At 34.9% G+C, this 72,089-nt stretch overlaps 5 protein-coding genes across 5 annotated transcripts in view; 2 read left to right on the top strand and 3 right to left on the bottom strand.

Annotated features, from left to right (window-relative positions):
- The window catches only part of SAP (Transducin/WD40 repeat-like superfamily protein), a 14,481-nt gene extending 6,735 nt beyond the window's left edge, over positions 1 to 7,746 (top strand). Inside the window, exons 2-3 of the mRNA XM_028238141.2 lie at positions 5,282 to 5,834; positions 6,435 to 7,746. Of these exons, the coding sequence (XP_028093942.2) occupies positions 5,282 to 5,834; positions 6,435 to 7,018 (1,137 nt within the window). The 3' untranslated portion in view covers positions 7,019 to 7,746. The remainder of the gene's footprint in view (positions 1 to 5,281; positions 5,835 to 6,434) is intronic.
- A 3,503-nt stretch (positions 7,747 to 11,249) lies between these two features.
- On the bottom strand, positions 11,250 to 15,220 carry LOC114271856 (Ubiquitin domain-containing protein). The gene is made up of 4 exons (XM_028213498.2): positions 14,909 to 15,220; positions 13,027 to 13,149; positions 11,715 to 11,834; positions 11,250 to 11,531 (listed from the first exon to the last, which is right to left on the bottom strand). The coding sequence occupies exons 1-4, from the start codon at positions 14,943 to 14,945 to the stop codon at positions 11,467 to 11,469; spliced, it is 345 nt and encodes a 114-aa protein (XP_028069299.2). The 5' UTR covers positions 14,946 to 15,220; the 3' UTR covers positions 11,250 to 11,466.
- Positions 15,221 to 28,495: 13,275 nt separating this feature from the next.
- On the bottom strand, positions 28,496 to 34,742 carry LOC114271855 (uncharacterized). Its single transcript, XM_028213497.2, has 7 exons — positions 34,296 to 34,742; positions 34,137 to 34,205; positions 33,427 to 33,594; positions 32,823 to 32,993; positions 32,317 to 32,526; positions 30,093 to 30,178; positions 28,496 to 29,410 (listed from the first exon to the last, which is right to left on the bottom strand). Exons 1-7 carry the CDS (start codon positions 34,378 to 34,380, stop codon positions 28,733 to 28,735), a joined length of 1,467 nt encoding a protein of 488 aa, XP_028069298.1. The 5' UTR covers positions 34,381 to 34,742; the 3' UTR covers positions 28,496 to 28,732.
- A 7,435-nt stretch (positions 34,743 to 42,177) lies between these two features.
- On the bottom strand, positions 42,178 to 43,832 carry LOC145796277 (uncharacterized). The gene is made up of 3 exons (XM_082881352.1): positions 42,843 to 43,832; positions 42,649 to 42,747; positions 42,178 to 42,564 (listed from the first exon to the last, which is right to left on the bottom strand). Exons 1-3 carry the CDS (start codon positions 43,830 to 43,832, stop codon positions 42,178 to 42,180), a joined length of 1,476 nt encoding a protein of 491 aa, XP_082737478.1.
- A 20,649-nt stretch (positions 43,833 to 64,481) lies between these two features.
- LOC145796278 (uncharacterized) lies at positions 64,482 to 65,150 on the top strand. Its single transcript, XM_082881353.1, has one exon. The coding sequence runs from the start codon at positions 64,482 to 64,484 to the stop codon at positions 65,148 to 65,150; it is 669 nt and encodes a 222-aa protein (XP_082737479.1).
- The last annotated feature ends 6,939 nt before the right edge of the window (positions 65,151 to 72,089 follow it).

The raw sequence follows: 72,089 nt of genomic DNA on the forward strand, positions 1-72,089 counted from the left end.
ATTCACTTCCAAACGACACCATATAGGTGGGGTTCATACAAATTTATATAAATGTGGTTTTATATGGTAGAATATTTAATAGAATATTTGGAATGTCATGTATGGGACGTGAATATTTAATAGAATATTTGAAATCTTTTATATGAGGTGGGTCTCACACAAATTCACATATGTGAGCCTCGTGCCTATATAAAAAATTTGATAAAATATTTACTAGAATATTTAAAAATTTTAACCTAACTCGTTTTTTTTTTTTTTTTTTTTTTGACAGCATTGATAGATCTCCTAAAAATAGGGTTTTAAATGTTGAACTTTAGCTGGTAATGGAAAAAAAAAATATATATATAAGACACAAACATCATTATTAATGTGAGATTAATCTCCATTAGAACTCAGTAAAATTTACTTAATGTGAGATTAATCTCCATTAGAACTCAGTAAAATTTACTCATTGGAGGAGTTCTCAATCATTTTTTTTTTTTGGGATTTAATTACGGATTGTTTTGAAAAATCCGAAATAAGTTGATTTTTTTATTTTATTATGAAAAAATATATAAAAAAATAATGTGACTTAAATAAATTAAAATTTTAATAAATTGATTTATATCTATATTATATGCTAGCTAAAAATGTCTGAACTAAATTATTTTAAATTATATTTAAAAATAATAATTAATCATAACAACTAACACCACAAAAGAGGACGTGCCATATAAATTTTTTTTTAAGAGTATGTTTGATTGTTGTATTATTTTTATGAAATTAAATAAATAAGATTATTAATATAACTGTACGAAATCAGTTATATTATGATATTAAATGAGATAAAATATTAGATATATGATAAGATTATAGAGGATAAATTATACCTAGATGTAGGAAAAAAATAATCCCAAGAGACCCACATCCTTTTCACTCAATTTTTTCCAAATAAGTTTAGAGCTCAGACTTATCAATCCAAATTTTTTTAGGTGAGTGATTGTGTTGTGAAAATTAAATTCGTGTAGTATGGAGTTTATATATAGAATAAATTTGAATCATACGATGATAATTTTAAGTAATTTATGGGTTGATAAGTCTGAAATCGTAGTATTACGGATCTTTTCCTCTCGATCTTGCAATCACATACCGAACAACATTTTTCATCCCTTTTTCAATTCCACCATTACGGAGGCAAAGTTTGATTGCAAAATTATTTTTTATCAAATTAGATACAATGAGATTATTAATAGAATTGTAAGGAATAAAATTATATTGTGGAAGATTAGATGAAATCAAGGATTTGATATATGATAGAATTTTTTTTTTGTTTTGGAGGGAGGGGGGGGGGGATATGATTATACAAAGGCATAATAAATGAGATAAATGATTAGATAGAATAAATAAGGTATTATATTTGGTTACAATGAAATAAAAAGATATAATTATATGATGAAAAAAATATATTTGGAGAGTCCTCATTCTTCTAATACCACACTAATTATGTTGTTATTTAATTCTCTATTTAATCCCATACCAATATTAAAATTATACGGAATTTAGTACCATGCACACTGGATTGAATTATCTGGTGAGATTCATATGTTCTTCATTTTGTAATCTCTTCTTCCTTAACCCACCATCAAATACCGGATTATGGCCCCGTTTGGTAAAATTGTTAAAATAGATAATAAATTGTGACTTTAATCAGAAGCTGTTAATTTATTTGGTATAGCAGTTAAATTATAGATTTAAGTTGTTAAGTAGTGCTTATTAAATAAGTTGTGAAGTAATTTTTTCTATTAAATTTTTTTTTTTTGTTATTCACTACTTATCTACATTTCTCATAAAAAATAATAATAATAATTTATAGTCCATTTGGATCTTTTTCTATTTTTTAAAAAATAAAAAATAAAAAAATATAAAAGTATAACTGTAAATTAACATGTCTACAGCAGAAATTGATAATTAAAAACAAGGGGTGAGTAACTTCTCAAAATCAATTTTTTTGAGTTAAAATAAGTTGTTAGAATTAGAAGCTGTTTAAAATAAGTTTAATCAAACAGTCTAAAATAACTTTTTAAAAATTAAAAATTATAAGTTAATTTAAAAAAATCCAAACAAACACCTTTTATCAGATTGATAATTCAGTGGGCTCTAGGTACCCTTGGAATATTTACTTTATCCCATTCACTTTGTGTGACACATGTTGACTTGTTTATCAAAGTCAACATAAAAGTGGTAGTTTTCACCAATTTAATCAAAATAGAATATAAATTAAGGCACCAACCACATGAATTTTGTCCCGAGATCATATTCTATAATTTTCAAAGAGGCACGCACGAGTTTGATATCAAATTCAGTTTTGTTCCTTTTTTTTTTTTAATTAAAATTTTAATTTGGTGAATAAAAAAATAATTTGTGTGTTTATTTTCTTTTAAGCTAGCTTTTATTTTCTGGAATTGAAAAACAAGCAGGGTAATTATACTTTTTGTAACCAAATGAACTTAGCCATGTCAAAGACTAAAGGCCTCGTTTGTTTGGAGTTATAGGGAGGGGGGATTGGGATTGATAGTGAGATGAAACTACTATATGGGGTGTTTGTTTTAAGAGATGGAGAGGGGACTATTAATCTCTTGGTATTAGTAAAGGCCTTAGAAGGGGGATTGGTAAGGAGGAGATAGAGATGGTATTAAAAAAATAGTGTGGGGATTGAAAAATTTTTTATTATTTTTATTTTTTATATATTGGGAATTTTTTTAAAATATTAACGTTTAATTTTTTATATTTTTTTATTTGTTTTATTATTTTATATAAAAATAATTTAACAAATCCCCACTATTAATCCCGTTCATCCTATCTTTGAAAATAAACGGGGCAAAGAGTTTAATGTAGTAGATGAGATACGCTTATTATTAAGGTTGATGTCTTCAAATGTTACTTCTGTGTTATTTCTCCATTCCCCTATTTCCTACTATTGATTGTCTAAAAAAAAAGAAAATGCTTAAATCTTTTATTTGAATTCACTGTTTAAGTACAATTTAAAATAGTAAATTCTAAAGTAAAAATTAATATTATTTATTCACTCATTAAGTAGGTGAATTAGTTTTGCGATAATGATTTTCTGTAAGTGAATATGGCAATTGTTAACAAGTGTAATATTGAAAATGTGATAAAAAAAAAAGTGTTTTGATAAAATAAAATAAAAAAATTAAGGCCTTGTTTGATAACAGGTTATTTTAGTAATTTTTTGATATTTTGGTTAAAATATGAGGTAAAAAAAATAGTATGTTTGAAATAATTTTTTGATTTTTTACGAAAAGATATACAAAAAGTAAAAGGAGAAAATCTTTGATTTTTTAATATAAATTATTAGTTTTTAAATTTTTTTATAAATTCTTTTACTTTTAAACTAAAATAGTGAGTTGTCAAACCAGCCCAAAAGTGTGTTGAATTTAATACTTGAGGGTCCGTTTGGGAAGAGCTAAAGTGGTTTTTTTTGGCTATTTTAGTCACAAAAAATAAAACATCACATCTAACCTATAATCATTACACTCTTTTCTCACAAAAAAAAGTCAAAAATCAAAAAATCATTTCCAAACTAAACTTTTTAACTCAAATTAAAAAAATCAAAAAAAAATTTAAAAATTTAAAAATCAACCTACTGCCCAAATCAACCCTGAGTGTTTCGGGATCGATTCATGTTTTATCTTTTTCTTGTACTGGATACACTAGTTAGAAAGAACCATTGATCATTATCCACGTGATTGGTTGGTAAACAAAATAGTTCTAGGTTGTGTGTACTTTATAATGATTTCATTTAATATTCAAATAAACACTTCTGTTTTTTTAGATCAAGTTTGACATAACTTAAATAATACAAAAAGTCAAAAAATTACTATCTTATTTAAGTCACATCATCTTATTTAAATCATATCACTTCTTTAATACATCACATGAAATCCAACCCAAACTCAATCCATATAAGTCAATAAGTGCACTTTTTAAAAATAACTTAAACCAACCCTTAATCACATGATTTGTTCATATTCATAGTAATTTAGTAGGTTTTACTATTAGGGGTTGTTTGAAATGATCTAAATAAGTGTATTTTTTGATTTTTTATAAAATATGGGTTGGGTTTGAAGTGATGTGGTAGAAAGGTGATGTGATTTAAATAAGATGATGTGATTTAAATAAGATAGTAACTTTTTAACTTTTTTGCTTTAATTACAAATTTAATTTTTGCAGGTTACATTTATGAATAAAAATTATAATTGTGTTAGCTTATAATACTATTATTTTTAAACTAATAATACTATATTCAAGTAGACAACATATGGTGGGTAAGCATAAAAATAACTGAATGAGAATTGGAAGAGCCAAAACCCGTGCCAGTACGTCTCTCCTTGGATTTGTAAGAAGTTAAAAATGCCATCAGAATGACTCCTAAGAAGGTATATACTTAATTATTTAGCAATGTTGGAATATCATGTGACATTTATGTAACAAAAAATTTAACAGGTAGATATGTTGATTTATTTTAATGAGGTAGAGACAAACAACAGTCCAATTAAAATGCACTACAATGTCTTATTTGGTGGTCTTATATGCACAAATTAATGTATCAACTACTGTTATGATATCATTAATGACTCTATTTATTATACAAATTACAAATATCTAAAACTTTTAAAATTATGCTACATCATCTGTTGACATACTAGTGTGTACATTAATTAATGCATATAGCATTATTCTTGCATATTGGTTGTGTACCACGTAAATAATGCCGTGTAATACTCAGAGTATCTAATTTTTATTTCTTTTTTGGATCGATAATTTATCTTTATTAAGTTCATTATTGTTGATACATTTTAGGTACCATAAGCTTGGAAAAAGTTTTACATAAACAAAATTTCATTTGATTTGCTGTTATTAGACTTAAAAATAAATTTTATGTTTATTTATTAATATAAATCACATTATGCTTGTGGAGTTATAATTAGCACTTTGTAGGTTGTATCATTACAAGAGATGATAATCAAATATAGAATTTAAACATTACGACTGATCTTATATATAGCTTATCTATTGTTTTTATTTTTATTTTTTGAAGCACCTACTATTCATTAAACACCCAATTAATATAAAATTCTCAAAAGAAACTACAGATTTCACATTCTAGTTAATAATATTGTATTTTTTTTCTTACCACATGTAGTCTTTTGGAGTTCAAATATTAAAACTCTCTCTCATTATTATTTCGTCAACTTAAATTTTAAACTTGTGACATTTTCAGGTATGTTCAACATGGCGGGCCGTGTCGCGGTCCGACCTCCTCTGGCAGAACCTCACCCGCCGTATCTGGAACCGGCACCACCGTCTCCTCCACCACCTCACGTGGCGGGATGAATTCATCTTCCGCCACCGCACCGCCCTCAACTTCACCCACGCTCGCTACATTTACTCCACTCTCCACTTCAACCCGGCCATCGACCACATCAACAACAATGAGGACGGTCTCTCCTGCCGCCGCCTCGCTCTCTCCGACCGCTACCTTGCGGCCGGGTACTCTGATGGGTCCGTGCGCATCTTCCACCTCCCATTTGGGCTCCACCTCTTCACTTTCTTCCCTCTCCAGCGCGACCGCCTCGGCCAATTCTCACCTGCGGTGTCTGGGATTATTCTATCTGATACGCACATCATATTTGCGTCGCTTGATGGAGATATTCATGTTTCACTCACCAACAATGCTGTTCCGACCAGGAGGAGCCATTTGGGTGATGTTGTGAACGATGGAGCTTTGGTTGACTTCACCGGCTGTAATCGGTGGTGGGTCGGCCTTTATGCAGGTGGGTGAACCTATCTCCATAGATTGTTTCTGTAATTTTTAGATTTAATAAATAAATAATTTTAATTGCATAATAAATAATTTTTTATTAATAAATTATTAAGTTTATTAATAATTTTAATTAACAAGTTTGATAATTTTATTGTTATTTAAGAGAATAGTTTAAAAAAATTAATTTCTTTTGTTAATTCTGTTAAGTAAATTTTTTTGACAAAAAAGAATATTTGTAAATTTAGAATTATAAGGACAATTTATATTTTCAACAAACCACGTAGAATGTATTTATAATTTATCATAAAATTTTACATAGAGAAAATTTCATTTTATTCCTAAATTAATTAAATTTACATTCGAAACATTTGAAATGAAATTTGCCAATTTGACCTCCAAACTCGAAAAGTAAAATGCTTTCATTCATAAATACATTTACTCTAGCTTGCCACAAGTATTAAGATCCTTTTCTAAGGTTCGAAATTGAAATTAGTATTGTGTTTCACTTATAGGTTATTGTACAAAAGTTATAATTTTGTCAAATTAATTTATAATATTTTAAAATTAATATAATTTAATTAAAATTACAATGACGTGTCACATTGTGCAGGTGTCCCAGGGCGTGCCTTTCACGTGTGGAATGGCGACACAGAAGAGCTCGTTTTCGTCGGGGGTTCACTGACCGACCCAGAAGCCGTAATGGGTTGGCACTTACTCACCGAGTTGACCGGGTTCGTCGGCCGAGTCCGACTCACGAGTCACGAATCGGCCGTGGCCTCCACGAGTCTCCGAGTCATCGTCTTCGATCTCAGAACCCAAGTCATCGTCTTGGGCGAGGAATTCCGCCGAGGAATCATCGTCGGCACCGTTGACGCCAACGACGAGGCGCTCTTTATCGTCGACAACCGCGGCTCCGCTAGCGTGCGCAGGGTGGACACGTTAGACGAGGTGTGTAGGTTTAGGGTGAGGGGTGTTTCGACGGCGCAGGGGGGTCTGTTGGGGTGCATGAACTTGGGGTACGCGCTAATATGCGCCGGGGGTGTGATTAGTGTGTGGGAGGTAGACCGTGGTGCGCATTTGTATAATCTTGGAGAGAGAATTGGGGAGACTAGTGCCATGGTTGCTGATGATAGATACGTGGCAGCCTCTACGAGTGACACGACTATACACCTTTGGGACTTTGGAGCTCAATAGCCATAGCTATATACACAGAATTCAGGCATAAAAATATATTTAGAGGAATTATTGTATGGTTTAGATTCATTTTAAGTGTGATCTAAGGTCATACGTTATTTCTCTAAATTTGTATTTGATTCATGAATTTAGATGGAGATCTAAAAAAAAAAATTAATGAAATATAATTAATATTTCACATAATTTTTATATATTTTTTTAAAATCTCCATCTAAATTTATAAATCAAATATAACATAAATATTTTTCTGTCCACGAATTTTAGAGATAGGATGAAAAAGCTGATTTGGGTTTGGGAGTATATGTGAAGGAAGGAGGGACATAATGGTACAAGTAGGACAAAAGTACCCTTTTTTGTTGGTTTTGTTTTTTGGGGGGCTGTGGGTACAGCAGTAGTTTGACAAAAACCTCAGAAGAAGTGTACTTTCTATGACACATATATACTAACTTAGGTGAGATGTTGATTGGTAGATTGTTGACCTTGACCCAAGTGGACCCAAAAAAAGTTTTTTTGTTTTTTCTTTCGAATATTTTTTCAGTCTGTTGTGGGATTTGTCTGTTGTTTGACTGGGAAGTTAGTTTTTAGTTTTAGAATTTGTGGTCTTGGAGCTGTAATTGAGGGGGGTGTTGTAACTTGTCATGGTTGATTAATTAGTACTTCAGTTTATTCACTCAGCCTGTATTCTTTCTTTTTAGTGAAAAAAGAATGCAAAAGACCTGTAATTTTTTGAACTTTTTGTAGTAATAGTGTAGTAGTTTAATTTGATTAGCCTATGGCTTTGCAACATTGGTGATATTGATGGTTTTTGCATGGATTTAGACATCGGTGTGATGGCGTTCTATTTTATGCTTTTAATTTAGTTTACAGTCGTGATACATTTCTCTAAAAAAAGAGTTGGAAATTCAAAAAAAAAGACAGACATAGCCATCTCATGAGGAGTGTAGCGAGCTCATTAGAGCTTCTCCTAAAACTCCATATTTATGTTGCGTTTAGTTAAAGGATTTGGAGAGGGATTTGGAAAAGAAAAGGAAAAAGGAAAAATGTATATGAAACTAAGTGAAATGCAGGTATATTTTATTCACATTTCATCTATTTTTTTCATTTCTCTTTCCAAATTCTTTCTCATATTCCTCAACTAAACACAACATTAGAGTTTCTAAGCATTTTTGTTGCCTTTTATTTGAAAGACCTGAACAAGAGGTACATTGTTGTATAAAAGATAGTCAGCCTACACAAGGTTCTTGCTACTGAAAAGTCTGAAAGGATCAAATATACCCAAACAAAATTAATTTTTCAACTCAAAGAAATGGTCGAATCCTATGTTCTCAAGTTGGCACCATATTTCTATACCTTATTGCATCTCTCTCTCTCCAACTCAATTTACAGCTGCACTACCTTATAGGACATAAGCCTAAAACTCATCCCAAGTGATACAAATCTTAGCCAACTTGAAAGAATTCAAAGGGCAGTCAAATTCACGAGATATAGAGGGCTGATCATTTGGAGTCATCAATCTCAATTCATTGTACAACAAACAACCCTAATAACATCATTTTACCAATGAAGAGTCACAGTACAATATTGTGTGACCAACATTAGTGTTGGATATCCAAAGACAGAGGTAACCTTACTTGCAGACACTGGCTCTAACCAAGGTCGGCTCTGACTTTTCCGGAGCCCAAAATGAATCTTAAATATGGAGCCTTTCACATATATTTAAAAAATAAAGTTTTTATCAAAAGATTATAAATGGAATATTGTTTTAAATTTTTACATTTAATAATGCTCACAAAAAGACAATTAAAATTAACTTAATATATAACAAGGTTTATAATAATAAAAAAGACTAAAATATAAGTTGGAGTAACAAATAAAAAGTAAACTGGGGATGTTTGAGATGATTTAAATAAGTGCACTTTTTGACTTTTTATGAAATATGAATTAGATTTGGATTGGATTTGAAGTGATGTGTTAGAGATGTGATGTGACTTAAATAAGATGATGTGACTTAAATAGGATAGTGACTTTTGACTTTTTTTAAATATGCCAAACTGGCTTTAAGTCTTTTTTTTTTTTTTTTCATGTCCAAAATTATACTTTCTAGGAATAGTGACATATTTGATATAGTTTATCAAAAATTATTAACATCATCATAATGCTAACTTAATCCTCAATCATTACAAATCAAATAATCAAGGAAAGGAAACATAAAAAATAATAAAAATATGTAATCGTAATAGACAATATATATATATATATATATATAATCAATGATCAAATAAATATTTAATCAAACAAAAATTAGTATTCATCTCTGTAACAGAGTTGTATCTTGAAACCCAACTTTATATTACAAATTTAAGACTTTCTATCATAGTTCAACAAATAAAAATACAGAAAAAAAAAAAAAAAATTATTCAATACATAAAAAGCTAAGAAATATAATAGTTCTTCAATTAATTTTAAAAATAATTAGATGAATACTTCTAATTGTTGTTGCTGACAGAAACTAACTGATAAAAACTTTGATTTTATTATATGTTTGTAATTATATCTCAAATGTATTTAAAATATAAAATGAGACCTCAAAATATTGGGCCTTTTTATTAAGATTGGATATCTTCTTATAAGAAAGTTTAGATCTTTCTAACTCATGTAGGCCTTTTTTTTTTTCTGGACCAGTACAATACTTACTATAGTTTTAGGGCCTTTTTTTGGGCATTTTTTGAGGACCCAAAGCAGCTACTTTGTGGTTCTAATTTTGTTTGTTTGAGAAATTACTATTTTAGTAGGTTATTTTAATTTTTAACTATTTGAGTAAGTTAAAATTTTTATATTTGGGAAGATAATTGATTTTTTTTTGTAATTGTATGTAATGTTTGTGAAGGAAAAAGTAATAATTATGGATTTAATGTGATATTTTGTCTTATTAACTATTTTAACTTATTTTGTGAATTTTAACCCAAAAAAAGGGCTCAAATCCAAACTTGCCAAACACCCCCTTTGCATGGACTGAGTGTGAACCATGCAAGAATTGCTTCACCCAAAAGACCAAAAGTTATGACTCAAGATTTCCACAACCTATGCAACACTTTCCTATGCGTTGTAGTAGTCCTTCCCTTAGCTATGGCTCAGGTGGCGGTGGTTCAGGGGCAACTAAGGGCATTGCCGCCCGGGAAACATTTGGATTGCCACTTAGGAAAGTTACCCACAAACACTTATCCAAGATGATTTTTGGTTGTTCAAATAACAACAAAGGCTTCGCTTTTTATAGCAACAAAGACAACGCGATTTCAGGGTTACTAGGGTTGGCGAAAGGTCAAGGCTCTTTAATAAACCAAGTGAATCACACGGTCAATGGACATAGCTACTTAAGGTTTGCACGATGAACGTAGCTACTTAAGGTTTGGTTTTTGTCCAAAGAGGACAAGATGTCAAAACAATCCCATTCATGAATCCAAGATCACCCTTTACAACCTAAATTTGATAGACATTAGTGTCGACAAGTGACGCCTAGGGTTCCCTAGAGGTACCTTCTTTTTAAAAAAATGTTGGTTGCATCATAGACTCGGAGTTCCTGTCAGCGCCAATAAAGGAAAACCTTATGATAAGGTGATTTGTGCATTTGCATATTACTATGCAGGTAAACTTGAAAGAACATATGGTGAAAATAATCAGCTTGATCTTTGGTATAAATACGACGAGACCTTTCAAGAGTATCCAAGCATTACTTTCCATTTTCAAGGGGCTGATTTTGTGGTTGATTCAAGATTCATGTATTTGTCTTTCCATGAAGCAAGGCATGTTTGTGTGGCAATGGTACCTAGCTATAATATAACCATGTTAGGAGCATTGCAGCAATGGGATATGAGAATCGTATATGATATCGATGCAAATTCATTAGAGTTTGGTTGACAGAGTGTTCAAATGACGGTGGATGACGAGATATCTTTCTTCTACAAAGACAATACTAACTACAGAACCGACTACAGAAAATACAAGTGGAGCAGAGTGAGTGAAGAATCCTTTTCAATGTGCTCTATCTTCATTAAGTGCTGCTGCTGACAACGGATCTCATTTCTAATGCTAAGTAAAACACTAACATCTCGTCACACAAATGGAATGATTGTGAGAATATAGTGTATCTATAAGACACAATAATTTTCTCACAATGATATGTATGCATTCAAGTTGAGAGAATGCTCTATTCATACGACCAACTACAAGCCCAAGAACTAATTGCCCGCTATGTGATTGCAGAAAATGATTCAAAAGAGCAAAAACAAATGGTTCCTGTGAGTTTGATATCAACAAACCTACAGCAAAAGGTCAAGCTGACTTAAATGGCATAAAGGTGAACCAGACTTGGTTAAAGATTTTTAAAGAGAATGATATACACGATCTACATCCGGTCCCTTACACACAAGTGCTACGTTGGTTCCAGTTTTTCAGCTGTCCTGGATCAAGTTTGTAGGCTCACTCAAAACATATTTTGGTATTTCATATTTTGCACCTGTAACAAGAATTTTTAGGTTAGGGATACAAAACTTTTTGAGTACAAGATGCCACAAGTTTAGCCCAAAAGCATCGTAATGTTCCCTATTTATTATTGAAGTCTTGAATCTAGGGCAAACTGAGTGAATATTTAACAAAAATAAAGAAAAATAAGAAGTTACATGGAAAATGATTTGAGTACCTCTTTCATCATAGCATACTGTCAAATCGGCACTTTGAACAATGATCCCTGCACTGTCCACAATTGCTTGCGCGAGTGTTAGATCAGCATCAACAGCGGCATGAAGTGCATCCCAAATTTCTAGTGTCAAGAAAAATGGTAATTATACATCAGATGTGTGCAACCAAATGTAATATTGGGAATAGAAAATACATCAATCTATATTCTGCTTATCTTGTGCTTGCATGGTGTGTATTGCATGGAAAACGGATTTTTTCCTTAAGGTCAATAAGACAACAAGGGGACTTAAACCCTATCAGAGATGAAATAAACCGGATAAAAACCCAACAATGAAGAAATGTTGGAAATCTACAATACTTAAAAGAGTACTGTTGAGGAGAATATTTTTTTTTTGGAAATACAGAGTGTACTGTTGCTGAGACTCGGAAAGAAGATAGTATAGTGGATGTTAGCTGCTATTATAATCAGACTGTCCAAAAGACACACCTGCATTGCTCTACTGTGCATAAATTAATAAAAAGAATGAAACAGCCGTATTCAAAGAATTAAAATGCCTTTTAAAGAAAAAAGGTATTTTCAAGTGAAGTATCACACTGCTTTAAGGGAGAAAGAAGCACAAAATCATCTTCACATTACACAAAAATCTGGAAATTCAGAGTATATATATTTGACAAGGGTAGATCAGGAGTTACAACCTAATCCTACCAAAATAAACGCTCTTTTTTTTTCTTTTTTTGTGGCATAAGTAAACTTGTAGTCTATGCATATATCTTCAAAATTGTGCCGATAGGAGCACAACCTCTGTACAATGGGACCATATAAATATAAATGATAAATGTTAAGAGAAAGCCCTATTTAATTGCGTGGATTAAACTTAAAAACACATGCAGCAAAGGCTGCTCAAGCCCACCCTAAACTCTAGATCACCAATGTAATAAAAGCAATACAAAATCATTTTCTGTGGTTTTGTTAGTTCAAATTCTTGTAAATCATTTAATACTCTTCCCATCTTAGCCTCTGCAATGCTGAAAACATCAGAAATGAGGTGATGATTGGGCTCCACAAGAAACAGTATGCAAAATCTGAAATATTATATATGTGTGTGTGTGTGTAAAGATCCTTCCTAAATATAGACATGACATGTTGGAGTTTTTTCTGCACTGCTACCGTAGTTTTTTGTCTGAAGAAAGGCTTCCACATGAATCTTGGCATGAACTTTACTTATCTATATTTTCTAGATAAGGCAACAAATATTGTTCTAGTGTTCTACAAGAACCCACTAACAATGGAAGTCATTTACATTTAATATTACCTTTCCTGCCACCATAGTGAGGAGCAGTGTCCCAGAACTCCTCTCGCATCTTCATAAGTTGACTCTTTGTTATTTCCGAAGAATGCTTCCAAGGTTTTGGCTTTCGGATCTTCTTCACAGTCCCTGTGATAATCATTGTCCCAACCATTGCATTAGTACATTAATGCCAGCTGTAAATCATACAATAGACGGAAGTAATTGAGAGACTGCAGACATTTAGCAGTCTCAAGGCAAACTCTGTTGACCTATGAATTTGAAGCATAAGTCCTAGACATTACATGCATGGTAGTCATACATAGTGTCAAGACAGATGATGAACAAAATTTACGGGAAAGGAAATCTGATGCTCGCTCTCCCTTGCAATCTCGGATCTTAATTTTTATCACGTTCTTCAATATAGATGGCTAAGAGAGTGTGATATCAATTATAAAAAAAAAAATTTAAAAATGCCTTGGTTTAGAAGAGAGAAAAAATCATAAAAAAAAATCAAATTTTTTTATTCTTAGAAATGTGTACAACTAAAACAATTTTGAACCAAAGGCTTCACATTGTAGTCAATAATTCAATAACCAGGACAGAGTTAGCAAGTGAAAACTAACAGACTTTATGGTGATGTAGATTTATTAAAACTAACATAAGTAGAATAGAAGCTCTTTCAGATGGAATGAAATCATTTAATAATCATTTAAAAAGGGTATGGGGTTTGGCCAAATAAGACCTACTAGATGACGGATTCTCAGCAATTTTTGGTTCCTTTCCCTCTCTTCTTCTTCTTCTTCTTCTTTTTTTTTTTTTTTTTTTTTTTTCAAGTAAATTTGATATAAAACAATGAAGAAATTAAAATAAAAAATCCAATCACATAACCTAGAAGAAGGATCACCTCAGTGGCATACCCTAGTAATTAAATCAGTAACTTTGCAATATAGCAAAACTCAACCTCTTTATCACTTGACAAGAAAATCCCCAATTTGGACACAACTCTCTAACTTAATCTTCACAGAGGATACCATAAAACATCTAAGGGGATCAGAAGTTCTCAAGTTACAGACTTACGTTCAATCCCTCAAAATAGTCTGGAAGCACAAATTCACCCAATCCATTGACTGACCCAAACATCATTTGAGATACATTTGACAGTACAAACTAGTGCAAAATCTTGACATCGTCCAAGCTAGAAATAATTAGCCAAGGGTCTGGACTGTCTCCAGTTGGAATTCTCCAGTCCGGTCCAGCACGTCAAAGTACACTTGATTAAACCACAGTGTGCTACAATTCTATCACATAAACAAAGGCATATACATTTGAAGCCCAATTTAATTGCGTGATAAATTGCTGATCTTTTGTCTAACATACATAACCAGCCAGGATTTTCAAGTTTTTCAACTATTACGCTGAACTTCACCATATTTCAGTTGAATTTCTGAAATACCTTGATCTAAATCATCATACGAACTGAAAATTTATGTCAAATTCTCCAACTGAAAATTTCTGATATTTAGCTGAATTTCTAACCTAATGGAAATACTTTCTTACCTACCAATTTGATTCAGAACAACCATTCCAATTAAGTTCAGCTTACTAATCCCAAGTTCTACTTGTGCATCAAGTTTCCAATGAATCTATACTCTACGTATCGATCAAACGAACACAAACATGGCAAATTCAACAGATATAGATACATACATATCACATTCAGATATATATATATATATATATAGAGAGAGAGAGAGAGAGAGAGAGAGAGCAACAATCTCGAAATAGTGAACTCAAAACAGATAGTAATGAACGTAACACACAAGCTCAATAAATTTGAAAATTGAAGACCTAAAATTCTTAATCAGAGAGAAAACAAAGAAACCACGAGGTATAGCGATGAACTCACCGTCTCCTTTGGTCTGCGACGATCCAGCACACCCCATGCTCTGGTTATTTGTACATATACAATCGACAGAGTCAAAAGAAAGATTAGAAAACCACGACAAAACTACTCTGTGAGTTCAGTGCTTGGCGCCTCGGAAAAATTTTTTGTAGATAATTTTCCCGGAAAGTGAAGGGAATTTACACGAACAAAAATAGGAGTGCAAGAGATCAGATAGAAAGAGAAATAGTGTACAGTAAAATAGTCATTTGATTTTTTATCGGGTACGGTCCGTCATACGGTGAACTCGTACACATTATGGGAAAATTATTTAATAATTTCAAAATATTCCAAGTCAATTACTACTTAGTCTCGTATTGTTTCTCATCCTCAACGTAAATCGTGGACTCTTATCCCTCTCTATCAATTAAAATTTTATAAAGTACTAAGTATTCATACTTCGAAAATACTAAATAATCACCCACATTATGGGATGATTATTCAGTACTCCCGGAGCATGACACGTAGTGTTCCATAAAGTTTTAATTGATAAAAAGACACAAGTGCCCACGATTTATGTTAGTGATGGGGAACAACATGGGGCTAAGTAATTGGAACACGTAGTGTTCCATAAAGTTTTGATTCGGAGTCAAAGGCAAGCTAGCACCGAGATACGTCGGACCATACGAGATTATTGAGAAAATCAATCCGGTGGCGTATCAAGTTGCGCTCCCTCCTGAAATGGAACACATGCATAATGTTTTCCACATTTCTATGTTAAGAGATTATCTCCGGGATCCTTTCCATGTGATTGAGCCTGCTCGGATAGTATTGAGTGATGACTACACTTACGAGGAACGGGCTATACAGATTGTAAACCGACGGATCAAGAAACTGAGGAACAAAGAGATCCCGTTAGTGAAAGTTGACTGGCAGAACCATGGTGGCGTGTACGCCACTTGGGAAAGGGAAGATGACATGGCTAAAAGATATCCTGAACTGTTTCCACTGAATCCTGTTTTCTTCCAGAATGAAGGTAACTCGAGTTTAGAGGACTAAACTCTTTATAAGGAGGGGAGACTGTAACAACCCTCATACTGTTTACTGATTAAGGACTGATTGATTACCGATAATCACCGATTACTGTTAAACGAAACGGATAATGACTGATAACTGACTGATAATTGAACTGATTAAAAGTACTGAACTGACTGACTGAAACTGGAAACTGAATTGACTGAGTATATGTTAGTTAATTGCATTCTATCTGTTTGATTGTCTGATTATCTGTTCATGTTTATATGTTTAAACTGCTAATTGAAGGCCTTATCGGCGGCCGAATTAGAAACCGATTGATGTTCCGTGACCCTCATAATTAATGTGATTTTATGGTATATTTATCTGAAAACTGATTAGGTATGATTAAATTAGATTAAAATAAGCCAATTAAAGAGTTTGCTATATTTACCATTTTGCCACTATCTCATATACACACACTTGAGCCTTATACTTGAATCAAAACACATTTTGATCAGCCATTTTCCTTGCTTTAGCCGACCTTGAGAGGGAGAGAGTGAGTTTCATCTTGCATTGCTTGGAACTTGGTAGAATTGCTTGGTAATTGAAGTGTATTTGCATATTTGAGCTCCCTCACTCCTAATTCTACAAGACTAAGGTAGGACATCCATCTTCTTGTTGCTGTTCTTGAGTTCATTCTTGCATGATTCATGTTAATTTGTAGAGCTAAGTCATGATTTGGTTCATTAATGATGGATTGAAGATCATTTCTTGCATGCATGTTGGTATTGTTGCATTTTGAGGTTGATTACATGGACATTAGTGCATGCATGCTCATATTATTGTTATAGACCATGTTTCCATCTGATTTGAAAAGAAATGAGCTCCTTTGATCAAGCTTTGGAGCTTTAATTTGGTTTAAAACTCATGCATGACATGTTTGAATGCTGTTCTTGAAAATGGGTTTGAATGTGGTTTTAATTGACTCACCTTTGGGGCTTGAATTCATAAATTGAGCTTTGAAACTTGTTATACATTGAATTTAATGATGTTTTCCAGAATTTGGGCCAAAGAGGTCGAGTTTGGAGTGGTTGAATGCTTGGTTTGAGCTTGGGAGGCAGATCTGGAAATTCCAGATTTGGCTTCCTCGCTCGAGCGAAGGATTCCCCGCTCGAGCGAGCACCTTTGTCCAGGGCTCCGCTCGAGCGACCATCGAGCGACGATCGCGCGTAAAATTTCAGCATCCAGTACTTTTACTGTTTTGCAGACCGCTCGAGCGAAGGATTCCTCGCTCGAGCGAAGCCTTTGATTTTGGACTTACGCTCGAGCGTAGAAAGTCTCGCTCGAGCGAGGCTCCTATTTTCAGCAAACTTTGCGAAATATTTTCTAAGTGTGTTTTTGCATCCTCATCCCATCCTAGGCATTCTTAGGCCTAGTTTAAGGCATCTTGATGAGGATATCATTGTAGAACACACCAAGGCAAATTAGGGATTAAGTTATGAGATTTCCCAACTGTGTAGCTTAGTGTGTTCAACCTGTGAACTGTGTAGGGTTGGCAACTGGGGAGACACGCTCTAACATACTGTAGCCCAGAACTCTGTGAGTAACAATTGTGTAAAGATATGTTCAACTGATATTTTTTTGAATACTGAACTGAACTGTTTACTGAACTGGTATTACTGAATGAATGTATGTCCTTTATTTCTGAACTGTACTGTGGCATCCTTAGTATCTACGGTTTACTGTTACTGTTACTGTTACAGAGATCTCTGTCGGTTCCCTCGTGGAGCCACTACTGTTTACTGACTGATGGCCATCATTACTGTTCGGTCTTTCAAGACCTACTGTTACTGTTATGCTAATGGATGTACCACATATGACTGTTTACTGTACTGAACGAATGAAATACTGATTGAATTGAACTGTTTTCATTACTGTAAGGACATTCATCCTAAACCTCTTTACGCTTTATGTTATTCACTGGGCTTTAGCTCACTGCTCATATATATATGTAGGTGTACAGGCACCAGATCGGAGCTAGGAGCGTCAGGGTTACTCCAGTTTTGTTAAGCCAGCCTTTGCGCCTCACTGCGAGGTTCCGAGTTGCCATGCTATGGCTTGGGGGTGTTTTGGTTGTTTCCCCCGCCTGTCTTCTGTACTGTCTAACTGTTCTGTATAGACTGACTGTTTACTGTACTGTTATACAGGGATTAGGTCCCTGTACTGTGTGACTGTAAATTTTGTATAGACCGTACTGTTTTGTACAGACGGAATGTTTTCTGCACTGTTATGTAGGGTTGAGTCCCTAGTTTGAATGGGTGTGAATATTGTTCATACTGTTCTGTACCGTTTATGTATGAATGCATGGAAAACCTTTTTGCATACAGACTGTCACAGCTCAATGGACACTATTTATTTACTGTATTGGCTTCCGCCAGGCCCTGTACTCTGTTTTACTGTATTTCTGTTAAGCAGGCCTTCGGTAATCTCGGATTACTGGCCGGTTACGGTGCTAAACCCATAGGGCCGGGTTTGGGTCATGACAGAGTGGTATCAGAGCGATACTTAACCACGAGTTATACCGCACACACGTGTCCAAATGAGCTATAGGGTGTCCTAGAAAGTGATTAGGGCATCTCATGAGCATGTTAAGTGTGTGATTACATTATGAGTGAATATCTGCTAATGTGTTAAACTGGTAAACAAATGACTGCTTGTGTTTAAAACTGTTATAATTGCTTATAGTGAAATGGACAATGCAAATGAACCTGAATCCTCGTCTACCGAGGCAAGAATGGAAAGAATGGAAAGAATGATAGAACTGATAACTGCTAGACTTGAGCAACAACAGAACCAACCGCCCCCACCTCCTCCTCCTCCGGTACAGCCGGAACCTAATGCGAATGTGGATGATGGGGATATTATTGCTCTCACCCATAAATTCAGTAAGATGAAACCGCCGTCCTTTCAGGGAGGCCTTGAACCGTTAAAAGCTGAAGCTTGGGTTCTGGAAACAGAAAAATTATTCGAAGTGTTTCCGTGCTCAGAAGCGAACAAAGTATTGTTAGCTACCTTCACCCTGCAAGAAGAGGCTAGAAGGTGGTGGATGTTAATCCGTGATACAAATACTGTTATGACTTGGGCTCAGTTCAAGGAGTCCTTCTTTGAAAAGTACTTCCCACAGTGTGTCAGGGATAGGAAAGTAACTGAGTTTGAACAACTGAAGCAGGGCACAATGTCCGTCGCAGAATACGAGACGCAATTCACTGAACTTGCCCGTTATGCACCGCATATGGTGGATACTGAATATAAGAAGGCCAGGAAATTCGAAGGTGGCCTTAATGTTGCGATCCTTGATCGAATAAATGTCTTGAAACTACCGACTTTTGTGGGTGTTCTCGATCGGGCATTGATGGCCGAGTCGAACATTGCAGCAGTGAAATAATCTGAAACACCAACAACTGAATGGCATGGAAAAAGGCAGGGTTTCAAATTCAAGAAAGGCAAGCACAACCCAGCCAACAAGAAACAGAATACGGGGACAACAACTAGCCCCAGTCAAGGGAGTGGATTCATACCACCCTGTCCTGAGTGTGGCAAGAAGCACAAGGGAGTCTGTTACAGAATATCTGGAGCCTGTTACAGGTGTGGCAAGGTGGGCCACATGGTTAAAGACTGCCCCTCTGCTCCACAAGCCAGTGGTAAAGCTGCACCAAGCGCAGCAGCATCAAATGCTCCACCAAAGCCTAACCCTAAAGCTACCGGGAAAGAGCCTGTGAGGCAAGGCCGAGTGTTCGCACTAGTACCGGGAGATGTGCAGAATACCGAGACCGCTGTGTCAGGTATTCTCTCTATTTGTGCACAAAATGCATATGTATTAATTGATTCGGGGTCTACGCATTCTTATGTATCGCATGCTTTCTCACGGAAATTGAATAGACCCTTAGAACCTATGAACTATCTGCTAGCCGTATCATCACCCATAGGGGGATCTATGACATGTGCTTATATGTACCCCGCATGTGAAATCATTGTTGGGGATATGCATCTGTTTATTGATTTACTGCCATTGAACATTGATCATTTTGACGTAATATTGGGGATGGATTGGTTACAAAAATATCATGCCACTATTGACTGTGTGACCAAGCAAGTTGTTTTCCGTCCACTTGGTCTACCTGAATTTGCGTTTAATGGGAGTGGAGTAGTACCTCCTCCGTATTTGATTTCGTCAGTAAAAGCTGTTAAATTAATTAGAAAGGGGTGTAAAGGATATCTGTGTTCTGTACTGACTGTGTCTACTGATGATAGCGTTAAAACTGATGTGAATTGCATTCCTATAGTCAGAGAATTTCCAGATGTTTTCCCAGATAATCTTCCAGGAGATTTGACTGACAGGGAGATTGAATTTACCGTTGATGTGATTCCCGGAACACAACCAGTTTCTAAAGCCCCCTACCGAATGGCTCCAACTGAACTGAAAGAACTGAAAGTGCAACTGCAAGAACTGTTAGACAAAAAGTTTATCAGACCTAGCACTTCGCCATGGGGTGCTCCTGTTTTGTTTGTCAAGAAGAAAGATGGCTCACTGAGACTGTGCATTGACTACCGTGAACTGAATAAGGTAACTGTAAAGAACAAATACCCATTGCCACGCATTGATGATTTATTTGATCAGTTACAGGGTGCACAAGTGTTTTCTAAGATTGATCTCAGATCGGGGTATCATCAACTGAAGGTTAAACCGGAAGACATTGATAAAACTGCTTTTAGAACAAGGTATGGACATTATGAATTTCTAGTTATGCCTTTTGGAGTCACTAACGCACCAGCTGCTTTTATGGACCTCATGAACAGAATTTTTAAACCGTACCTTGATGACTTTATTGTTGTATTTATCGATGACATATTGATTTACTCCAAAAGCATAGAACAGCATGAACATCATCTGAGACTTGCCCTACAAACCTTAAGAGAACAGAAACTGTATGCTAAGCTGTCTAAATGTGAATTTTGGCTTGACCATGTTATGTTTTTGGGGCATGTTGTTAGCAAAAATGGAATTTCTGTTGACCCGCAGAAAATTGAAGCTGTAGTGAACTGGCCTAGACCGACCAATGTGACTGAAGTCTGAAGCTTTTTGGGACTGGCTGGATATTACAGAAGATTTGTCAAAGATTTCTCCAAAATTGCCCTACCATTGACTCAGTTAACTCAAAAGGGGACATCATTTGACTGGACTGACCAAAGAGAATCTGCTTTCCAGGAGTTGAAAACTCGACTTGTGACTGCACCAGTTTTGACTTTACCCTCAGGTACGGATGGTTATACTGTATTTAGTGATGCTTCTCATAAGGGTTTGGGATGTGTTTTAATGCAGAATGGGAAGGTTATTGCTTATGCTTCCCGACAACTGAGACCACATGAAAAGAACTACCCGACCCATGATCTGGAACTTGCTGCAGTAGTATTTGCACTGAAAATCTGGCGTCACTATCTCTACGGGGTGACATGTGAAGTATACACCGACCACAAGAGTTTAAAGTATTTCTTCACACAGAAAGAACTGAATATGAGACAGCGGAGATGGCTGGAACTGATTAAAGACTATGACCTACAGATATTGTACCATCCGGGAAAAGCCAATACCGTTGCCGATGCATTGAGCCGGAAATCGATTGGAAACTTAGCCTGTTTGCTTACAGGGCAGAAAGAGTTGCTTTGTGACCTTGAAAAATCTGAAATAGAAATTGTTTTGAGAGAACAAGGTGGAACTTTAGCTGCTATTTCTGCTCAACCGGCACTGATTGAAGAGATTAAAGAGAAACAGCAACTGGATGACTTCTTGAAAAAGATCATCGAAGAAAGAGAATCTAAACCGAGACCGGGATTCAAATTCGAGAACAATGTACTGAAATTTCAAGAAAGACTGTGTGTACCAAATGATACTGAACTGAAAAGAAGAGTTCTGCAAGAAGGCCACAATTCGAAATTGTCTATCCATCCGGGGAATACGAAAATGTACCAAGATCTGAAACAGAATTTCTGGTGGCCGGGAATGAAGAAAGAAATTGCTGATTTTGTATCCAAATGTCTTCATTGCCAACAGGTCAAAGCTGAACATCAGCGACCTGCCGGATTATTGCAACCTCTACCCATACCAGAGTGGAAATGGGAGCATATCACAATGGATTTTGTCGTTGGATTACCTCGCTCCAGAAAAGGTATGGATTCAATTTGGGTTATTGTTGATAGACTAACCAAATCTGCTCACTTCTTACCTGTCAAGACAATCTATAATGCGGACAAATTGGCTGTTATCTATATTGATGAAATTGTAAGACTGCATGGAGTGCCTGTGTCTATTGTTTCTGACAGGGATTCGAAGTTTACATCGAGGTTTTGGCAAAGCCTACAAACTGCACTGGGTACTGAACTGAGACTGAGTAGTGCCTATCATCCTCAGACAGACGGCCAATCAGAAAGGACCATCCAAACTCTGGAGGATTTACTGAGAATGTGTGTCCTTGATTTTCAGGGAAACTGGGAAAGTCATTTGCCCTTAGCTGAATTCGCCTACAACAACAGCTACCATTCGAGTATAGGTATGGCGCCTTTCGAGGCATTGTATGGCAGGAAATGTAGGTCTCCAATTTGCTGGGCAGAAGTTGGAGATGGGCTTTTGCTTGGGCCCGAGATTGTGTATGAAACAACTGAGAAAGTGAAACTGATACAGCAAAGACTGAAAACTGCACAGAGTAGACAGAAAAGTTATGCAGATGTCAGAAGACGGGACAGAGAGTATGAAGTGGGTGATCACGTTTTTGTGAAAGTGACACCAATGAAAGGCCAGACTCGTTTCGGAGTCAAAGGCAAGCTAGCACCGAGATACGTCGGACCATACGAGATTATTGAGAAAATCAATCCGGTGGCGTATCAAGTTGCGCTCCCTCCTGAAATGGAACACATGCATAATGTTTTCCACATTTCTATGTTAAGAGATTATCTCCGGGATCCTTTCCATGTGATTGAGCCTGCTCGGATAGTATTGAGTGATGACTACACTTACGAGGAACGGGCTATACAGATTGTAAACCGACGGATCAAGAAACTGAGGAACAAAGAGATCCCGTTAGTGAAAGTTGACTGGCAGAACCATGGTGGCGTGTACGCCACTTGGGAAAGGGAAGATGACATGGCTAAAAGATATCCTGAACTGTTTCCACTGAATCCTGTTTTCTTCCAGAATGAAGGTAACTCGAGTTTAGAGGACTAAACTCTTTATAAGGAGGGGAGACTGTAACAACCCTCATACTGTTTACTGATTAAGGACTGATTGATTACCGATAATCACCGATTACTGTTAAACGAAACGGATAATGACTGATAACTGACTGATAATTGAACTGATTAAAAGTACTGAACTGACTGACTGAAACTGGAAACTGAATTGACTGAGTATATGTTAGTTAATTGCATTCTATCTGTTTGATTGTCTGATTATCTGTTCATGTTTATATGTTTAAACTGCTAATTGAAGGCCTTATCGGCGGCCGAATTAGAAACCGATTGATGTTCCGTGACCCTCATAATTAATGTGATTTTATGGTATATTTATCTGAAAACTGATTAGGTATGATTAAATTAGATTAAAATAAGCCAATTAAAGAGTTTGCTATATTTACCATTTTGCCACTATCTCATATACACACACTTGAGCCTTATACTTGAATCAAAACACATTTTGATCAGCCATTTTCCTTGCTTTAGCCGACCTTGAGAGGGAGAGAGTGAGTTTCATCTTGCATTGCTTGGAACTTGGTAGAATTGCTTGGTAATTGAAGTGTATTTGCATATTTGAGCTCCCTCACTCCTAATTCTACAAGACTAAGGTAGGACATCCATCTTCTTGTTGCTGTTCTTGAGTTCATTCTTGCATGATTCATGTTAATTTGTAGAGCTAAGTCATGATTTGGTTCATTAATGATGGATTGAAGATCATTTCTTGCATGCATGTTGGTATTGTTGCATTTTGAGGTTGATTACATGGACATTAGTGCATGCATGCTCATATTATTGTTATAGACCATGTTTCCATCTGATTTGAAAAGAAATGAGCTCCTTTGATCAAGCTTTGGAGCTTTAATTTGGTTTAAAACTCATGCATGACATGTTTGAATGCTGTTCTTGAAAATGGGTTTGAATGTGGTTTTAATTGACTCACCTTTGGGGCTTGAATTCATAAATTGAGCTTTGAAACTTGTTATACATTGAATTTAATGATGTTTTCCAGAATTTGGGCCAAAGAGGTCGAGTTTGGAGTGGTTGAATGCTTGGTTTGAGCTTGGGAGGCAGATCTGGAAATTCCAGATTTGGCTTCCTCGCTCGAGCGAAGGATTCCCCGCTCGAGCGAGCACCTTTGTCCAGGGCTCCGCTCGAGCGACCATCGAGCGACGATCGCGCGTAAAATTTCAGCATCCAGTACTTTTACTGTTTTGCAGACCGCTCGAGCGAAGGATTCCTCGCTCGAGCGAAGCCTTTGATTTTGGACTTACGCTCGAGCGTAGAAAGTCTCGCTCGAGCGAGGCTCCTATTTTCAGCAAACTTTGCGAAATATTTTCTAAGTGTATTTTTGCATCCTCATCCCATCCTAGGCATTCTTAGGCCTAGTTTAAGGCATCTTGATGAGGATATCATTGTAGAACACACCAAGGCAAATTAGGGATTAAGTTATGAGATTTCCCAACTGTGTAGCTTAGTGTGTTCAACCTGTGAACTGTGTAGGGTTGGCAACTGGGGAGACACGCTCTAGCATACTGTAGCCCAGAACTCTGTGAGTAACAATTGTGTAAAGATATGTTCAACTGATATTTTTTTGAATACTGAACTGAACTGTTTACTGAACTGGTATTACTGAATGAATGTATGTCCTTTATTTCTGAACTGTACTGTGGCATCCTTAGTATCTACGGTTTACTGTTACTGTTACTGTTACAGAGATCTCTGTTGGTTCCCTCGTGGAGCCACTACTGTTTACTGACTGATGGCCATAATTACTGTTCGGTCTTTCAAGACCTACTGTTACTGTTATGCTAATGGATGTACCACATATGACTGTTTACTGTACTGAACGAATGAAATACTGATTGAATTGAACTGTTTTCATTACTGTAAGGACATTCATCCTAAACCTCTTTACGCTTTATGTTATTCACTGGGCTTTAGCTCACTGCTCATATATATATGTAGGTGTACAGGCACCAGATCGGAGCTAGGAGCGTCAGGGTTACTCCAGTTTTGTCAAGCCAGCCTTTGCGCCTCACTGCGAGGTTCCGAGTTGCCATGCTATGGCTTGGGGGTGTTTTGGTTGTTTCCCCCGCCTGTCTTCTGTACTGTCTAACTGTTCTGTATAGACTGACTGTTTACTGTACTGTTATACAGGGATTAGGTCCCTGTACTGTGTGACTGTAAATTTTGTATAGACCGTACTGTTTTGTACAGACGGAATGTTTTCTGCACTGTTATGTAGGGTTGAGTCCCTAGTTTGAATGGGTGTGAATATTGTTCATACTGTTCTGTACCGTTTATGTATGAATGCATGGAAAGCCTTTTTGCATACAGACTGTCACAGCTCAATGGACACTATTTATTTACTGTATTGGTTTCCGCCAGGCCCTGTACTCTGTTTTACTGTATTTCTGTTAAGCAGGCCTTCGGTAATCTCGGATTACTGGCCGGTTACGGTGCTAAACCCGTAGGGCCGGGTTTGGGTCGTGACAGTGTGTTAGTTGCTGGAAGATAGGGTAAACACCAGACTGGGAGATGGTCGATCCTCTTATGTCTGTGTGTTGGTTGCTGGAAGATACGGTCGACCCCCTCCTATCTAAGGGTCGACCCCTGCGTGTTTTTTTTTTCCAGATTTTTGATGTCCAAATGAGCCCTATCTAAGGGGGGTTTTGGGCCTATTATTTTATTTGACCTTAGGGCTTTTCCTCATTACTATAAATAGGCCCAAACCATTTTTTCTCCCATGATTTTCCTTCCCTTTTTCCTCTTAAACTGTGATTCCTTTCTTCTCTCTCTAAAACTCAACTTTTTCACTTAAATCTCTAGATCTACTCACTTAGAGTGATCTTTTCACCTTGCTCCTTTGAGATAAAGTGTAGAGCTTGTCAAGGGTTTCGTTTTGATCGAGGCAAAACGTGGTTTCGTCGCCATCGACTTTTGAGCTTTCTCTCTTCTCTCTCATGTAAGCTTGAGGTAGGGATATTTTATTTTTTAATATGAGCTTTAACCTAGATATTTGTCATTTTGTATAAATGGTGGGACTTGGGAAGATTTTGTTAAAAGTTAAGGTTTAGGTTCTAAACTAAAGGGGGTTTTTCATGTTGATTTACAAAGTAACCTTGGGGGTTTGTGTATGAGGTTCTTTATTGTTGAAGTGGTGAGATTTGGACCTATGGGTTGTTATTTTGGAAAAATGGGAAATTTTGCCCTAAGTTGAGTTGAAATAACTATTTATGTCAATAATGAAATTGGTTTGGGAATTATGAAATTAGGGGAAATGTGATTGAATGGTGTAGTTTGGTTTGATAAATCACACACCTATGGAATTTGATAAATTATTTGTTGATAGATTTATTTATCTGTTTAGATATATCTGTTTTGGGCTATTGATGGAGGATAGTTATGATTATTGTAGAAACTGCATGAGAATTAGGATGATTGAAACTAATCAATTGAATTATGTCATTGAATATGACGGTTTGATTAAACCATTGCATATGTGTTTTGATTAGTCATTATATATGACAAAGTGTTTAAATACATTGTATATATATCTTTGTTTGGGATGAGATAGAGGATGTACTCCATTGTTTGGGAGGAGATAGGGGATGGACTCCATTGATAATTAAGTTGGCCGGAGTGTTCAGGGTGAAAGTCCTGAAATCTTATATATTTATGGGTGCCGGTTCCCTCGGACGTGGTTCCTTAAAATGGCAAGAAATAGAAGTGTTGGATTGATGAATGTAATGAATTGTGAACCATTGAGTTGTAGTTTCATATTGGTTGCTTTGATAATAATGAATTTGGTTAATTGATTTACTCGGAATGGAAGAATGGAAATGAATTGAGATATTGGCTATCTATGTTGAATGACCTTGAAAAGAATATATGTTGGTTAAGAATGTTGCACATTTATCTGATGCTCATATTTTAGTTAATTCTCATATATGGTTTAGTATATCTCTACTGGGCTTTGGCTTACTCTACTTGGAAAACCATTTTCAGGTACAAGTGACATGCCACCTCCAAGGACATAACTTGGGAGGCTTAGAGGCTAAAGGCTCTGCTTTTGTGATTTCATTTTTGTGTTTATATGTTTTTTTTTTAAGCCGACGGCTTTAGTTGTAAATAGCTTCTGACTCTCTCTTTTGTTGTAGCCAAGTGATTACTTGGAAAATATGTAAACCCTTAGAGTATTTATTTTATTATTCTAAACTAGAATTACATACTATGGTTTCAAGATAGATATTTATGAAAGTGTAATACATGTGATATCTTTTGTAATATTGACTCTGATGAATGAAAGTATAACATTTCTATTATGTCTCCAGACCTTATGAATGGTTGAGTTGTATAATATTTTGAGGGCGTTACAAAAATTTTAGTTTGAAAAATATTTTGCATCTTTTAAAAATAAAAAATATTTTTTGTCTAAAGAGACTTATTTTTCATTAATTATGCAAAATGTTTTCCATTAGATTTTCATTTTCTATTATATCAAATACCAAAAAAATAAAAAAAAATATTTTTGCTCAAATAAATGGAACGTTACAATCACCTTTCTAAGATTTGTTAAAAAAAAAAATCACCGATTTGAAAAAAATATAATTAGTTCTAAAAGTTTAATATAATTATATTAAACTTTCATTTAATAAAGTTAAAATGATTCAAACTAATTCAAATCATGATATGAAATAAATAAAAATGAATATAAATTTTAAATGCTCTAAAGCCTCTATCCTATGCTAAGATTTTTTGAAGTCTCCCATTCAAATGGAGGACCCTTGAAAAAAGAAAAAAAACAAAAGTAATAATATGCTTGCATTTGAGTGACAGCCGAAGCTTTCTCTAATCATCTACCAGAGATTACAGCAGACTGATAAATTATGAAGATTGAAATGAATCACCATTCTTTTATTTTCTATATTTTTCTTTTTTACTTTCAAAAAAAATAATAGAAATTTTCAACCTTAATTCTGCTCCATCATAGCACTGCTCTTGCCAACTCACGAATTTTAGCCTCTGTTTGGCAAGTTGATTTTCAGGCTTTTTTGGCTATTTTAACCACAAAAAACAAAATAGGCTATTTTAGCCATAACAAACAAAACATCACATCCAACCTATAATCATTACATTCTTCTCTCACAAAAAAAGTCAAAAAAGCCAAAAAGCCAAAAAGCCCTTCCCAAACTAAGCTTTTTAGCCCAGGCTAAAATAGCCAAAAAAGCCAAAAAGCCAAAAAGCCAACCTACTTCCCAAACCAAGCAAAATGAAACATCTAAGCATTAACACAATCCACACTAAAACTGATATAAAATCATTCATACATTGAAGAAAAAGGTGTTTCTCATAAGATTATCCCAAAATCCAGACAACTTTCATTCTATCAACAATACCCTGAATCCAAAATACAGATAATAGACAAAAACCCAAGTTCTTGTTTGGCTACAACGTACAGAGCAAGTCCTCACTTCCAAAGTCGGTTCAGTTACATACCACAATGCAAGAAGAAACATGAACGAGTAGTCAACAAAAAATCGTGGCCTAATCATAACGAAATGAGTTCCCATACTTGTTCCTCATACTGTAATGGTCAAACTTTGGATCATCATAATTCACTGTTCTCGTCTCAACGGGTTTGGGTTTCTGTTCCACCCCGACTGCTCCATAAACTATCTCTCCATTTTTATCCCGTTGGCGATGCTTTGTTCTTTCTTTGTGGCTCTTAGACCTATGTTGGCCAAAAGGAGGGACCTCCCCAGATCCACAGAACTCTTCATGTTCTTGCCTTCTTGAAGATCTGTGTTTGCTCGACAAAGAAGGATCTTTGAAACTGGTTGATCTCATCTTAGGGGCCTTCATTTCTGAATATTTATCACCAGCAATTGCAGTATGGGCTTGTCGGGTTTCAGAAAGAGGAGTGGGAGTTCTCTGCTTTTGAACTACCGGGGCTTTAGGTTCGGCTTCATCTTCAGGCATTATGAGAGAATTTTTCAATGGAGTGAGGACACCCTTGGAGCCCTTGGATTTGGAACGGAAGGGAATGAAGTAAAAGAAGACGCTAGCCAATGCTTCGAGTGCAAGCTTGGATAGATCAATTATGAGCCTTCCAAAAGAAGGCCACCCGGCTTCTTGTTCCTCTTTTACGGGTTCCACAACAGGTGTGGGTTTCTCGTTGCTCAAGTAGTCTTGATATTCACTTTCAGGTGGATGTTTCTGCACCTGTCAATGACACCGATTCAGCAAATGAAAGAAAGAGCATTTATAAAGAGTTCATTACACTATTCATCCCTAAAGTATTCGTTCCATGTTATTTTGGTTACTGGTATATTTCAATTGTGTCAATTTAGCCCCCAATTTATCCAATTTTTGATTAAATGGTCCCAATGCCGTTTCTGTCAACATTTTATAAAGGAAACAGAGGTGTTTTTTGTCCAAAATTGAATAAAATTTGGACACAAATTTGGAGAGAAACAGCGCTTGAATTTAAATATACACAAATTGACACAACTGAAATATTGAGACCAAAATGAAACAAAGTGCATATTTTGGGGACTCTATTTAACCCTTCATAAAATATCTGACGTGAACATCTCCTCCGAGGGCAACAAAAAATTAGGTGATTTGACCTTTCATTGCCAAATCAAAGAACTATGATAATACTACAATCGTAGAAGCAAAAAGCTTCCCATATATGGTCCATGAATCTGCCTGGTAGAAGGAGAAAGATGAGTAACAACTTTTATGATAGTTTGCAAACTTGTTGCATTTTGTTGCAAGATGATGGAGGAAAATGAAGATATTTCTTATCTTACAATCAATTGGTCAGAATGGTATAAGTAGACTATAAATTTCTGTTTGTCTTCCTGTCAGAAGTGAAACCGCAAAATAATTGTATTACCACCTTCGAGGAAAAAGAAGGTCCGAATCCTTGTTGAAGCATGCATGAAGTGTATCCTATCAAGACAGCACCAATAACCATAAAGACATCTGCCAAGAGAAGCAATAAGGTATATCAAATTTAAGCAGGTAATGAAATCTGAAATTGAAACTAAATTAAAAAATGACGCATCAGAATCAGGGTTTGCAAATTTCTCATTGTCATTGACAAAGCAATATATACTGATTGATTGCAACTTAGTCGGTGTTTGGGAAGTGGGTTTTTATGTAGGTTTTTTTAATTGTAGGATATTATTGGATAAATTTTTTTTGGTGTTTGGGAAGATAGTTGGGTTTTTTTGTGGTTGGATGTGATATTTGTGAGAGAAAAAGTGAAATGATTATGGGGTTTGATGTGATGTTTTGTTTGGATTTGTTTTTTTTGGTTTTGCAAAAAAATTGTCTTTTAGTGGAAAAAAAAAAAAAAAAACCCAAAAAAAATTGTTGCCAAACACCACCTTAATTTATTTTCTTTTCATGGAAGTGCACACACAAACATGGATCGTAGCACCCAGGTATACTTCTCTTAACAATATCAAGTATCATAAAGATTTTTTTTTAATCAGACAAAAAAAAAAAAAAAGTGCTAGAGAACGTATCGAGGGGACATAACCGTTATTCAATCAACTATAGAGAGCACTCCACATGTTCACATCCCAGAGGGGGAAAAAAAACATGTTTACAGCACCCAAGTGAAGAATTTCAGAAACAATTGAAACAACCGTGGACCCATACCAAGTTTGATATACTTTATTTGACAATATCAAGCGTCATCAAGGGATTACTGTGTAACTTTAACTTGCAGTTTCAGATACTTTCTTGTACTTTTTGTTTTTGGGTACAAGTTAAACTGGTTGTTTCAGATACTAGTAGCTCTAGTTATAAGGGACCATTACAGAACCCTTTGGTTAAAGGGATCACATCTCTAGTGTTACGACCAGAACTTGATATTTTCAAAAGCTTTAACAAAAATTATACCAAATTCCTTGCATACTTCCCAAATAGACGAGGGGATGACATTGTAAAGGTGAACAAACCATGACTCATCCAGTCTTGGAAGAAGAAAAGGTAAACAACCTGCTTGCTTTAAGCATGCCCAGACTTGGCTTATTCATTTTAACTACAACAAAATGAACACACACACAAAAACAAATGACCAAAATATTTTTTGTTTCATTCAAAACAATGTCAACGTATAAAGCGGGGAAATCAATTTGATAACCAGCACAATATGTTAAAATAGTTGGCTTCATTTGTGAATTCTTACGTGGTCAACTTGCATTCAAGAATGCCCAAAGGTAAACAAAACCATTTGTGTAGTCACCAATTCTTCAAAACTACATATGAGAAATTTATGTCAATAAACCATTTTCTTGTAGAGGATACTAGCAATAAGAAAATCCTCAAAGAACCTTCCTTTCCATTGTAAGTCCATGGGTTACATCAATCATTTATAATTTGCAAGTTGCAAATGCACAAGAGGAATATTTCTTGACCACCACGGTCATGGGATGGCGTAGATTCCTGACTCCTAGGGGATGCCAAGTAGGTGATACTCATAATGATGAAGTCTATGTCCTAGGCAGGCACACACAAAGTGCAGTCATTCCTTTAAGCCCATTCAGTGGAGCTAAACATAAAGCAAAACAAAATCAAGTCTTTGTAAGATACCTAAATAAGTTTTTCAGATCCTTTTTCTCCTTACAGCACTGACTCTCAATTCAAAGTCACTAGACACAAATTATCTCAACATCATTGCCTCAAGCTTCACCCATAGTCAGCATATGGTTTTGTTATTTTTTTTTAATTCTAATCAAGACCGAACCTTCCCACTAACAAACATCTTCCTCTTAACTCTACAGCCCACCTTCAATGTAATTACTTCTGTTTTTGCAGGTACTAGAACTAAGCTGTCATCGCTCACTTCTCTTTTTACAGGTACAAGAACTAAGTGGTTCCTACAAGGTATATCTTGGTGAGCAATGATAATAATCTTGCATCTATATGCGTATCCTTTTGTTTCACTTCACCTACAGAGGTCTTTCCTCAGATAAGAGAACAGTAGATTACACTTGTATACATGTCAATCACATCATAGTGTTTATGCACAGTAAAGCAAAAGAGAATGCTGCTGTTTCAAAAAAATGTAACAATGTATCAAACAAATTGAATGGGTTTCTAATTATAACCTGTGGCAGAAATTGAACTGTTCTGGTAACCACAATCGTCTTGGTTAAGAGAGATTTGTCGAAGAGCAGCATTCCCTCTATCAATAACTAGTAACGAACAGGTAGGGCGAACATATATCACATCAAAGTCAGTTGAGAACATAGCACCCTCACTCGGACCATCCCTGTAACCAGCTACATTTGATTTGCCTCCAGCAATTGTTGTCACACCTGCAAACAATTTTTAGAGTAGCTTTGGCATATTATCTGTGATGTCTTTGCAACCAAAGCTATTAATTCCAAAAACACTTCCAGATGCATTGTCTCATTTTAATTGACTATTCTGTGTAATAACATTCTACTTCAACTATATACTCTGATGAAGATACACATTGCGATTTCATTTTGGGTTTTTCAGACTAATGTCTGCATGTGAATCTGAACCACAGAATTAAATGATCTTCAAGCTACTATTATCCAAGAGAACTGGCATAAATCACATGTAAACTGGCATAAATCACATGTACCTCCTTCTCCTATTTTCCTGATTGCAAAATTTGAGGTGTCAGCAACATATAAATTCCCTTTATCATCCATGGTTACACCCTTTGGATGATTAAAACGAGCATCAATCGGCTTTCCATCTACATGTCCTGTGTAACCTTGGAATGACCCAGCGATCAACCTTGCCCTGCTATCTGCAACAGTAAACGCTAAGCAAATAAAAAGCCAAATTTAAATGAAAACCAAAAAATTTTTTTAAATCCACAAGGCATATAATTTCCATTCAATTCATCATACTATTGGCAAATAAATTATCAAAGACTACCCTCAGTCTGGTTACTAAGAAAACAAATGAAAGAAAATGGGTCAAAAGTTTTTGAATTTTAACATATTCAACATTCAAAACTCGAGGAAACAAAAACCTGCAATCAACTTTCCTATTAATGGGTTTGTCAAAGGTTAGTATTCATTTTTCAAAAAGAAAACAACACTGCACAAAAGAAAGAAAACCTGTTCTTATTCCCTTTCTTTCAATTTTCTATGCAATCAAACTGGGTGTACTATGACAATAGTGGAAACATCCAATTATCAATTGGTGAACATAGCAAGAGAAAGGAACAAGCTTACATCGAGACAATGGCGGAGTAATCCGAACAATGTTGCTATTAACTTCATCAACAGCGTAGAGCTCACCGTCCTCTGAGACACGGATTTTGTATGGCACAACTCCAAGCTCATTTCCGTCCACAACAGTTTCAACTAGGTACCCATTCTCAAATTGAAGGACATTTCCATCTGTGTACCATCAAAACATGAGAGAATTGTATATACATACAGGGATGGATGCATGATTCTATCTTCTGGGGCAAATGCATATGCGAAAAAAAAAGAAGAAAAAGAGTACACTAAAGCCTACCATACCACTTAATATTTATATAAATAAATTAAAAAAATCTAAAGGATACAGTATTAAATTTCCTCAAAAAAATCTTAAGAGGTGAATTTATACAATTCGAAAATAATCTTCATGGGATTTTCGAAACATTGGGAGCACCCAGGTCCAAAATTGTGAGCCCTCATCTAAAAGTATGTTGATCCATCTAATAAATTTGTCAATGCTATTGTTTGAACCAATCAAAATTTGTGTTCTGTTCCCACACTTTGATAGTATGTGAACAAAATTAGACTGTGGTCCATTCATGTATATATATATATATATACATAGATAGATAGATATGTGTATGTGTGTGCATATTTGTTGTTTGATCATCAGTTAAAAATGTTCATATAAAACACAGGTTGAATAATGGAAAGCATGAATTATGAATTGGACTTGCCTGAATGGGGTGTTTTGGAGGCAGACCTAGTCCATTTGAGAATAGAAGACAAGTGCTTGATCAAGGGTCCTGAAAAATCAGAATCAATGTATATAGATCAACAAATACATACACACATACAGAGAGAGAGAGAGAGAGAGAGAGAGAGAGAATTGTCACCTGCAGGTGCAGCATGAGCTTGGAATTGAAGAACAGAAATGACAAACAAAGGCAAGAAAGTGAGAAAAACAAGGGATTTTCTCATGGGTCTGTTAAAAAAAGATCCAAAATAAACAGAGAGAATGAAGAAATCAAGAGGGAGGGTTGGATTTTCAAGAGATTTGAGGGAATGTAGGGAGAGATTGAATGTGGGTTTGGGTCAGAATGCCCAAAAATGGGGGTTGGTTGCGTTGTTCAGTTGGGATTTGGGAATACTACTACTACTACAAGAGGAGCAGAGCACTGTTGCGGAGCAAAAAAAATGGAGGGTTAATTTTTTTTGCACTTTATCTAAGTGGGAAAGTGAGTTTTTCAAGGTTGAAAAATTAAAAATCAGGACTAAAGAATCATGTAAAGATGAACTTTTTATTCGGGTTGTATTGCCATGGGTCATAATATTATTAGTTTAAATAAAATATGATATTAAATATATGTATTTAAATTACTAATCGAAAAAATACATATTTATATTTTTTTATTTTTGGTTTTAATTTTTATAAATTTATTTTTTATATCCTCCTAAATTACAAGGGCTTAAATAATAAACTTTTTTAATACAAATATTTTTTTTTAACAAAAGATAAAAGTATTAAGAAAATAAGTAAATTTTTGGGTAAAGCACTATTAAAGCCTCGTTTGGCAAGTGATTTTTTTAGTTCAAAAATCAAAAAGTCACTAAAAAAATTAAAAAATCAACAACCCATACAAAAAAAATCAAAAAGTCATCACAAACATACTAGTTTTTTTTATATTATATTTTAGCAAAAAGTCAAAAAGTTACTAAAAAAGTATGTTCCCAAATGAGAACTAAATCTCAAATTTGAGAATGTTAAACCATTAAGTTCTGTGTTTTTTTTGAAGGACTGAGAGGTCCCATTTGTATTTGAAAGACTTTGAAGCCCATATTTTATGCGTGTGGGGTTCAAGAAGGGAGGATAAATAGGGGATATTATTGATGTTCAATTTACCAAAATACCCAACGACGAACTGTAATGTTTTGCTGGTGTCCCCAATGAGCGTTCGAAGCTGTAACAGTGAATATGGAACGTTTTAGATTTTGATTCCCACGTTGCAACAATTTGTGGAGTTTGTTTGCTATGATTTGTGTTTAGTTTGTTAATGTTGATGTTTATTCCCAAATTAACAGTTGAGTAAATTGGTATACCCTAGTTGCCCAAATTAACATTGATCTACGTCTCTCCTTCATAGTAATACGGTTTGTTCAGCGTGATGTTGTGTGGGATTACCATTCCGTCAATTCAACGTCAATGAAAATGACATTTATACATCACTGTCGCCGCAGAACATTGTCGAAAAACATGGGACTAGGTGTGTATTTTTTGGATTTGTAATATAGGCCTAGGTTTTGGTGCGATGTGGATTAGGTTGAAATGTATATGTTTTAGTAGTGTTGATTGCGTTGTACGATATGGTGATGTTGAATTATGTAATGTTTGTTGAGGTGTGTCAATGGCAAATACGAGATGGAGTTATGTGTACTTGTTATTCTTGCTATTACCATTATTATGTTGTGGTTTTGTTGTGATGTAGGTTGGTGTCTTATGTTGAGTAAACCATATGGGAGGGTGTGCTTACGCTTTTATTGTTGTCTTATGGTGGGCCTGTTCGTTGTTTGTTAATGTGAGTGAGGGACGCTTGATGTTAGTGATGTGGTAATTGTAGTTAATAATTCATGGGTTGGAAATTGAAAATCTGTTGTTTGTTGTTAATTTTCTGTTTTGACCAACACTACACCCAACCTACAAAAGTAATGGAAGAGAAGCAAAGCCAACGTAAGAAAGTAAACACCAATTGGTTAACATCAAAATCTACTCACACAGTCCACTAAACACCACCTACAAAAAAGAAATGTTACAACATACCTTACCCAACAGCAGGACAAAATCAAAAATTAAATCACAATATGGGCAAATCAGTAATTGGAAGATACAATATAACAAACAAAGATACCATACCAAAATAAAAAGGACTAAATGGTTTACAAAAAAACACTCAGGACTAGATAGAGCAACATTGCTCAATATGGGATTTATGAGTAATTTCTCCTAATTTTTTTTAACAGTTGTCAAATATAATGGATTCTATTAATTGTTTTTATCTCAATTGTCAATTAAACAAATTAAAATAAAAAAATACATTTTTTTGGCTTAAATAATGTCACGTCCCAAAATTTGGACAATTAAATTAGGACTAAACCCCAATAAATATTCCATCATCCAAATCCTAGGGGTGAAACAAAAAAAACTAAACGCTAATCAAACCATCCACCATAATCTCATAACCAACCAATACCTCAACATTAAGGTAGCAACAACTAGTCAAAACAACTTAAATAAAGTAAGGTTACAAACCATGCCAAATTATTCCAATACTAAAGTCATAAAAAAAAAAAATACATAAACTAAAATCAACCCTAAACTCAAGAAAATAAAAGAAGTCCAAACGACATGTCCTACGATCATAGTTATTTCTTGTCACCACCATAGTCTCAACTAAGGAAATTCGGCTGCGCTCAAACAGAACGCACCCGAGTTGCCAAGAGACAAAACGGGTTAGTATACAGGTATACTGGTTTGAGTACAAGATCTAACACCCATGTGTCCATCAGACACAAACAAAATACATTTTATTCTTATTATGGGACAAGACAAGTAGTTCCAACCGCACCGAGACCAATGGGTAGTTTCCCAAGATACGGTGGCATTTAATTTTTTGTCCGTACACAATGAAATATAAATTGATTATAAAATAAACAAAATAGAAATAAAAATATGGTGGGCTAGCCCTGCATAAAAAAGTTAGTAAGACCCACCATCCTGCAAAAAAATAAAATTAGTATAATTTAATCGTAAGTAACTTGCTGAAGAAGTATAAAAATGCACCATTTCGTGCTTAAATAATTCGAATTGACCAAAATTCAAAGAACGAAAGTTGTACAGAATCAAATTTCCTAAAAGATAATGCGAACGAATTTAACAGAAACTGAACAGGTTGAGAGAAAAACATAGACGGTATTCAATCGAAAAATCTGAAGCTGAACATGAACAAAAGCTGCCTTAAGATGATTTTTTTCGAAAAATTTCAAAACACGAAAAATGTATAGAATAATGTTTTACTTCATTTAACGCGAAACCAATAAAAATGAGCTCGTTTTGTGGGTTAAAACAGCCTCTAAAATCTGCATTGCTAAAATAAATCAAAGCTATAATATCTAAGATCATTCGATTATAAGTTCTAATCGATTTTTTTAATAAAAAGTTAAAAAACAAAAGTTGTCTAGAATCACATATACATGTCTCTTCTCAAATTTCATAATTTATCAAGTTCGTTTACTATTTTTTCAAGATGTACAAATCAATACAATTCACACTATACTAATAAACTCATGATTAAATTCTTTGTACCTTAATTCCACCACTTCGGCCTCCATTTCCGGCCTAAACATATATCCCGTGTGCCTCCCGTATACCTAACACCACTCTGAAGCCAAACTTGCACGGGAATATCGTCCCGAGTTTGACTCACATTCTCCGAATGGTTAGCATATACGTACGTGCGTAAATCAAAACACTCGTCTATTCATGAGAACGAGGCAACAATATTATATACACAACATCTCACTCATGAGAATAAATATAACAATATTAAGTCTAAAGTATTCAAATAAATCTCATAATCCTCACTTTTTTTTTTTTTTCATACACTCTTTCTCACCAACACTCAAATAAAACAACAATTCATGGAGTTATGGTGGAGTGCAAGAAATTTATCTATGAGTTCCTAATTTATTTTAATTTAATATATCTATGAGTGTGATTACAACCATAAAATAAATCCATATAAAAACTCTAAACCTTGCATACACACCTAATCAAAATAATTAAAATCAATCAATCATCTAAAAACCCTAAACTTTACATACACAACTAATCAAAATAATTAAAATCAATCAATCATCTAAAAATCCTACACCTTACATACATAACTAATCAGAATAATTAAAATCAATCTATCATCTTTATATAAATACAAAATCAAACTAACATCAAATAAATAAAAATAAATAAATAAAAACAACGAATTAAACATAAATCAAGGGAAGTGAGTTTTGTACTCACAATATTTTTTTGAAGATCAAAGAAGTGTTTGGAGAATTAATGGAGTCACCAAAACAAAACCCTAATCTCTTCTTTTTCTTCCCTCTCATCTCTTTCTCTCTTGCCGTCTCTCTTACATACACAGCGCAGGACCGTCTCTTTTTTCTTGATTACTCTCTCTCTCTCTTTCTCTCTCGGCTTGCACAGCCGCACACAGCACCACTCTTTTTGGTTTTGTTTTCTTTCTTCTAACTTCTAAACTTAATCCCTATTCTAATCTAATTTGACTATTATATATTATTATATTATATAAAATAACATAATTGCAATATATATAAATATAAATATAAGATTAAATATATATATATATACTAGCGGTTGCCACACGCGATGCGTGTGCAATTCTAATAAATATAAATAAAATAAAACATTTATCATATATTGTATGCTAGTTAAATGATAAGAGTCTTATTCATTTGACATAAGTCTAAGGTTCAAATCCCCTCCTCTCATCTATCTAATTTTTTTTTATTTCAAATAAAAAAGTAGACACGTGGCAACATAAGAAACAAAAGCTTCGAGACACCATAAGGGGTGTTCACTTTATAATAGTATAGATAGATAGATAGATAACACCTCTTTTTTTTTTTTATATAACAAATATAAATATATGGATTAATAAATTAATTAAATAACACATTAAATTAATTAATTACCACAATAAATTCTCATGAATCCACACAATTAACAAAGCCAAACATAAAATAAAGTAATAATAAATAAGTCTTACGAAAAAATTAGGGTCACTACAATATACATACCTCAAAAGAATCTCGTCCTGAGATTCGATAGGAGAGAGTACTAAGCAAAAAGTTTCGGGTGCATACGCCGAACTTTCTCTTCTAATTCCCAAGTGATATCATTCTCATCCTCGCTCCATTGCACTTTAACCAAGTTCACTTTCTTGCTCTGCAACTGTTTTACATCCCGGTCTAGAATAGTAACCGGTCGCACCACATACGTTAAATTATCACTGATCTCCAACACCTCTGGTGATACTACTTGGGAAGGATCTTGCGCACACTTCCGTAATAAAGATACATGGAACACGTTGTGAATCATAGCTAAAGCAGGTGGTAGAGCTAATTTGTAAGCCACATTACCAATCATCTCAGTGATCTCGTATGGTCCCACAAATCTAGGTGTCAACTTTCCCTTCTTTCCGAACCGCATGATACCTTTTATCGGTGAATCCTTCAAAAACACAAAATCTCTAACATTCAACTCAACCCCCTTACGTTTTCTATCAGCGTAACTCTTTTGACGGCTTTGTGCAGTCTTAATACATTCCCGAATAATGTTTACCTTCTCTGTGGTCTCTCTCACCAACTCTGTCTCCAACAATGGCGCATCTCCTACCTCCATTCAATAAGCAGGTGATCGATATGGCCTCTCATACAAAGCCTCAAAAGGTGCCATCCTGATACTGGACTGATAACTATTATTATAAGCAAACTCCACCAATGGCAAGTATTCTTCCCAACTACCACCACGATTGAGGACACAAGCTCTCAACATATCCTCCAAGATCTAATTTACCCGCTCAGTTTGCTTATCTGTTTGAGGATGATAAGCCGTGCTCAAGTCTAACCTAGCACCCAAAGCATGTTGAAAACTCTCCCAAAACTCTGCCATAAACAACGGATCACGATCCGAAACTATAGAAACTGGTGCGTCATGAAGTCCCACCACCTCTCGAATATATAGCCTAGCTAGTTTATCCGTAGTTCGGTGAACACTAATAGGAATAAAATGAGCAGACTTGGTGAGTTGATCCACTATCACCCAAATAGATTCGTTGCCTCACTTAGACCGCGACAATCTATCCACGAAGTCCATAGAGATGTACTCCCATTTCCAAGTAGGGATCTCGAGAGGCTGCAAAAGTCCAAACGGTCGTTGGTGTTCTGCCTTAACCTGTTGGCATACATAACATCGAGAAACATATGCTCCTACTCCTTTCTTTATACCTTCCCACCAAACATCCTCTTCAAGTCATGATACATTTTAGTCCCACCAGGGTGAATAATATATCGGGACTTATGGGCATCATCCATAATCTCTTTCCTCAATTCAACAATGTTAGGTACACACAACCTACCCTTGAATCGCAATCCCCCATCTGAGTCCACAGACCAATCATTAGGACAACCATCGATCAAATCCACTACAAGGTTACTGAGCTTGCTGACTAGAAACCCATCTAAATTCTGCATCTGATGAACTTTACTCAGTAAAATCGGCTGCATGGTCAAACTACCAATGTATGCCCTCTCAGCACTCTCTATTGGTTGAACATCATGCATCAAAATTAACTCTAAGGACTTCCATTCTTGAATCATCAAAGAAGCTATAATCCCACGTTGTCGACTAAGTGCATCAGTGACCACATTTCCTTTCCCCGGGTGGTAAAGGACCTCGAAATCATAACTACTGATGAATTCAACCCACTTCTATTGCCTCATGTTCAACTCTTTTTGAGAAAAGAGATATTTGAGGCTCTTGTGATCTGTGTACAACTCAAAGTGCTCCCTAAACAAGTAGCGTCACCACACTTTCAACGCAAAAACAACTGCTGCCAACTCTAAGTCATGAGTAGGGTATCGTCTCCCATGAGGTTTTAACTGTCAAGAAACATAAGATAAAACCTTTTGATATTGCATCAACACACATCCCAACCCAGTTACACTTGCATCAGTAAACACTACTAACTTTTCCCCTTGTACTGGTATAGTTAACACTGGTGCTGTAGTCAACCGCTGCTTTAACTCTTGGAAAGCTTTCTCACAATCATCTGTCCATACAAACTTCACATTCTTGTGGGTCAACTTGGTCATGGGTACTGCAATAGTGGCAAACTTCTCTATAAATCTCCTGTAATAACCTGCTAGTCCTAAAAAATTTCTTACCTTTGTAGGGTTCGTAGGCTGCTTCCATTCTTTGACTGTAACAACTTTCTCAGGATCTACCGCTATTCTCTGATTTGACACAACATGCCCGAAAAATCAAACTTCTTTCTCTCAAAAGTGACACTTACTAAACTTAGCGTATAATTATTGCTCCCTTAAAGTCTGCAATACAACTTTCAAGTGTTCTCTGTGTTCCTTCTCATTCTTAGAATACACCAGGATATCATCTATGAAGATAATCACAAACTTATCTAGACACGGTTGAAAAATTATTTTCATCAAGTCCATGAAATAGGCAGGAGCATTGGTCAAACCAAAAGGCATTATAGGAAATTCGTACAACCCATACCGGGTTCGAAAAGCAGTAAGCGATATACTTTCCTTTGACACACCCATCTGATGGTGACCCGTTCTGAGATCAAACTAAGAGAACATGGCTACCTCCTTCAACTGATCAAACAAGTCATCAATTCTAGGTAGCGGATACTTGTTCTTGATAGTCACCTTGTTTAGCTCTCTGTAATCTATGCACATACAGAGAGTGCCATCTTTCTTGGAGACAAAGATCGCGGGTGCTCCCCACAGGGAGTTACTTGAACGAATGAACCTTTTCTGAAGTATCTCTTCCAGCTGCTTCTTCATCTCCACAAGCTCTTTAGGCGCCATTTTGTATGCTGCCTTAGAAATTGGTGCAGTTCTCGACACTAAGTCAATGTGAAATTCTATTACCTGTCGAGGAGGAGGTCCAGGTATCTCCTAAAATACATCCTCAAACTCGCGCACCACATCTACCTCACTAATAACCTGCTTAGGGATTTCTACTGAGCACAGAAAACTCGTCATCACCGACTCTTCTCCATCGCTAGAAGTGTGGGTAAGCCGTGGCATACCAGGAATATCTATATTTACAGTCTTTCTAGCACAATCTAGAGTCACAAAGTGTTTTCGCAGCCAATCCATACCCAAAATAATTACACACCCCTCAAACCCTAACACAATTAGGTCCACATATAAGACTTTGCCCGCAAAGTCAATCTCAAAATCTTTACACATCTCACAAAGAGTAACTGCCCTTCCTAAAGGGGTCTTAACACGAATAGGTCTAGATAATGAGGTAGTTACAATATGTTCTCTTTCTACAAACTGTCTAGATATAAAAGAATGAGAGGCACCAGTATCAAAAAGCACTTTAATGGGTTCTTGAAAGAGATTAAAAGTACCTTGCACTTTGTCAGTTCCTGGCATCACTGCAAATGCCCTGACTGGAGCTGCTTGACCCTGTCGCGCCTGGTGTCTCTGAGGGCAACCCTTGATTACATGCCCCAACTGCTGACACCCAAAACACTTTCTATTAATCGGTTGAGGTGCTACTAGTCTGATAGGTGGGGGTCCCTCTAACTGAGGTACGGGAGGACGATAACCCAACTGTGGCACTTGCTGCCGCTGTCCTTGATAACCCTGTGGACATGGACCACCCTTTCTCTGATAATAGTGCCACTGGGGCTGGAAATTGCCCTGAGGTCTAAAATTTCCCTAACTACCCTGTTGTTGTGGCCTCTGAAACTGCTGACCCCTATGTGTTTGATCATAGGGCGGTATCTGTTCCTATCCCGCTGCTGTAAGTGACTCCCTCTAGAAGTCTCTCCGACCTTGGCCTTCCCTTCTTTAAACTGCTTCTCATTTTCCTCATATTTCAATGCCAAGTCAAGAACTCTATCAAACGGTTCAACATCAAAGGGAATACGAGACTTAGACAGGTAATGATTCAATCCCTTAATAAACTTCTCATTCTTCTTCTCTTGCGTGTCGACTAAGTAAGGGGCATAACGAGACAACTCATTAAACTTGGTGAGATACTCGATCACTGTTCTACCCTCTTGAGTCAATTTCAAAAATTCATCACTCAGTTGAGACCGAATAGCAACAGGAACAAACTTGCAGTCAAAACGAGTCTTGAAATCTGCCCAAGTCGAAGTTGTTAAATCTATACCCTCCTTCCACGAGTTCCACCAAAATAGGGCGGCTTCCTTAAGCTGATGTGTCACCAACTCCTGTTTTTGGATCTCAGTGAGCTGCATACAACCAAACACCATCTCACATTTTTGAACCCAAGCGTCAGCTGCGATGGGTCCTCCATCTCCAGAGAATTTTTGACCTCCCAAAGAACCAAAATCTTTGTTTCTCTTCGCAAATGGATCTCCTTGCTGACTTTGATTATTATTCTGCACAACCTGAAGTAATGGAGCCATCATCTCCCCTACATTAACCTGCACCGTATTGGTTGCCTCGGTAGCAGTCGTCGTTGCCCTAGTAGTAGCCGTCGCCGCCGCTGCCGCTGCCGCCGCGTTAGAAATTGTTTCTTTCCCAGTGCCATTAGGCTCAACGCTTCTCAAATTATACCTTCCAGCCATCACCTTCAAGTTAAACACATAAGAAGAATTCGTTCATAAATACCTAGAATAAATTCAACCACTAACCTAAACCAGCTAATCCATGTTTTCCCAATCCGAGGATAACCTAAACTCTCACAAGTCTAAGGTAACCTAGAGCTCTGATATCAAACTGTCACGCCCCAAAATTTGGACAATTAAATATTAAATTAGGATTAAACCCCAATCAATATTCCATCATCCAAATCTTAGGGGTGAAACAAAAAAAACTAAACACCAATCAAACCATCCACCATAATCTCATAACTAACCAATACCTCAATATTAAGGTAGCAACAACTAGTCAAAATAACTTAAATAAAGTACGGTTACAAACCATGCCAAATTATTCCAATACTAAAGTCATAAAAAAAAATAATAAATACATAAACTAATATCAACTCTAGGCTTAAGAAAACAAAAGAAGTCCAAACGACATGTCCTACGATCATAGTTATTTCTTGTTACCACCATAGCCTCAACTAATCCTGCAAAGGAAGCTCGGCTGCGTTCAAACAGAACGCACCCGAGTTGCCAAGAGACAAAACGGGTCAGTATACAGGTATACTGACTTGAGTACAAGATTTAACACCCACGTGTCCACCAGACACAAACAAAAATACATTTAATTCTTGTTACGGGACAAGACAAGTAGTTCCAACCGCACCGAGACGAATGGGTAGTTTCCCGAGATACGGTGGCATTTAGTTTCTTGTCCGTACACAATGAAATATAAATTGATTATAAAATAAACAAAATATAAATAAAAATATGGTGGGTCAGCCCTGCATAAAAAAGTTAGTAAGACCCACCATTCTGCAAAAAAATAAAGTTAGTTTAATTTAATCATAAGTAACTTATTGAAGAAGTATAAAAATGCACCGTTTCATGCTTAAATAATTCGAATTGACCAAAATTCAAAGAACGAAAGTTATACAGAATCAAATTTCCTAAAAGATAGCACGAATGAATTTAACAGAAACTGAACAAGTTGAGAGAAAAACATAGATGAAATTCAATCGAAAAATCTGAAGCTGAAAATGAACAAAAACTGCCCTAAGATGATTTTTTTCAAAAAAGTTCAAAACACAAGAAGTGTGCAGAATAATGTTTTACTTCATTTTATGCGAAACCAACAAAAATGAGCTCATTTCATGGGTTAAAACAGCCTCTAAAATTTGCATTGCTAAAATGAATCAAAACTATAATATCTAAGATCATCCGATTATAAGTTCTAATCGATCTTTTTAATAAAAAGTTAAAACACAAAAGTTGTCTAGAATCACATATACATGCCTCTTGTCAAATTTCATAATTTATCGAGGTCGTTTACTATTTTTCAAGATGTACAAATTAATACAATTTACACTATACTAATAAACTCATGATTAAATTCTTTGTACCTTAATTCCACCACTTCGGCCTCCATTTCCGGCCTACAGATATATCCCATGTGCCTCCCGTATACCTAACACCGCTCCAAAGCCAAACTTGCATGGGGATATCGTCCCGAGTTTGACTCACACTCCCCGGATGGTTAGCATATACGTACACGTATAAATCAAAGCACTCGTCTATTCATGAGAACGAGGCAACAATATTATATACACAACATCTCATTCATGAGAATAAACATAACAATGTCAAGCCTAAGGCATTCAAATAATATCATAATCCTCACTTTTTTTTTCATACTCTCTTTCTCACCAACACTTAAATAAAACAACAATCCATGGAGTCAATGGTGGAGTGTAAGAAATTTATCTATGAGTTCCTAATTTATTTTAATTTCATATATCTATGAGTGTGATTACAACCATAAAATAAATCCATATAAAACCCTAAGCCTTGCATACACAACTAATCAAAATAATTAAAATCAATCAATAATCTAAAAATCCTAAACCTTACATACACAACTAATCAAAATAATTAAAATCAATCAATCATCTAAAAATCATAAACCTTACATATACAACTAATCAAAATAATTAAAATCAATCTATCATTTTTATATAAATACAAAATCAAACTAACATCAAACTAACATCAAATAAATAAAAATAAATAAATAAAAATAACGAATTAAACATAAATAAAGGGAAGTAGGTTTTGTACTCACAATATTTTTTTAAAGATCAAAGAAGTATTTAGAAAATTAATGAAATCACCAAAACAAAACTCTAATCTCTTCTTTTTCTTCCCTCTCCTCTCTTTCTCTCTTGCCGTCTCTCTTACATACATAGCACAGGACTGTCTCTTTTTTCTTGATTACTCCCCCTCTCTCTCTCTCTCTCTCTCTCTCTTAGCTTGCACAGCCACACACTGCACCACTTTTTTTGGTTTTGTTTTCTTTCTTCTAACTTCTAAACCTAAACCCTATTCTAATCTAATTTAACTATTATATATTATTATATTATATAAAATAACATAATTGCAATATATATAAATATAAATATAAAATTATATATATATATAACCTCTTTTTTTTGTATATATAACAAATATAAATGTATGGATTAATAAATTAATTAAATAACACATTAAATTAATTAATTACCACATTAAATTCTCATAAATTCACACAATTAATAAAGCCAAACATAAAATAAAGTAATAATAAATAAGACTTACAAAAAAAATTAGGATCGCTACAAATAGTTAAGAAGTGACTTTTGCTAAAATCAAATAGAAATAAAACTTTTTTTTTCTATTGAAAGTAATAGTTAGTGAAATTTATTATATATATATATATAATAAAAAAAGAAAATAGGAGTTACATAGGATAATTTATTGTTTCAACAATGCTATAGACCCACAATGATGTGGCAAGAGAGTTGAGTTCTATGTCATTCAGTATATAACAAATCAAGAATTGACACATATGATACCACATCATTTTGGGTACAATTGTAGGTTGTTGTTGTTGTTGTTTTTATTTTTTTATTTTTTTTTGGTGTGGGTATCAAACATTTTCCTTATTATTCATTTAGACTTTTTTAGCATTTACCAAACATGGTGGATAACGTTTTTTTTTTTTTTTCAAACTCATTTGTCAATTAAACAAACTAAAATAAAAAATAAATTTTTTTTGGCTCAAATTCCTAAAAAGTGACTTTTGCTAAAACAAATATAAATAAATGTTATTTTTCTAAGAAAAGTGATGGTTCTTGAAATATCTTTTTTTATTTAAAAAAATGAGGGTTATAGGTGATAATTTATTAATCATCTATGAGAATATCATTCTAAATTTTTTTTGTACTTTTTATTTTTATTTTTATCCAGATACTTTTATTTTGTAAGAAATTTAATATTATTATATTTAAATATTTTATTGTAATTTTTAAATTAAAAATAAATTTTGAAAAATCATATTTAAATTATTTTATGCCATTATAAAATTTTATTTTTTTTAATATGAACTTATTCAATGATCCATTTCTAAAAGATGTATTTACTTTTGTTATTAAAATTAAATTTTTAATTAATCTTGTTTATGATCAAAAATTAAATTAGCAGATAATTTTGTATATTTATATATACAATTTTGTTTTGATTGCTCAGGTTTTTTGGTGTCTCTATCTAAGTCCATTCAAAATTTTAAATTTTACATAGGTTCTCACCGAATTAAAAATTATGTTGTCCAATTTTTAAAAATTTACATGCTTAACTCGAGTTGTTTAGGTTTAACTTGTCCAAATTTACAACACTAGTAAGAGAGCTGAAAGTTACATGATCAAAATTGTCGCAAATTAAAAATTAATACATAAATTGTGATAAAATTATGAAACTTAAATTGCAAGTTTCAATATTTTTTATTTTCATAATTTACATACTGTTGGCACCATAAATCTGCAATTTTATTATTTATATAATTGCAAGACATGTGGCACTCTCCTCCTTATTTGGAGGTTATGAAAAGTTATGAAATGTGGAAAGATAATGAAGAACAAAGTGGAGAACATGGAGCATGAAGTGGAGGTTGAAGAAAGTTATGGAAGATCATGGAGTATGAAATGGAGGAGGTGGAAGAGTGGATAGTTTTAGGTAGTTTTTTTCCTACAAATGTTTGCCTATAAATAGCCATTCATGGTAGGGGTGAGCAGCGGATATACCGATCCGCCTAAATCGACCGAACCGATCCGATCCGATCCGTCACATTTTGAACGGATACGTGATGATGAGCGGACAGTTGCAGATTGATTTTTTCCAATCTTCCTAATTTTGGATGGATGGCGAATTTGAAGTTCCTTTGGCAACAACCAAACTGCCAAACCGCGAGCACCTCTACTAATTTGAAAGAATTTGTGTTTTCAATATGTTTAGATATTCTATTTGTGTTTTCAATTGAAAAAGAGTTTAAATATTCTATTGAATACATTTTGTTGAAAAAGAGTTTTCAACTTGAATATATTTTTTGAATTGAAAAAAATAAATGTATTATTTATCTATATTTTTTGATTTTTAAATCTAACTCTAAAAATAATAAATAAAAAAGATGATATATGCTGGTTGGTTTTTGTTTTCAAAAATAAATATAAATGTAACAATACAGAGGTATACAATCTCTACTACTGCTCTGTTCATGGTTTTGGTGGTTTGAATTATTTTTGAGGAAGTGCACAAATTGAATTATATTGAAAATATATAAAATTTTAAATCGCCAAACCGATTCGTATCCATCTGCCAATCCACCAATCCTCTTAATCCATATCCACCGGATTGGTGGACGGATGCGGATTGATTTTCTCTAATTCGCCAATTTGGCGGACGGATGGTGAATTAGAGGTTCTGTGGCCGTAACTAATCTGCGTCCACCCTAATTCATGCTACATTGTAAAAGATGGAGAACTTAAATCAAAGACAATTGATTTCTATTTTTTTTTTGTCATTTATATTTCCTGTATTTTATTTTACGCACTTCCTTTTCGAAGCATTTATTTTCAGCACTTCATTTTCAAAGCATTTTATGCACTTCCTTTTCAAAGCATAAGAGTAGAGGTAAGTAATTGTTGCTTTGATTGTTCACTCAATCACCCCTATTGTTCACTCAATCATCTTTCCCTGTCTCCCTTATTCTTCTGTTAATTTTTCTTTTCTCTACACTTCGTAATTTTGAAGTCCTCTTTATTGAGGCAAAAGAACCATCAACACAATCGCTTGATAATTGGCTTGAATTTAATCTGTCAGGATTTCTCAATTCTTGCTGACACACTCACATGATATTTTCATTCATAGGAAAAATAAGCCAACAATTTTTGGCATGCCCAGTGGGATGTCAAGTGTAAGAAATGAAAAATAAATTGGATTCATCCATTCTAAATAGCCTAGATGAAATCTTTTGGCATAAACAGAAAATTTTAGATCTTCAAGAAGAGATCCAATTTCTTGATGAAACAAACTTCCATCCATTACAATATTGTTTGGAAGAAGAAAAAATACACCATTTAATTTGAGTAATTCATCAACTTAATATGGAAATTTGCCAATAGAGACATGAGTTATCAATCCTTCTTGTCAAGTCTTCAATAACTGAGTTTTGTGGGATTTTACAAAATATTTTCAAGTCATTTATGACTGAAATTAGTGAAAATATAATTTCATCAATGGCTCAGGGGGTTCAAGAGCCCGTTTTAAAGAGTCAAATTATGAAATTAACATAATGAAAGAGCATGTTCTTGAGCCAAATTTGGCTAAGAATGATGTTCTATGCATGGCTCAGGGGGTGCAAAAACCAATTTTTAGAGAGTCAAGTCATGAAAATAACATACCTATGAGGGATTTTCATAAGCCACTGGCTAACATGGAAAAACAGCTCACTTTGCCATATAATTATGAAAATCAATTCGGCAAAGGTCATGTTTTTAAACCAAACATGGTCAAGAATAATGAATAAGACACTATTCATGAATTCAAAATTTTTGACATTTTTCAAAGTGTCAAAAAGTATGAATTTTCATAGTCACACTATACGATGACTTTTGTTGTTCAAAATCAATTTTGGATTTGTGGATCACATCAAACGTTGACTTTGATGGAATGACTAACAAATAATATTTTGTTATTGCAATATATTGGAGCAAAAATATGCTTATTAGTTGATTCATAAAACCATCACCATTTGGTTTTGTAGTTACCTTTGAAGCATGTCCCAAGACACTTCGAAGCATGCTATTAAGAACATGTGACGGTTATTAAACCTCTTTTCAAAGGATAAATGGTTGCGCTATTATGCGTATTCATTGAAATATCATTTTATAGCCACTAATGGCTAGTTAAAATGCCAAAGTAATTTCATAGTAATCCAACTCTTTGGATTTAGTTCGAAGAGATGTCGTGAGCATTTTCGAAGGACGACTTTGATCGTTTTGTAACATATATGACTTTTGAACGGTGATTTTTTCATCAATAAACACCTTCGAAATGTAACATGGGACAAGAAAGTTTTTGAAATGTGTGCCTCCTTTCAAATACATGTAAAATGACAATTAATTAATTGTCAAATAATACCTGTTTTTGGCATGATAGTTAGTGGCTTTATTGATAAACATTTTTAGAGCCATTTGTTACATGAAAATGCAACTAGTATTCTACAAAAGTTGGTTCAAAGAACAACGGTTTTGGTGTTTTCGAAGAATGGATAATTGGTTCGAAGCACAAAATTAATATTTTCATTAGTTATGTGTGAACAAGAACATACAAAATTTTAATAACCACAATGTTGGCCAAAAGTTACTTCGAAAGTCCTTTTGCCATAATTTTGTAAGTTTCAAAGCACTCCATCTTGCATCAACAACAGCTTTGAAGAAACAATAATGGTGGTTGTGAACCTTTGAAGCTTTGCCGAATCTTTTCAAGGATGTAATTCGTCATTTGTTGGCACCTTCGACCTTCGAAGGATGATTTTGGTCCTCTATACCACCTCCGAAACTTGTTACTAGTCCATAATAACTAGCATGTGTAACAGCTTGTTAAGGTGAATCATGTTTCGATATTGGCTTTGCCTTGAAAATATGAGATTCTAAATGATTCAAAGTGCAAGCAACATCAACCTACTTCAAAAGGTTCTAAGTTTTCTAAGTGTTTGAAGTACGAGTAAAATAAAATTGTTTAATTTCCTTCAATTGATTGATGCCGATTCGAAGTACATATGTAATATCCATTCAAGGCATATATATAATTCGAGACATCTAGTCATAATTTCATACTCATTCGAAGCACTTTATTAGTACTATTATATCATTTGAAGCACTTTGTTAATATTATTCAAAGCACTTTATTGCTTATATTAGTCATGTGCTTGGTTTGGACATTCAAAAATTCAAGTAAACATCATTTTTAATGGCTGCGGGGGGTAATGCTAGCACCATAAATCTATAATTTTATTATTTATATAATTGCAGGACATGTGACATCTTCTTACTTATTTGGAGGTTATGAGAAGTCATGAAATGTGAAAAGATGATGGAGAACAAAGTGGAGAACGTGGAGCATGAAGTGGAGGTTGAAGAAAGTTATGGAAGATCATGGAGTATGAAATGAAGAAGGTGGAAGAACGGGTAGTTTTAGGTAGTTTTTTTTCCTACAAATGTTTGCCTATAAATAGCCATTCATGGCTACATTGTAAAAGATGGAGAACTCAAATCAAAGACAATTGATTTCTATTTTTCTTGTCATTTATATTTCTTACATTTTATTTTTAGCACTTCATTTTTAAAGCATTTTATGCACTTCCTTTTCAAAGCATAGGAGTAGAGATAAGTAATTGTTACTTTGATTGTTCACTCAACCACCCCGATTGTTCACTCAATCATCTTTCTTCGTTTCCCTCCTTCTTTTGTTAATTTTTCTTTTCTCTATACTTGGCAATTTTGAAATCCTCTTCATTGAGGCAAAAGAACCGTCAACACAATCGCTTGATAATTGGCTTGAATTTAATTTGTAAAGATTTTTCAATCCTTGCTGGCACGCTTGCATTTATGATATTTTCCTTCGTAGGAAAAATAAGCCAACACATACAAAAATCTAACTATTTATATTATTTTATATAAACATATTTTATTAATTTTTTTCATATCCCAAGCATAGCACGAGTTTTCACTAATATATATAACAGAATGTAGTGCTGTTTCAAAAGCCTTCAAAATGCCATTCTAAAATCCTCATAATTTTGAAAAATACGTGGAAACTCTCTTTTTAGTTTGTAGCTCTTTTCTTCCCTTCTCAAAGACTTTCAGAACAATAAAAACTCCTACCCTCCCATGTTTCTCTCCTACCCTACGTTTCTCTCCTACCTTCAAAGACTTTCAATCCCACTCTCCCATTATCCACAACTCCTATCCATAAAAAGCTGTCAAAAAACAAAAACAAAAAAACTTTCACTCTCCCACAACTCCTACAACAGATAGATATCCCTCTTCCACGTTACTGTCTCACTTCAAACAAATCTATCCTACCCTCAAAGACTTTCAGTCCCACTTTCCTACTATCCTATAACAGATAGATATAAAAAAAAACTCCACTCATCGATCCATATCCCCTTAAACCATTACTTCTAGCAATCTACTACTACAAATATCTATATATGTACTTCATCAACTTCTTTCATCAACAGTAAACACCAGCAATTCTCGACTACAGCAGTCCGTCTCTCGATCGAATGCATGTCTCGATTTTTCTTTATCTTTTGCTTTAATAATTTATTTTTTGTTCAAAGTATTTGTGATTTTGTATGCAAAAAATTGTGGTATCTATGTCTCTGTTTTTCTTTTTCTTTTGCTCTGAAAATTGTAGTGTCCATGTCTTTGCTTTTCTTTTTATTTTGCTCTAATAATTTGTAGCATATTGTGTCAGACCAAATACATTCCATATCTTCACATTTTCCATCCCATTCCTTAAGGAGATTCCTAGAAGTCCTTTATAGTTTTCATGCCCTATAAACATGAATTGGAAAATTAGTGATAAACTGCGTTAGAAAATCTTCTGCCATCACCTTATGTTTTGTTCCATCAATTTTGGTGTTGTGGGCTAAATACAGACTGGGCCTTTTGCATACAGTAGCTGTTCTCGAACTACAGTAGCTGTTCTTGAACTAAACCCATTTTCTCTCACTTGATGAAACCCACTTTTACCACCCCTTCCACGCATTTGTGATTTTGTAGTGTGTATGTCTCTGTTTTCTTTTTCTTTTGCTCTAATAATTTATTTATTTTTCCAACCATTTATGATTTTGTATTTTCATTATAAAGATTGCAGAAGATTGTAGTTAAGAATTATGTCGGTATTGTGGTTTAGGATTAAATAAGAGAGAGAACAAATTGCCTTACTATTCACGTTGTCAACTAAAGAACACATGCAGTGAAATTCATCCATGCTTTTTAATTTAATCATTAACTCTTTTTTTTTTTGTTCATAATCATTAACACTTCTATAGGAACTGCAATACAATCCAAGTGACGAAGTACAACTGAAAATAATGTTATTAGTTTAAGCTTCTTTATGCTTTAACTAATTCCATAAATCAACACTACTTCATCAGAGACCAATGTTTAACTGTAGACACACAATTTTTGACTGTCCTCAAGACTCGGTTGTGCTTGCAGGTACATCCGGACACAAGTTCGATTGCTCGTCGGGCATTCGACTTTCGCGGCGGAACGTCACAGGTTCGAGCTTTCCAGACCCTGTATCCTTTCTGCCCCATTCTTGGACCATGACTTGGTCCTTTCAGCATCTTTCCCCTGGTGCACTGCCGGCTATGGATTTGTTTCTGCCGGCCTTTGAGTGAGCCTGCCGGCCATCAATGAGCCACTGCCGGCCATCACTGCTGGCCGGCAGAACCCCTGTCTCAGCTGGTTTTACTCCAGATCTTTTGAGCCAACTGGCATCATTTTTTCTGCCCTCCATACACGTGTATGGAGGGATGGAGCTCTTGCCAAGCTTCTTGAAGAAGCTTTGCATTGCTTTTCTTCTATATAAGGAGAGAGCCTCTCTCCTTAGCAGAGGTTGAGCTCTTTGGAGAAGAAATATCCCTCTCTCTTTATATTTTGTAGTATATTTGTGCCTTGAAGTCCATTTTCCTTGCACTTTTACACTACAACACATAGAGATACACCACCACCATTGGATTGAGATTCTTGGGAGGACTTCTTGAGCTCTGAAAGTGAGGTTTTACCCCCTGAAGTTGCTGGTTTCGAAGTTGACCTTCAAGAGTGAGTTTCTTTCCCTTTTTAGCACTTTTGTGTACCTCATTTTGGCCATCCTTGCATATTGTTTTAGGCCTTGCTTTCAACTGAAAAAATTCTTGTATTTAAGTGCTTTTGAAGTTTGTTTAAGGTCTTTTTGCTGTTGAGGGTCATCAACCCTCTTGTTGGCTTCGTTTAGCCTTGTTTGAGCCATGCCTTAAGGCCTTCGAGCTAGCCTTGGTTTGGCCTTCAAACCACTGAAATCCAGTGGATTTTTAGTGGTAGGCATGAGGTTTTGAGGCCTCAAATCAGAGGGGGTGGCCCCCTCTCTTTTGGTTCTTGTTTGCTTGCATTTTTGGCCTTCCAAAGGAGCATGCCTCTATGTATTTTTGAGGCTTGGTTCAGGCCATTTTTTGTGACTTTTAGGATCTGCCTTAAGTCTGTCCATGGTTGGTTTGGTCATATTTTGCATGCATCTTACATGTATAGTGTAATCCCATTCATAGCCTTACAAAGTAGCATGTTCTTTTTGCATGTGTTGGCTTTATTTCAGTAGGTTTTTGGTGACGTTTTACCATGCCTTAGATATTTTTTGGGTTGGTTTTGTCACTTCATGCATACATCTTACACTTGTAGTGTAAATCCCATAAACTAGTCTTGTATGCTTCTTCCTTTAGCATGTCATTCTAGCTTATGTTGAGCCCATTTCAGCATGTTTTTGGTGATGTTTTGCCATGTCATGACTCTGTCTAAAGTGGGTTTGGTCATCCTTTGCATGCTCCATGTACTTGTAGAACAAATCTTGGTTACTAACTTCATGTGCATGATGTTTTGACTCATCATCCTAGCATGTTTTGGCTTTGCTCCAGCATGATTTTGTCCTTGTTTTAGGTTGTCCTAGGACTGTTTTGGGCTGCCATGGCCATATCACTCATGCTTTGTATGCCTATAGTGTAAATGCTTAGGCTAGTCTTGGGTTTTGAAGCCCCTACCATGCCATACATGTGATGTTTGCATGCTTTGCCATCATTCTAAATGTTATTTCAGTCCATGAAATGTGGCCATCCACTTGCATTTGACATGTCTGTAATGCCTTGGAGCCTTGGCTCTTTATGCCTCATGAATGGATCATTGTGCATGCCATTAAGCCTAGGCCTTTGGCTCATCATATCAGTGCATTTTTGGTCTTGTTATACCATGATGTAACTCTGTTTTATGTTGTCCAAGTCATGCCATGTTTGGTTTTAATAGGTGTAGTGCATTGCCTCTTTTGTAGCCATACATGCTCTATGTTTTTCGCCTTCTGTTCTAGCTTGTGTTGGCTAGCTTCGAGCTTGTTTTTGGTCTTGTTTGGACCTGTCTTAGGACTATTTTAGGTTCCCTTAGCCCTTTGGGGCTTGCTTTGTTTGGCCATGGCTTAAGTCCCTTTGCTAGTTCTTAGCTTTTGAGCTTCATGCATTCCATGCTTGTGTTATGTGTGTGATTTGGCATTATTCCTAACATCATTTCAGAGTATGTAGCATTGTCATACTTGCATGCTTTTCACTCCTCAAGTGTGCTTAAGAGTTGCATCTTTATGCCTTAATTCTTGGGCCCATTGGCATGCATGCTTGTCTAGCATTTTGTACCATCAATTCAACACCTTATGGCCATTGATTTGGGCATAGTTGAGGTCTACCTATCTTGGTTTAAGTCCATCCTTGCATGTTGTCGTATGCTTGTCTTGCATAGTGTTCTATGCTTGATCCATCTTTGCATGTTGTTGCAGGCTAGTTCCATTACATGTTGTTGCATGTTTATTACACTACATTTTGCATGCTTAAGTCATATTGCATGATTGCATGTTCAAGTTAGCATTGTGTATGCCACCCTTGCATTGCATTGTTGTTTGGATTAAGTGTTAATCCGAGCACGAGAAGCGAGGAACGTTTCATACTTCAAGTGATGAAACGTGTCTCAATTCTCGGTCGTTGACGCTCTTCATTATCCGTGATAGAGTTCTAGGCACTTATGTGTTTATTTGTGCATTCATTTCACATTGATTTGCACAAGTTGGATCTTTGGCCATCATGCAACGGGATGCGTGATTGATGGTCGTGGATCCAACTATGCCTCCCCCTTGATGTTTTGAGGTGATATGGGGTGGCATAGTGCGTACTTACCTTTGGGAGACCCTCAATTTTCTCTATTTTGTGCTCTGCTGTAGCTTGGTGTCCCAGCACATCAGTGGCCGGTAATGCCCTACAAATGGCCGGCACCTCCTCATCCTTGGCCGGCAGACATTCATTCTTGGTTGGCAGGTGGTCGGCAGTGGCTTATAATGGCCGACAGGCCACTGATGCACTCCCCCAGACTGGTTTTGGTAAGGTTCAGCAGGAATTCTTTGAGGACACCCTGCAGACAGAGCCTCTAAAGAGCAACCGGAAGGCGTTTCGAGGTGAGAAACCGAGCGCGAACATGCATACCCTTCTGCTTTTATGAACAGAGCTGGAGCAGCATTAGTTGTCATTTTTCATTTGTAATTAGTTAATTTGTTAATTAATTAAGCTTTGTAATAATTAGTTGTAGCTAGTTATTCATTCGGTTATGTAATAATTAATTAGCTTGTTAGTTAGTTAATTAGTTGGCATGTGTTATTTATTCGGACTCTCCGTCGAGAGGGCCAATTTTGTAATAAGGGTGTGTGTGTGCGTGCGTGCATGTCTTCCAACCTCCATTTCTTTCTCCCTTTTACTTACTTGCTTTTGTTGGTTAGTTTTAGGTCATTCTTCGATTAACATCCTTATGCTTTGCATGTTTGCATCCATCCATCTGTCTAGCATACTTATGTTTGCATGTTTGCATCATTCATCTACATTGCATGCATCGGGCTCGACACATCATACTAATTGCATCGTATTTTAAAATTCTAAATTGAATACATGTTATCTAATTGCATCTCATATGCCATCGTAGGATAGCCGAGCCTATTTCTAGTTGCATTTTGCATGTGTTGCATTAGCCATCTTAACATGAACTAGGATCATGCATTGATTACTAACTAGTTCTTTATTTTGGCTTGGAGTACACTGTAAGTATTTATGTTTTAGCATCTTGCATGTGTGTGAATGTTAACATGACAGCATGCTTGCCATGAGGCTAACTGCTTAGTTGATATAACTACCTGAATGCCTGTGGGTGAAGGTTGGATTGCTTGAATTGGAACAATTCATTGAAATCCGTATTTTAGCCTACTTACGAGTAGCAAACTTCAAACCATTTTCCAAACAAACGAATATGCGATGCTTTGTTCCAAATTAGGTGATCTAGTCTATATTTGTGTGTTGTGCGCATCACATAGTAATTCTAGCTAATTAATCGGAATAAGAACACATGTGTTTTCAAAAACGAGATATCATGTTTAGTAGTGGCCGATCTTTGATCGGGCGAGCGGGGGTGCTCATAGATAACCTTCCCCAATCATATCCAAGTTCCCGAACCGAGGCAACTTTGGTGATGACGGACACGTGGCCTTAGGCACGAGTCAGGGTTTCCTAAATTTTCTCAAAAAAATAAAATATTTAGGTGGCGACTCTGTATTTGGCAAAACAATCCATGTTTGGCACTTCTTTACAAAAATCAGTTTTCCAAAACGATTTGCCGGATTTGGACTATGTGGTGATTTATCGATTTTGCATTGCACTTTGCGAGATCAGATTTAGAACCGTGACAATTTGAGTCCGAACTGTAGCATGAGGCCCAAGGGCGTGTCTACATTAACCAACAACCATTTAACCAGAATGTGTCCTTCCAAACATTGTTGTTATCTCTCAAAGCACAGCTCTGAGTTCCCATTTTCTTTTCGTGACCATACCACTCCAAAGCGTGTACAAAAAATAAAATGATAGATACAATATATTTACATTAGCACACATCAATATTTATTTCTTTGTGGGATGTTGACATTTTTCATGTTGACTGTCAAGGTGCGTTAGAAATTATCTTCTATATAGGAACTTCAAAAATACCTCAAATACTACATTTAGTAACATTTACGTTTTTTCTTTATGTTTTTAATTTTAGTTCAAAGCATTTGTGATTTTGTATTTTGATGATAAAGATTGCAGAAGATTATAGTGTTGTTTCAAAAGCCTGCAAAATCCCATTCTCAAATTCTGATAATTTTGTAAAATACATGGCAATTCTCTTTTTAGTGTACAGCTTTTCTCCCCCCCTCTCACAGGCTGTCAAAAAAATAAATAGAAAAATAGAAAGAAAAGAAAAAAAAATAACACCCACGTTTTACACTTTGGATATCCATCCACGTTATTTTTTTTAAAAAAAAATTCTATAATTATTAAATAAATTAATAAAAAATATAAAATACAAAAATTACAAATATTCAATTATTTACAAAAAAAGAGCTCAAATATCTGTAACTTAAATAAATTAAAAATATATATACAAATTATAAATATTCAATGTCTATCACGTTATTTAAAAAAAAAAAAAAAAGAAACCTACAATTTTTATTCCTACAATTTACTTATGCATATCCAACACCTACAATTCACTGAATCAGACGTCTATCACATAAAATTCAGTACTATCTATCCATCACCCAAAATTCACTGAATCAAGCGTCTATTACATAAAATTCAGTAATATCTATCCATCACCCAAAATTCACTGAATCAAACGTCTATTACATACAATTTATTAATATTTATAACTTAAATCAATTAAATAATCCCACCCTCAATTAAATAAATTAATAAAAAAATACATATCCACAAAAAGACATCGCTTTGTGTTTATTTTGTAATTTAAAAAATCTTCAAAAAAAATCTAACAATAAATCAAAATAAATCCTCTTTTTCCTTTGTTTTTTTTCCCATGTATAACAATAATTTGATTACATTATCTTTGCTTACTTTAAAACTATTGTGTTATAATTTTCTTTACAAAAAGTTACATTAGCTCCTCAGTAGATGCATGTTGTATAATAGTTTTTTTAATTTTTTTTTATGTACTTACAATAAATAATAATACTTACTGAGATTTTGTATTCTTTATCTTTTGTATTCCAGTTTGAATTCTATTGACGAATAAGATAAGCAAACTTGAGGTAAATTCCAGATAAATCAACACAAATTGGTTAACCATTTGATATTTACAGGTTTGAAGTTGAATTACAAATTTCTAGATCTTTGGTTACATACTATTTTTATGAATTCTATAGCAAATGTTATCATGTAGAAGTTGATGATTTCGATGTGCAAAATCAACTACAAACAATTATAGACTACAATGTTTGTGGGGCTTTTTAGCAGATTTTAATATGACTACAGACAATTACTGACTATCATATCTATATAAATAATAAATATATAACCTGCATGATTTTAGATCTTTGATACATTCTATTTATATGGATTTTACAACAGATATTATCATGTAGGAGTTAATCATTTCAATGTGCAAAATTAACTACAAACAATTATAGATTATCATGTTTTTTATATGAAAGTCATATGTTACACATCCTATAGCAATCCCAGTTTTGACCCGACACTTGTGGTAGTCTAGACTCGGGTTTATGGTTTCTGAATGTTGTTTATTGTCTTTTCCTCTTTATTCCTCCTTAAATTTGGTTATTTGGGCATTTTGGATGTGTTTGGAGCAGGTTGGTTACTTGATTTTCAAACCTTGTGCTGCCAAGAATTTTGGTCCTCCACTTGAGTAGCCCTTTTGCGCTCGAGCGGGATTTGCAAACTCTTAGTACTTTGCACGTCTACAAAAGTACTGGAGGCATGTTTTCAACGATCAAGCAGCGTTTCCTACGCTTGAGTTGGTGGGCGCTTGAGTGGCCCTTCTTGTGCTCAAGTGGTTTGTCTGTTGTCTGCAAAAGTGCTAGAGGTGTGTATTCTGAGCTTGAGCGAGACTTCTTGCGCTTGAGCGGAACAAATTTCTGTGTTTAACGCTCGAGCGTTAACTCTTCCGCTCGAGCGGACTGTGCGTATATCAGATCGTGAAAACGATATTTTATATCACTTTTTCATTCTTCTCTCTCTCTAAAACTTTTCAAAAACCTAGATCTTGACTCTCTCCCTCTAAAATACTCTCTCTCTACATTTTGACCTAGATCCTTTGGGTTCTCTACTCTAGTGTCTTTGAGAAAAAGTTAAAGCATTCCAAGAGCTTCATTTTGATCCGATTGGAACTTGGTTTCGGCATTGTTGAGGGTTCCACTTTGCTTTGCTTGGTCTTCGCTTCTTGAGGCAGGGACTCTCTACACTTTAACATGGGTTTTAACTTGATTATAGGTTATTGTGTGAAGATGGTGGGATGTGGGGATGTTTTGAGCAAACCTAGGATTTGGGTTCAAGTTTGAAAAAAGGGTTTTCTATGTGGGTGTTATATAAATGATTATGGGGTTTGGATATGAGGTTATCATGTGTCAAAATAATTGATTTTGGCCTTTGGGTTGATATTTGGAAAATGAGGAGTTTTGTCTTGAAATGTCTTGAATAATTGTTTTGTACAAATAATAAAATTGGTATGGGGAATGTGAAATTGGGAGATTGTGTACATGAATGATGTTGTTGGATTTGCTTAATCACTCACCTATGAAAATTTAATGATTTATCTGTTATAGAGGTTGTATATCTGTTTAGAGGTAACTATTTTAGGTTATCAGTGGAGGATAACCATGATTGTTGTAGACATTGTACGTGGATTAGGTGAATTGAAACTAATCTTTTCACTATTTTCATTGAATATGATTATGAACGATATACATTGTGTATGTATGATATTTGGAAGGAGAAAGTGGATGTACTTTAGGTATTTGAGAGAAGAAATGAGATGAACTCCATAAAACTAAGTTGGCCTATGTGTCCAGGGTGAAAGTCCGGAAAACCATTTGTATACATGGATGCTGATTCCTATGGACGAAATTTTCGTAAAATGGCAAATGGAAGTGAATGTGTTTATATGATGATTTATTTGTTGGAAACTTGTGAGATGTAACCTCTGTTGATGGATTAAATGCAATGGATATATCTATTTAACCAAAACAAATGAATTGTGATGTAAGTTTTTAGTATAACATGGTTGTGGAAAGAGTCCTACGGATTTTGTCATAAGACAATGAACATGTGCATCATACTTATATCTTGTTAATTCTCATATACTGTGTTAGTATGTTTCTACTGGGTTTTGGCTCACCCTACGTGGGAAACTATTTTCAGGTACCGGTGACATGCTTCCTTCAAGGATGTAACTTGGGAGGACCTAGGAGCTAGATGCTCTATTTTGTTATTTTGCATTTAATGTTTATTCAAGCCAATGGCTTTATATGTACAGAGCTTATGATTCTCTCTTTTGTTGTAACTAAGCGATGACTTGGAAAGGTGTAAGCCTGTAGGACATTTATTTTTTTGTTGATTATTAACTGGTAGTACATGCTATAGATTCAGGATGAACATTAATGAATGTATACTGCATGTGTTATCTTTTGTAATACGAACTCTGATGAATGAAAGTATTTTATTTCTGTTATTCTTTCGCTTATGAGTTGGATTTATTATTATTATATTTTGGAGGCGTGACACATCCTTAAGTCATTATCTATACTATAAACCAATAGCATGAGTTATATAAGCTTCAACTTAATACTCTATTCAGGATGGATATGATTTTAAATCGAGAAATTAATCAAACACGACTTAAGTCCAAGATGGCTCGGTTGGTAGCCAAAAGAAGACTGCTTTTGACATGACATTCTGATCGTAATGATCCAACCTTCAAGATTTGTCTTCTTGATATAGAAAAGGAGGCTCGACGTTAGAGAACCATCGTTTTGCGTTTGAAAAGATTATGAAGTAGTGCCCATCATAGTGGTAATCTATTGACTTCTACACAATAATGTTACATTTCAAATTTTCTTACAATCTTATTAGTGAGACCTTCACATTTTCAATAATCTTTTAAGAATCACAAAAATAATAATATGATCTTATGTTATATATTAGGTGTTGATACAGAATATGAAAATCGATATCGAAAATATCTTTCCTCCAAGCTGGCACGACTGGTGGCAAGAAGAAGATTACTTTTAACACGATATGATCGTAATGATCCTACATTAAATGATTGCCTTTGGAAAATAGGAAAGGAGAATTGACATTTGAGGATCGTAGTCTTACGGTTCAAAAGAATGCAACGTGGTGCTTTCAGACAAACATGCAGTCGTAATAATGACAATGCTCCTGATGTTAGTCACGATGGAATTCAGATTCCTGTATCTAATGAATTAGACACAAATGAATCAGAAGTGGAACCTTCTAATATTGTACCACCAACTTCAAATAGAGCACATCCACCTGGTAATAAACATTTAGCCAACTATGTACTCTATACAAATTTCTTACAAACATTAGAAATTCATAATTGTAATCTAAATCTAAATAATTTCAGGTAGTACATTTACCACACGTTCTAGAAGGAGAAAAATTTCAGACCGCTCAAACTTTGGTAGGAGAACAGTAACATGCTCTAGATGTCAAGCAATGATGTGGATAGAGGAAAAAGTAAGAGATATTCCATTTAGTCGACCAAAATTTAGTTTCTGTTGTCAAAGTAGACAAGTGATGTTGCCTTTATTGCCAGAAGCTCCTGAATTTTTGCAACAACAGTTTACTCATGTGAAATTTAGGGAATACATAAGGACATATAACTCTCTATTATCCTTCACATCTATGGGTGGGAAAATTGATCAATTAGTGTTAGATGGAATGGATCATTATGTTTTTCGTATTAGTGAAGCAAATTTTCATAAAATTGGTTCTCTACTACCGGAATCGGAAAAAAGGCATAAATTTGCACAACTCTATATTTATGACACTGAGCATGAAATTCGCAATAGAATGGATGTTATGAATAGGTGTGGTGGCACATTAGGAATTGATACGTCCACATTAGAAGTTTTACAGTCAATGTTGAATGTCATTAATCCATATGTATCAATTTTTTGCACTGCTCGAGACATGATCCGTAAGAATGGTGCTCAAGAATTGCATATTTGCATTTTGAGTTTGAGGGATGGAAGACAGTGCACTAGACCCACTACAACTGAAATTGCAGCATTAATTGTTGGTGATGGGTTTGAAAGCACTAGAAATCGTGACATAATTGTTAGAAAATTGGATGGACATTTACAAAGGATTAATGAAACATATCCTTCATACATGCCACTTCAATAGCCATTGCTTTTTCCCTATGGGACTGATGGATGGAGAAGGTCTATAAGTTTTACTCTAGGTACAAACAACAAACGAGAAGGAGTGTCAATGAGAGAGTTTTATGTATTTAGACTTCAATTTCGAGTTGGAGAAGGGAAAACGCTACTACAAGGGGGACGTTTGTTCCAACAATTTGTTGTTGATTGTTATGTAGCTATTGAGCAAGATAGACTAAACTTCATCAGGCATAAACAAAATGTGTTACGGACTGATTTGTATAGAGGTTTAGAAGATGCTGTGACTACGGGTGACAGTGATGCATCAGCCGTTGGTAGGAGATTTATACTCCCATTATCTTTTATAGGTGGCCCACGAAATATGATTCAGTATTACCAAGATGCGATCGCAATATGTCAAAAGGTGGGATTTCCAGACCTTTTTGTCACATTCACATGTAACCCAAATTAGTCTGAAATTCAATAGGAGGTAGCGCGCATTCAACAGGAGGTAGTGGAGGAACTGGAAAGGCATATTTATGGAACACGTTAATTGCAAAATTTCGATCCGATAAGAAGATCATTCTTTTTGTTGCATTATCAGGTATTGCAGTTTTGCTCTTACCTGGGGGACGAATTGCCCATTCCCCGTTTCAAGATTCCACTTGACCTTGATAACTCATCATGTTGTTCAATAAATCAAGGGACAAATATGGCAAGGTTAATTCAAGAAGCGTCATTAATTATATGGGATGAAGCACCAATGGTTAGTCGTCATGCTTTTGAAGCTGTTGATCGTATATTTAGGGACATATTGAAAAATACAGAACATTGTTTAGAGGATAGGGTTTTGGTGGAAAACTATGTTATGCTTAGTGGTGACTTTAGACAAATATTGCCTGTCGTACCTAGAGGTGGGTGTGAACAAATAATGGAAGCTTCATTACCTAAGTCAACAATTTGGGAGCATTGTCAAGTTTTGTATCTTACCAAAAATATGCGTGTTCAGCACAAGCTATTTCTAATCGTAAGCGTCATGAATTATGTGACTTTGCTGAGTGGATTAAATTGGTTGGTGAAGGGAAAATAATGGAAAGCTCATTTAGTGAAGGCTATGAACCTAATTGGATATAGATACCCAAAAAATTTGATATAAAAAAAGGAGAAAGAGATTTGCACCAGTTAATCGATGCCACCTATCCTGATTTTATAAATAAATATCAGGATATGTCGTACTTAAAAGAACGAGGCATTTTAGCTCCTAAGAATAGTGATGTTGATGAAATCAATTCTATTATGCTTTTGATGTTTCCTGGAGAGATGAAAACTTTTAACAGTGCTGATAAATTGTGTCCTACAGAAAGTGAGAGCAACGTTCAAGACATGAACCCTCTTGAACTTTTGCATTCTTTGAATTTACTAGGACTCCCAAATCATTGTTTGCAGTTGAAAGTTGGAACACTAATAATGCTTCTAAGAAATGTCAACCAATCTTTGGGATTATGCAATGGCACTCGATTAATTGTTGATAAGATGGGAAATCGAGTAATTGAAGCTAGAGTTATTACAGGGTCTAGAGTTGGTGAGAAAGTACTACTTTCACGTATTGTTTTAACACCTTCCAAAAATCATGCTCCTTTTACAATGAAAAGAAAGCAATTTCCAATAAAGTTGGCATTCACTATGACAATAAATAAGAGTCAAGGGCAAACTTTGAAAAATATGGGCCTTTATCTTCAGAATCCAGTCTTCTCTCATAGCCAGCTGTATGTAGCTCTATCACGTGTCACCTCTCCATCAGGCTTAAAGGTGTTGTTTATTAATAAACAAGGCATACCGGATGATGTCACCAAAAATGTAGTTTACATAGAAGTTTTTAGTGGCATTGATCAATAATTTTGTTCAGGAGTTTCAAATGTGTTTCATTTTCCAAGAAACAATTATTTTATTATTTCTCTTCATATATTGATTGTTTAAAATAAGTAATGTCATACATGAAAACATATGTTGCATTTGAAATCTACATGTTTATATTTAATTTAATTGTTTGTACATATACTATGCTTAATTCATACAATTATTTTATTTTATAATTAAGTACCCTTCTTTTTTTTTGAAGAAACAATTTTTATGTTAACAATTATCATTATAAATTTTACTCAAATAATAATAAATGTGGTTTATTATTAAAAAAAACTTGACTAACATTATGTAAGTGTATGTTAAATGTGTTAAATTCATTATGCAGATAAATTTGCGGCCTTCTCTAAATTTGCGCTATAGTGATCGTTTGGCCATGCAAAATGTCATAAATGAATTTGAAATTGGAAAATTTTGTTGAAGAGGGTTTACCAGTAGAAAATTTTGTTGATTGGAAAATCAAAATATGTTGAGAAATGAAAAAATTAGGGAAAAAAATAAGTGAAAAAAATTTGATGGAAACAATATTAGACCTTTTACCATCGAGCTGGAATGAAGTAAAGGAAACAAATTTTCAAAAGCATGAAATCAAAGATGCCTTAGACTTAATGGATGCTATAATGGAGGAGGAGCATAAAGTTCATCCTCTATGGATTGAACTTGAGCAAGAGCGGATGACTCCAAATTTAACGGTACGAGAGCATATGTTACATAAAGAGCAAGTGTTTTATAAGTTTAGGAAAAAAGGTTTCTAGCCCCACATTGCAATATTAGTTCATGCTATAGTTAACACACTTCCAACCTCATGGCTTATTCAAGAAATTCATAAAAAAATTAAAAAAGACTTTCTAGACATGAGAGCATTGATAGTTATGTTGGAGGAAATTGAAAATGATATAATTTGTTTACAAGCATTGGATTAAGTAGAGCAACGCACTAGTAATGAAAATATTTAAGTGGAACAACAGTAGTGCTGGAACAATCTTCTGAGTAAATAAAATAAATTGAAACTAATACAAACAAAATAAATAAATAACGTACCGAATTTATTTGTTGAACCGAATTAAGAATAAAAGACCAAGTCGAGTGTGTGACCCTCTGTCCTTAAGACAGATTCGCTCCGCTACGGTGCTTACAGTTGAGTGGCGTTTATCTCCCATGATACAATGATCTTAACCAATTTGTAGTAGCACTCCAAAATAAATTGTTCGGCGAGCCAAACCTGTGTTCTAACTCTCTGAATATTTTTCCTAAAATTATATATGTAGAATAAAATGCACCAGAACTAATTTGGACATTAATGAGACAAAATCTGGACTGATTTTCGGATCCCCTTGACTGCTGAAAAATGATTGTATTTATAGGCAAAATAAAAGACCCAAACAGGCATCAAAATTTAAGTGAAAAGGTGCACAATTTAAAAGAACAGGTGCACGCACTATTCACAATTTGAATATTTGATTTGTCCGTTGGAATGACCAAATTTTCAAACAATTTGGAACAAGGCCGTTTGGTGGAACAGTTATAAACCTGTTGGAACTGATTTTTGTTTTATTAAACTATTAGAATAATTTAATCAAAACAAAACCAATTCAATTGAAAAGATTTATTAAAAACTGTTTGGAATATAAATATTAATCTATTTGACAAACTTTAAGAAACCACTTAGGAACCCAAAAATTTGAATTTAGATTTAAATTAAATTCCCACAATAATTTTTATTGAAAAAATTCAAAAGAATTTTGTCTAAAAAATTAATGTTAGACCTGAAAACGACGTCAACTTCCCATTCACTCATAAATGATTTTGACGTTCCGTCTTCACCGTGTGACTTGCCACGCGGCAAGGAACACATCACCTCTTCGGACCCACCCCAAAAGACGTTTGGGGCCCACTCAAATTGGGCTAAAAAATATGCCTATATTAAACCATTTTTCCAACAATCCCCCACATGAATGGAATTTGACGCAGAGAAAATGCAACAACATGATCTAATTACAGAGAGTACAGAAATTGGAAATGTTCTGCAAAGGATAGGTAGCTTTTGGCTTTGAACCTTCCCTTGTGAGACATTATCGGATTTACTAGTTAACCAGTGAACATGATGTCTTGAACTGTTCAGCTGTTTATGTAAACCAAGACAATAAAACTCACACAGTATATCCCCAGACACAGTTTAGTTCTCACTATTGTGTTCATTTTGGCCCTGAACAACCTGGTCTTTCATGAGTGCTCTAGAATTGTAGCCCTTCACAAATCTCATAGAACCGGCCCAGTTTACACTCACATAGGTGATTCTTATGAAGAGTATCTTGCCATACTCCACTAGGTTTACCTAGATATAAGAATCATTAAAATTTTACTTAACCTCAAACGCTGCAGACATCACTATTTCATCAAAGAAATGGGTAGGAGTTAGACTCCCCAGTGATCCTTCTGAGTTATTCACAACTTGGTTGTCCCTTTGAACCTAGATCTTGGGATTTCCAGTCAACTAGGTTGGGTTGCTGTTGTGGTAACTCTTATTTAATAGGCTTAAGTCCCATTCCCCTCGATGAATTGTCAACTAACTCTCTTGCTAACCCTTTGGTTAGTGGATCCGCTATGTTGTCTTTAGACTTAACATATTCTATGGAAATAATTCCATTAGAGAGTAGTTGTCTCACGGTGCTATGTCGACGACGAATGTGTTGTGACTTACCGTTATACATATGACTCCGTGCTCTACCTATAGCTGATTGACTATCGCAATGTATGCATATAGCAAGCACCAGTTTTGGCCATATTGGAATATCTTCAAGGAAGTGGCGAAGCCATTCTGCCTCTTCCCCAGATTTGTCTAAAGCTATGAACTCAGATTCCATAGTAGACCTAGCAATGCAAGTCTGTTTGGAAGATTTCCAAGATACAGCCGCTCCACCAAGAGTAAAGACATACCCACTGGTGGACTTCAAGTCTCTTGTATCCGATATCCAATTTGCATCACAGTATCCTTCAAGTACTGCTGGATATCTAGTATAATTAAGCCCAATGTTATAAGTAAATCGGAGATATTTAAGAACCCTTATAATTGCTTTCCAGTGTTCTACTTCCGGATTACTCGTATATCTACTTAATTTACTTACTGCATAAGCTATATCTAGGCGAGTGCAGTTCATCAAGTACATTAAGCTTCCAATAATTTGGGCATACTCTAATTGAGAAATATTTTCCTGTACATTCTTAGAAAGATACAAATTAACATCTACAGGAGTTATAGCAAGATGATCATCATCTTTGCTGAATTTGTCAAGTATTTTCTCAATGTAATGAGACTGTGACAAAGCATATCCTTCTGATGTTTTAGTAATTTTCATACCAAGAATTATATCGACAATGCCCATGTCTTTCATGTCAAAATGTTTATTCAACATTTTCTTGGTAGTTTTAATCATGTCATTATTATTACTTATGATGAGCATATCATCTACATAAAGACATACAATGACATAACCTTTGTCTGTGTTTTTAATAAAAACACATTTGTCACACTCATTAATTTTAAATCCATTTGACATCATTGCCTTGTCAAATTTCTCATGCCATTGCTTTGGCGCTTGTTTTAAACCATATAATGATTTAACCAATTTACACACTTTCTTTTCTTTTCCAGGAACAAAAAAACCTTCTGGTTATTCCATGTAAATTTCTTCATTTAACTCACCATTTAAGAAAACGGTTTTCACATCCATTTGATGAATTTCTAGATTGTATAGAGATGCAATGGCAATTAGCATTCTAATGGATGTTATTCTAGTAACCGGTGAGTATGTGTCAAAGTAATCAAGACCTTCTTTTTGTCTAAATCCTTTGACCACAAGTCTTGTTTTGTATTTGTCAATTGATCCATCCGCTTTCAATTTTCTTTTGAAAATCCACTTGTACCTTAGAGGTTTACAACCTGGTGGCAAATCCACAAATTCCTAAGTGTGATTTTGCAAGATGGATTCAACTTTACTGTTGACAGCTTCTTTCCATAAAAGAGCTTCAGGACTGGACATAGCCTCTTTAAAAGTTAAAGGCTCATTTTCTAACAAAAATGTAAGGAAATCTGGACCAAAAGATTTTGAGGTTTTAGCACGTTTACTACGCCTAGGTTCCTCTTCCTCATTTTGATCTAACTCTTATTCTTGATCATTTTCTTGATCCTGACTAGTAATAGCATCATGAGATCTTTTATTCTTACTAGTTTCCTGTCCAGTCTTATTTGGAAATACATGTTTAAAGAATGATGCATTCCTTGACTCAATAATAGTATTTACATGCATTTCGGTATGTTCTGATTTATGAATCAAAAATCGATATGCACTACTATTCTTAGCATAACCAATGAAAATGCAATCAGTGGTCTTAGGACCTATCTTAGTCTTTTTAGGACTAGGAATAACCACTTTAGCCAAACACCCCTACACTTTTAAGTATTTGTAGGATGGTACTCTTCCATGCCACAATTCATAAGGTGTTTGATTCACTTTCTTTCGGAATACTTTATTAAGTATATAATTAGCAGAAAGTATTGCTTCCCCCCCACAAGTTCTGAGGTAATCCAGAACTTATTAACATGGCATTCATCATTTCTTTTAAAGTCGTATTTTTCCTTTCAGCAATTCCATTTTGCTGAGGTGAGTAAGGAGCAGTAGTTTGATGAATTATTCCATGTTCTTTACAAAACTCACCAAAATGTGATTCATATTCACCACCTCTATCACTTCTAATTTTCTTGACTTTCTTACCAAGTTGATTTTCAACTTCATTCTTATTCAATGAAAGTTTCCAAAGCTTCATCCTTGGTTCGAATTAAATAAACATAACTATATCTAGTATAGTCATCTATAAAAGTGATAAAATATTTTTTCCCACCTCTAGTTTGAATTGATTTAAAATCACAAATGTCACTATGAATTAATTCAAGTGGTTCCGTACTTCTTTCAATTGAATGAAAATGAGTTTTTGATAATTTTGTCTCAACAGAAATTTTACATTTATGATTTGAATCATTTGCAAATATAGGTAAACATTCCATATTAATTAATCTACGCAAAGATCCATAATTAACATGTCCTAGTCTACTATGCCATAAATTTGAAGACTCAAGCAAGTAAGAAGAAGATGTATTACTATTAATAACTGAGGGTACAACGGTTATTACATTTAACTTGAGAAGGCCATCAGACATGTAACTTTTTCCTACATACATCCCATTCTTAGTAAGTACAAATTTATCACTCTCAAATACTAGCCTAAACCCATTCTTACTCAACAAAGATCCGGAAACAAGATTCTTGCGAATGTCCGGTACATGTAGCACATTGTTGAGAGTGAGTTCCTTTCCTGATGTCATATTGAGTACAATCTTTCCTTGTCCTTCAACTTTGGAAGTTGAGGAGTTGCACATAAAAAGTTGTTCACCATTGTCCACTGTAGAATAAGATGTGAACATCTTTTTGTCGGCACAAATATGGCGAGTAGCACCAGTGTCCACCCACCATTCTTTAGGATTTCCGACAAGATTTACCTCGGAAACAACTGCAGAAAGATTGATGTCTTCGACACCATTGGAAATATTGTCCACTTCGATCATATGAGCTTGAGCAGGCTTCTTGCTTGTTCTTCTTTTGCTTTTGCCTTTGCTACGGCAATCTTTGGCCCAATGTCCCTCTTTGTCACAGATGTAACATTTGCCATTAAACTTGTACTTTTTATTATCCCCCCCCTTTAGAGCCTTGTGATGAACTTTCTCCAAAAGACTTTCGTTTCTTAGTTTTTGAAGCATGTTCCACCACATTTGCCTTAGACTCCATAGGATGCTTACCAGCCCGCTTTTCAGAATTGCGGTTGTCCTCCTCAATCCTTAAACACACAATTAACTTGTCCATAGAAATTTCTTTACGCTTGTGTTTGAGGTAGTTCTTAAATTCCTTCCAGAATTTTGGTAATTTTTCAATTAAGGCTGCAACTTGGAAGGATTCACTGAGAGACATGCCTTCTGCGTGAATGTCATGCAGAATGAGTTGGAAATCTTGAGCTTGGCTGATTACAATTTTTGAATCAACCATTACAAAATCCAAGAATCTGCCAACCACAAATTTCTATGAGCCGGTATCTTCCGTTTTGTACTTTTTCTCCAACGATTCCCAAAGTTCCTTTGCTGTCTTGATTGGACTGTAGACGTTGTATAATGTGTTGTCAAGTCCATTCAAGATGTAATTCCGGCAAAGGAAATCGGCATGTTTCCAAGCATCAACCGCAGCAACCACTTGCCGATCGGTTTCATCCTCTTTCAGGATAAGAGCATCTTCACGGAGGAAACGAGTTAGGTTCAGAGTTGTAAAATAAAACAACATTTTCTGTTGCCATCTTTTAAAGTCAGTTCCTGAGAGCTTCTCTGGCTTTTCACCGTGATTTACCGGTACTGTTACAAAAGGAGAGGGGGTTGGCGTCATTGTAGCCACCACAGTAGTACTTGTTTGGGCATTAGTTTTAGTAGCCATCAATTCTAATTTATAAAGCAAAATTATAATTAGAATTTACACTACACAGAAAATTAAACCAAATTCACAGAATTAAATTCTGTAAAAAATAAAAGAAACACGAATGTCACTTTTATTTTCTAATTAATTTGGAAATAAAATAAAATTTTATTCAACCAAATTAATTCCGTACAGGAAATTAAATTCTGTAAAATAAAAGAAATAAGAATATAACTTTTATTTTTCAATTAATTTGGAAATAAAATAAAATTTTATTCAATCAAATTAATTCCACACAGGAAATTAAATTCTGTAAAATAAAAGAAATAAAAATATAACTTTTATTTTTCAATTAATTTGGAAATAAAATAAAATTTTATTCAACCAAATTAATTCCACACAGAAA

The sequence above is a fragment of the Camellia sinensis genome, chromosome 7 (assembly GCF_055761805.1).
Source record: "Camellia sinensis isolate YWXY chromosome 7, ASM5576180v1, whole genome shotgun sequence".
In the NCBI taxonomy this organism is placed as follows: Eukaryota; Viridiplantae; Streptophyta; class Magnoliopsida; order Ericales; family Theaceae; genus Camellia; species Camellia sinensis.

Bases quoted from the DNA above. Each gene is read 5' to 3' on its own strand.
- LOC114271856 (XM_028213498.2), bottom strand. From the start codon at position 14,945: ATGGGGTGTGCTGGATCGTCGCAGACCAAAGGAGACG. The intron at 13,150-14,908 runs GTGAGTTCATCG...TGATTATCACAG, and splicing joins GTCGCAGACCAAAGGAGACG to GGACTGTGAAGAAGATCCGA. The intron at 11,532-11,714 runs GTACTCAAATCA...TTCTTGTTACAG, and splicing joins AGTATGCTATGATGAAAGAG to GTGCAAAATATGAAATACCA.
- LOC145796277 (XM_082881352.1), bottom strand. From the start codon at position 43,832: ATGGCTGGAAGGTATAATTTGAGAAGCGTTGAGCCTAATGGCACTGGG. The intron at 42,748-42,842 runs GTTATCGTCCTC...GGGTGTCAGCAG, and splicing joins GCAGCAAGTGCCACAGTTGG to TTGGGGCATGTAATCAAGGG. The intron at 42,565-42,648 runs GTGCAAGGTACT...ATATCTAGACAG, and splicing joins TGATGCCAGGAACTGACAAA to TTTGTAGAAAGAGAACATAT.
- LOC114271855 (XM_028213497.2), bottom strand. From the start codon at position 34,380: ATGAGAAAATCCCTTGTTTTTCTCACTTTCTTGCCTTTGTTTGTCATT. The intron at 30,179-32,316 runs GTTATAATTAGA...TTCTCTTGGCAG, and splicing joins CAGTTCAATTTCTGCCACAG to ATGTCTTTATGGTTATTGGT. The intron at 29,411-30,092 runs GTGGTAATACAA...TGTCATTGACAG, and splicing joins GACCTTCTTTTTCCTCGAAG to GTGCAGAAACATCCACCTGA.
- LOC145796278 (XM_082881353.1), top strand. From the start codon at position 64,482: ATGTCGTACTTAAAAGAACGAGGCATTTTAGCTCCTAAGAATAGTGAT.